The sequence below is a fragment of the Marmota monax genome, unplaced genomic scaffold, assembly GCF_021218885.2.
Source record: "Marmota monax isolate L192 unplaced genomic scaffold, Marmota_monax_Labrador192_F-V1.1 WCK01_AAM20220418_F8-fsc00034, whole genome shotgun sequence".
NCBI lineage: Eukaryota > Metazoa > Chordata > Mammalia > Rodentia > Sciuridae > Marmota > Marmota monax.
Window position 1 is genome coordinate 11,606,110 of NW_026693934.1, and position 65,630 is coordinate 11,671,739.

The 65,630-nt window shown below is 42.3% G+C and overlaps 1 protein-coding gene across 1 annotated transcript; it reads left to right on the forward strand.

Moving 5' to 3' along the window:
• The first annotated feature begins 394 nt into the window (after positions 1-394).
• On the forward strand, positions 395-27,935 carry LOC124106128 (cytochrome P450 27C1). The gene is made up of 9 exons (XM_046463683.2): positions 395-673; positions 7,725-7,915; positions 10,494-10,693; positions 14,134-14,343; positions 15,830-15,993; positions 20,745-20,911; positions 22,645-22,723; positions 23,205-23,408; positions 24,946-27,935. The coding sequence occupies exons 1-9, from the start codon at positions 410-412 to the stop codon at positions 25,060-25,062; spliced, it is 1,596 nt and encodes a 531-aa protein (XP_046319639.2). The 5' UTR covers positions 395-409; the 3' UTR covers positions 25,063-27,935.
• The last annotated feature ends 37,695 nt before the right edge of the window (positions 27,936-65,630 follow it).

Genomic DNA, 65,630 nt, shown 5'->3' on the forward strand with positions numbered 1-65,630 from the left:
AAACACAAAAGAAGACGAAGGGGATTTCTTTATTATACTTTCTATAAGTAATTTTAAAAGAAGAAAATTGTTTTAAAAATCCTAGTCGATTTCTCTCTCCCTCTCTCTTTTGTTGGCCATGGCTGGAAGTGGGCTGGAACTTAAAACTTTGTGGTTTCGAAGAACGCTTAAATGCTGAATTAATCTAATGTGAAGAAAAAAAAATAATAGCCTCATTCTCTCGCAGTCTAATCACAGACTTTTTTTTTTTTTCGTCCTAAGGGAGGGAGCCTTTAATAATGATCTATGTAAACTGATGCCCAGACGGCATGAGTTCGAAGAAGCTCTGCTCCAGCAAGTTAAAACCCGGGAAAGAGCAACCCCAAAGGGCAATCCCCGAAACCGAGAAGCTGCTTAAACAAGCACACCAATGCAAAGGACCGCAATGGCTCTGCTGGCGCGGATCCTGAGAGCTACTCGCCGCCCGGCGCCCGGGCGGGGCAGGCTTCTGGGCTCTGGGCTCCTGTTGGGGGCGCGGGCCCAGGACAAAGGATCTGGGCGACCCGGGGCGCCACGGGCCGGAGACAGGGCCGAGGGGCCCCGGAGTCTCGCGGCCATGCCGGGGCCGCGAACCCTCGCCAACCTGGTGGAGTTTTTCTGCAAGGACGGTTTCAGCCGCATCCACGAGATCCAGGTAGCCGCGCACGCAGTGCGGGGAGGGCAAGCCGCCGGGGGCTGCTCCTTCGAGGGCGGACGCGAAACCCGGGGGAGGGCATCCGCGTAGGGGTTGTCCGGTTAGGGGCGCCCGGGAAAGGGGCGCTGGGAAGGCGACTCCGGAGGAGGTGGCGGGAAAGGGCCGCCTGGATAGAGATCTCCTTGGGAGAGAACTCTGGGGAGGGGAGTCGGGCTGGAGGACGGTGAGTGGCGGCGGGCAGGGGGCCAGGGTAAGGAAAGCTGTGGAAGAGGCGCCGGGAAGTGGCGTCCTCGGAGGGGACGACCGAGAGAGAGCCCGGCGAGGGAGCAGGGAGGATTTCCTGGGGAGGGGGCGTCAGGGGGCGAGGCAGGGATGTGACTTCGGGTAGGGGTAGCTGGGAAGGAGCAGCGGGCGGTGGTCTCCCGGGAGAGAGGGAGCTGCGAGGTCCTAAGGGGAGCGCCCCCTGGGGATCGCGGTCTCGGGAGGCCGAGCGCAGCGCAGTCTCCACGCGGTGGGCGCGGGCACCCGGCTCAGGAGCACAGCCAGAAACTCAGGGCGCTTGGGAGCCCCGCGTGTCTCTACGTGACTGATAGCTTTGTGTTCGGGTCTAGTACTTTTTTGGTTTTTTTATAATTGGAAAAAGCGAAGTTCAGAGGCTTGGAGTTGCATAGTTACAGGGTCGACGCGTAAGGGCTGCACCAGGGACTTGGTAAAATCCCAGATATGCCAGTAACCCTTGGCGAGATGATGTGGGATCCCTCGTTTCTCATCTTGACCCCGACCCTTGCCCCTCCAATTGCGTCTTTTATCTTGAGGTGGCCTTCCACCTGGAAGCGTCAATTTTCCGTCCCTCCAACTTGTGGTGGCAGCTGCCGCCTCCTCTGGTGTCTTCATCTGCTCGCCTTCTGGGGCTTGCATCCTAGAACACAGCAATTTCTGGGATCCATGGCCCTTGGGGCTCCCGAAACACCCTCTTCTCACACGCACCCACTTCCTTTTGTTGTGCGAAACTTACTGGTCCTACGAGGCACGTTTCCAACCTCCCACCTGGGCTTCATTCATTTCTTGGTTCGTCAACTAGCCAATGCCCCAGATGGCGCAGGCGCCTTGCCTAAAGTCAGAGAAGTAGAAACCTCGCTAAGAAAAAAGCAACAGAGCATGAGGAGGAATTTTAATTCAACAGAAATAACAACTGGCCTCCTCCTCTCTAACCCTCACCCTTCATCATGATTGTGGGAGTCCAGAAGATATTCCCCCTCTCTCTCTCTCTCTCTCTCTCTCTCTCTCTCTCTCTCTCTCTCTCTCTTTTCTATGAACCTAAGATTTTAGGACAAGAGTTTCCAAATACAGTGAAAACTATTTAATTTGCTTGTTATGAGTTCAATACAGCCTGATTTCTAAATTTTTATGCTTAATTTTTCTTGTATCCATCTCTACTTCCATCTGCATTTAACCTCACTCACACCATCAATCCAGAGTTTGTTCCTTGGGCACGGGCTTCTTTGAAAAGCCGACCACGGTTAAAACCTGAATCCCCAAACAGGATATGTCTCAGTTTCCACTGACTTTTTTTTTTCTTTTCCCATTCATCTGCTCAGCCTCCACCTACCATGCTGAACCCAGCCAGCCGTTTTTGCTCACTGCTCAGACACATCTTTCACCACCACACCCATGCCCCCCGGGGCAGACGTGCCAGAGCATACAGTCAAGGAACTGACTCACTTGGTGCTTTCTCACAACACAGCAGGCAGGACCTCGGTGCTCCCAGTTATACCTACTCTCTCTGGCTTCGCCTTTTTCTTCACTCTGCAGAGAGCACCACCAGAATTCTCACGTCTGGCGTTTGAAGTACTCTTCTTCCTGCAGTTCCTTTGAGAACCGCTAGGGAGTGCTTTACAGCCTGTGGTTAGCCACACTGAAGCGGTGCTTGGGTGCCACCTAGGTTGGTTCAAAGTAAAGCCCTTCTTCAGGCTATCCAAGTTGCAGTAAAGCAACGTTTCCGGGAGCAAGAGCATTATTCTGTGACCCATCTTATCCAGTTTACTTGCACTCACCTTGTAATTACAAAATGTTAACTCAAAGGAATCCTTGAATTCAGCTCTACAGTTCAATTCTCCTCTTATAAACGGAAGAGTTCCACAGTATTAGCTAAGTTAGTTCCAAGCTCACGCAACTCAGTAGCAGAGTATATGTACATATACCAAATGCTGTTTCAGGTGTGACAGAGCAGCAAAACCATGGGTACCAGAATCTTCTCTTCAGTGATAGCCCTTTGCAACCACTTGTCTTGGGCTAGTCACTTATTCTCTCTAGACTATAGTTTCCTTGTTTGTGAAGGAGACTAACAATCTCCATCCATCCCACTGGTTATTGTGAGGTCAAATGAGATTTGGGCTGTGAAACAGATAATAACAAATAAATAACAGCAATGAACATTTCTAGAACTCTTTTCATATACAGGCGAAGTTCTAACTCCTGCACGTGAGGCAAGTTCTATTATTTCATCATTTTGCAGGTGAGGGAACTGAGGTCACCCAGCTAGTAAACTGTGAGCCAGTATTCAAACTCCAGTATCTCTGTTTAAGTATTATCACTGACTGTTCCACTTCACTGAAAAGTGCTGTAAACTGTGTGTAGTATTTCTATTGCCAGCCCCCTATTCTGAATGTGCCCGTTCAGTAGCTGGATTTGCCTGAGCAGTAGTCCATTTCTCAGTGGTTTCCATTATCAGCCACCCCTTTACGGCTCCCATTCAGAGACCTGGAGTCTTTTTTTTTTTTTTAAGAGGGAGGGAGGGAGGGAGAGGGAGAGAGAGAGAGAGAGAGAGAGAGAGAGAGAGAGAGAGAGAGAGAATTTTTAAATATTTATTTTTTAGTTTTCGGTGGACACGCATCTTTATTTTATTTTTATGTGGTGCTGAGGATCGAACCCAGCGCCCCGCGCATGCCAGGTGAGCACACTACCACTTGAGCCATATTCCCAGCCCAACCTGGAGTCTTTTGAGGTTACTTGTTAGAAGTGACCCCTTGGAGACTCACCCATTCCAGTTAGGTCTGAGTGTCTTCACCCAGGTGGACCTCACTCAGATCCACAGAAGGACTGAAGAGCTTTCACCTGTGGGCCAAAGAGTGGAGAGACAACAGTCCCCCTGGCCTGCCATTTCCAAGACTGGGAATTGGAGTGGTGAGAAAGGATGGTGGATGCCAAAGACAGCCTTCATCATTTTCTGCAGGGCCAGTCCTGTGTCACACTGAGCCATGTTGGAGCCCCTCCCTTTTCTGTCTTTAATTGTCCATCTATATTTATTGCAATTTACTCCTTCCTCCCTCCCTGTCTCCTTCCTTCTTTCACAATTTCATAGATATATGATTCAAGTACCATGCAGTTCACACATTTGAAGTTTACAACCATCACCAAGTCAGCTTTAGAACATTTTTATTAAAATGCTCTAAAAAGAAACTCCAAGCTGAGCACGGTTGTGCACGCCTATCATCCCAGCTACTCAGGAGGCTCAGGCAGAAGGATCACAAGTTTGAGGTCAATCTGGACAACTTAGTGAGATCCTGACTTGAAATAGTAGAAAGGGCTGAGGATTTGGCTCAGTTGTAGAATATTCCTGGGTTCAATCCACAGTAGGCCCCTCCTAGAAAGAAAGAGAGAAGAAAGAGAAAGAATTCCATAACCTTCGGTTGTCACTCCAACTCTCCCCTTCCTCTTGGCTAATTACTTTTCTGTAGATTATTCTGGATACGTCAGATGAATGGAACCATGTAGAATGCGGTCTTTTGTGACTGGTTTCAATGTTTATCCAGGTTGCAGCGGGTGTCAGTACCTAATTTTGCTTATCCATTCATCAATTGATAGATGTTTGAATTGTTTCCATCTTTTCCTATTATGAATAGTGCTGCTGTGAGCATTTGAGTATCATGTTTTCTTTTCTCTTGGATATTTATCTAAGAGTGGTTTTGCTGGCTAAAATAAAAAGTCTATATTTAACCCTTTGACCAGCTGCCAGCTGTTTTCCAGAGTGTCCACACCCTTTTTCATTCCCACCAACAGCATAAGAGGTTCTGATTTTTCTACATCCTTGCTTTATCTGTCCTTTTGATTATTGTTGTCCTATTTGGTGTGAAGTGAAATCTAATGTTTGATTTGCATTTTCTTTTGACTAACGATATTGAGCTTTTTCCCATATGCTTATTAGCTACTTGTATATCTCTGGAGAAGTGTCCATTCAAATCCTTTGCCCAGTTTTTAATTCAATTACTATTACTCTTTTTGTACTATTGAGTTGCAAAAGGTTTTTAAAAACATATACTAGATACAAGTCCCTTATTATATGTCTACTTTGCATTTGATCTGTATAGTGCTTTTGGAAGTATGGCCATTTTGACAATATTAATTCTGCCTATCCAAGAGATCTTTCTATCTTCTAAGGCCTTCTTCAGTTTCTTTCTTTAGTGTTCTGTAGTTTTCATTTTAGATTTTTTCCACGTTTTTTGTTAGGTTGATTCCCAAATATTTTATTTTCTTTGAGGGTTTTTTTTTTTCTGTGAATGGGATAGATTTCCTAATTTCTCTTTCAGTTGAGTCATCACTGATATATATTGGACAGCAAATGATTTATAGGTGTTAATTTTATATCCTTTTTCTGAATTTGTTTATGAATTCAAGAAGTTTTCTGGTGGAGTTTTTTGGGTCTTCTAAATACAGAATCATGTAGTCAACAAATAGGGATAATTTGAGTTCTTTCTATTTGTTTCTTTTTTTGTCTAATTGCTCTGGCTAGAGTTTCTAGGACTATGTTAAATATAAGTGTTGAAAGAGGGCATCCCTGTCTTGTTCCAGTTTTAACAGGAAATGCTTTAAATTTTTCTCCATTTAAAATGATGTTGGCCTTGTGTTTAGCATATGTAGCTTTTGTAATGTTGAGGTATGTTTCTACTATCCCAAGTTTTTCTAGTGTATTGAACATGAATGGATGCCATATTTTGTCAAATCCTTTTTCTGCACCTATTGAGATAATCATGTGATTCTTGTCTTTAAATCTATTGATGTGATCAATTTTAAAAATTGATTCTGTATTTTATTGATGCAAGGTTGTATCCCTGGGATGAACCCCACTTGATCATGGTGCACTATTTTTTAAATATGTTTTATATGCAATTTTCCAGTATTTTATTAAGAATTTTTGAATCTATGTTCATCAGGAATATTGGTCTGAAATTTTCTTTCCTTCATGTGTCTTTGTCTGGTTTTGGTATCAGGTTGATATTAGCTTCATAAAATGTTTGGAAGAGTTCCCTCCTTTTCTATTTCATGGAATAATTTGAGGAGGCTTGATGTTAGTTCTTCTTGGAGGGTCTTGTAGAACTTGGCTGAGAATCTGTCTGGTCCTGGACTTTTCTGTCTTGGTAAGCTTTTGATGATGTCTTCAATTTCCTTGCTTGAAATTGATCTGTTTAAATTTTCTATGTCCTTCTGATTCAAACAAACCCTTGTCAATTTCAAGAATCAAATAAACCACAACACAATAATAGTGGGTGACTTTAACACACCTCTTTCACCACTGGAAAGATCTTTCAAAGAAAAACAAAATAAAGAAACTATAGAACTAAAAAATATAATTAATACTTTAGGCTTAACAGACATATATAGAACGTTTCATCTGTCGATGACTGAATACACTTTCTTCTCAGAAGCACATGGATCCTTCTCTAAAATTGACTGTATCTTAAGGTACAAAGCAACTCTTAGAAAATACAAAAAAAAAAAAAAATAGAGATAATACCTTGCATCCTATCAGATCATAATGAAATGCAATTAGAAATAAATGATAAAATAAAAAAAAATAGAAGTTACTCTAACACCTGGAGACTAAACAATATGCTACTGAATGATGAATGGCTAGTAGAAAAAATCAGGGATGAAATAAAAAAATACTTAGAGGTAAATGGGAATAGCGATACAACATATCAAAATCTCTGGTATACTATGAAGACAGCGATAAGAGGAAATTTATTTGCATTGTGCTCATTCATTAAAAGAATAGAAAGTCAACAAATACATTATCTAACATTACATCTCAAAGCCCTAGGGAAAAAAGACCTAATTAACACCAAAAGCAGTAGATGACAGGTAATAATTAAAATCAAACCTGAAATCAATGAAATCGAAACAAAAGAAACTATCCCCCCCCCCCGCCAAAATCAACAAAACGACAAGTTGGTTCTTTGAAAAGAATCAGAGAAAGAGAGAAAACTCAAATTACTAAAATTGGTGATGAAAAAGGAAATCTCATGACGGACACCACTGAAATACAGGCAATAATCAGAACCTATTTTGAAAATTTATACCCAAATAGAAAATCTTGAAGACATGGACAAATTCATAGAGATATAAGCTACTCAAATTGAATCAGGAGTTATGTCTATTTATTTTTTTCCATGAATTCCTTAACATTTTCTTTATAGAGAATCTTGTCATCTGTGAACAGAGATGATTTTGCTTCTCCTTTAGACTAGAGTCTAAATACCTTTCCCTTCCCTTTCAGGTTTTTAAAATTATTTATTTATTTATTAATGTTTTTATTCCCTTTCGTGCTGGGGATTGAACTTGTACACGATGCTAGCCATGTGTTCTATCACTGAACCCCTGGAAGCCATTTTTAGAGGCCCACTGTATTTCCCCAGAGGACTCACTCCACAGAGCAGGCTCCTGTAGAGCTGGGCTGTGGGGTAGGGGTTGGTTGATTGGGGCTCATTTGGCTTAGGATGTGTGTCTCCTTAGTGCATCTCTGTCCATGAAGACATTTCTCTCTTATTGAAGTATGACATTTTAAAAACCACACGGCTAACAAATAAACAAGCCTCTATGCATATGATTATGTGCATATGTAAAGGTACTGCTCTGATATACAGTCCCATAGAATGAATATACAGTTTCCCTCTGCCCCCATTTTCTGCTTCTCTAAGACACAGGAATGTTGACATTGAAGGTATATCATATTTGTGTGTTTTTTCCTTTTTTTGGTTTCTCCACGGTATTGCAGCAGAAGCACACACAGGAATATGGAAAAATCTTCAAGTCTCACTTTGGTCCTCAGTTTGTAGTATCTATTGCAGACCGCGACATGGTGGCTCAGGTGCTCCGGGCGGAGGGGGCCGCACCCCAAAGAGCCAACATGGAGTCCTGGCAGGAGTACCGAGACTTACGAGGGAGAGCCACCGGGCTCATCTCAGCGTGAGTACGCAGGCCAGGCTGTGCCAAGCGTTGGAGGGAACTCAGGAAGGAATGCACAAGACACTGGTTTCCTAAAAGCCAGCTATTAAAAAAGTACAGAAGTTTCAGTGGAATAGTGTCAAATAGCCACTTTGCCTGATCTCCTAACACCAGGAGCTGCAGAGCTCTGTGGGGCTCTCCTTCCTCTTCTGTGAAGAGGTCTGCTGGCTGGGATAAGGTGAAGGCCACACTGACTGAATGATGGGCCAATGCTCTTCTCAAACTTCTCAGCTTAGGTGTCTACTCAGTGACAGCCAGGGAGCTGAAGGACAGGGGAAGGAGGGTTGTTGACTTTTTATCACTGTAACAAAAGACCTGAGATAATCAACTTTAAAAAAAAGGAAACATTTAATTTGGCTCATACTTTTGGAGGTTTCAGTCCATGGTCAGATGGCTCATTGCTTTTGGGCCTGTGTTGAAGCAGCACATTATGGGGGGGAGCAAGTGATGGAGGAAGAGTCTCATCTCCTAGCAGCTGGGGAGTGCAAGAGACAGAGGCAAGGGAAGGGTTCCCATAGCCCCTGAAAGGACACATCCTTACACGACCTAACTTCCTCCCCTGGGTCCTACCTCCTAAAGTCACTGTCATCTCCCAGTAGTGCCACGGACTGGGGACCAAGCCTTTATTTAACTTGGGCCTCTGGGGACACTTACCCAAACTGTAGAAGAGGGTAAGACCCAAAAGCAAATCCCCTAGTGGGGGCTAAGAATCTCCAGCACCATGGTGATTTTCGTGTCTCATAGCTGACTGTGATAATTAATTCTGAACAAGGTTCATTAACATGTTGGTACCTTTGAAGAAATAATTGGCACAGTTCCAAGCAGGGAGGAGGCCAGAATGTCCATGTAATCCGTGGCCCAAATTCCTGTGGGCTAGAGATTCAATTTCTCTCTCTCTCTCTCTCTCTCTCTCTCTCTCTCTATATATATATATATATATATATATATATATATATATACACATATATAATCTGTGTGCGTGTGTGTGTGTGTATATTGCATATTGCTGGTGACTTTACCACAGGTGGGAAGGGGAGAGGGAGCCTGGCCCAGGAGACTGGCTGGCTTAGCTGGGGTCACCCAAAACAGATCCCAAGGCAAGGGTTTAATTGCAATGGTTCATTTGGGAGTGGGGAAGCCAGGAAGGAGTGGGAGGGAAACACTGAGTGTGGATGGATGGGGAGGGGTTGCTTTTGTGGGCCACCGGACCAAGCTCAGCCTCACTGGAACCCTCTGAGGGACAGTGTGCAGCGGTCCTCAGACCTGCTGCAAACTGTTCACTGAGCATCCTGCCTTCATAGTGAGAGGTGTTCCAGGGCTGGGAGCTGGGCATCCTCTAAAGTGCAGCCAGGAGCCCCCAACCCCCCTGGGAAAGAGCTGCAGTCACCCTTTTTGGTTTTCTTTTTAGATTTATTTTATTGTTTTCTTGGTACAGGGGGTGGAACCCAGGGAGGCTTTGCCACTGAGCTACATTCCTAGCCCTTTTAATTTTTCAATTTTAAGACAGGGTCTCATTGAGTTGCTGAAGTTGGCTTTAAACTTGTGATCTAGCCTTCCAAGTAGCTAGGATTACAGGTGTGCACTACTGTGCCTGGCTCCCTTTTTCTTTTTAAATATCAATAGTAAACCATGATATCCTCAGATTAGTTTGAGGACACCTGTATGATACCAAAATCTGCAGTATTTGCACAAAACCAACACAATCCTTCTGTATGCTTTAAATAATCTCTAATCATAATTTTTAAAAAATATTTTTGATCTTCAGTTAGTTGAATCCATGGATGAGGAACCCACAGCTATTAAGGGTCAAAATGAGAAGTGTACATACGAACTTAATATGTATCTATACATATATACTTTGTGTGTATATATGTATGTATAAGCTTTTTGTATGTATATATATATATATATACATATATATATTTCTCTTTTGCTAATCAGTTTCATATCTTTATAATATTATATTATTATAAGAAATATTATTATGTTACAATATTATCATAATAGGTTTTTCAAAGGAAATCATATTACATGATTCCCAGTGGTAATTTTTTCTTAATCTTTGTTTCAAGGAGCTGGGTACTGTGGTGCATGCCTATAATCCCACTGGCTCGGGAGGCTGAGGCAGGAGAATCATAAGTTCAAAGCCAGTCTCAGCAATTTAGTGAGGCCCTAAGAAACTTTGTGAGACCCTGTCTCAAAAAAACAAAAAACAGGAAAAGAAAAAAATGAGCTGGGAATTAAGTGCCCCTGGTTCAATCCCTGGTGCAAAAAAAATTAAAGTTTGCTTCAAGGGCAGCAACTTAAGCTCTAACAGGAGTTAAGTTATTCCTCCTCTCTTCCCAGCAGCTCTTGCTGATTTCGTTTTGATCTGTAGCTCTTGTTTATCTAATTTTGACTGGAAGCTCTCATTGATTCTCATTTTGATTGGCAGCTCTTATTGATTCTTTATGGATGGGAAGTTTTTCATAGGTTTTTGAATTCCTTCCCAGAATGTCAATGTAAGTAAGATTATCTGAAATTCATGTTGTTTTTCTAGGGAAGGTGAACAGTGGCTCAAGATGAGAAGTGTATTAAGACAAAGAATTCTGAAACCAACAGATGTGGCCATTTTCTCTGGAGAAGTCAACCAAGTTATTGCTGATTTGATTAAAAAAATCTACGTCCTCAGGAGCCATGCAGAAGATGGGGAAACGGTGACTAATGTCAATGACCTTTTCTTCAAATATTCAATGGAAGGTGAGGTGGAGTCAGAAGATGGGAAAATTGCCAAAAAAGTAGTTTTCTTTCCTTGAGCATTTCCTGTGCCCCGGGCGGTGTAAGCCCAATGCATACACACATGTCATCCCCACAGTGCTAGTGATACCACTGGTTATGGGGGACAAGTTCTGCTTCTTCACATTCCTTAATATTAGAGAAGCACGCGGAGGCAGGCATATAAAGCAGGGTTTATTTATAAAGGGGTAACATAGACTTCTCCTGGGAGGGAGAAGGGTCCATAGCTGGTATCCTGGTATCCCAAGAAATGAGAGCATTCTGCCTCTTTTATACATCCTAGATTTTCTTTGTTCTCCTGCTCTCTTCCCCCTTATCTCTCTCCTTTCTGATTAGGCTCAGGAGATGCTCAGGTAGGATGGCCAAAAGATGAGAAGCAGATGGGCTGGAGGGGCCAAGGTGGAGTGATCTGGGAAGGAAGGGGGCCTAGGGTGCATTAATTAACAACTTTTATAACTCCGTATAAGGAGGGACAGTCCCTGGGACAGGTTACCTTAGCAACAGGTTAGAGCAGGGGCCAGTTATCTTGATAAGGGTGGAGGAAGGGCTCTGAAGGCATTAACATTTCAATCTCCAACTTCTGAGACCCAAATTGGCCTTCATTCTCTGGATCACCTATTTATACGAACTGCCTGTCTTTAATTCTGGCTTCACTAGCATGAACCAGGTGTGTCCCTGCTGTTGGACAAAAGAGAAAACTGAGACGTCCTAAAGAACTTACCCAAGGTTATACCCCAATTCCTTTTCTTAGAGACTAAAATCAGTTTCAAATCCAGGTCATTTTAGTTCAAGAATCCATGTTCCTAGTCACTACACATTTTTTTAAAGCATAATTAAAAATAAAGGAACCCACAGTTATGAACGGATAGACTGTATATATGTGAATGTATATTTGGTCTATCACAAAGTCATTTCATCTTGTCGGATAATTCAGATATCATAACCAAAAGGTAGTCATCAAATATTCTCCTGCTTCCTTATTGTGACGAAGGCCCTCAGTTTCTCATGTGTCCATCAAGATCTGTTATGTACCTACAATGGAATACACATGAATATTCTTTTTACTTTTAAAACATAAATGATAGTATACAAAACACACACACACACATACACAGACACATGTATGTATTTTAAATCCTCTCTTTCTCCTAGCATATTTTAAGCACAACTCATTTTCCTTACATCTTGAATATTTCTTCTTTGGGGGAAGGCAGGGCAGGAATACCAGGGATCAAACTCAGGGCACTCGACCACTGAGCCACATCCCAACCCTATTGTTTTTTTTTTTTTTTTTGGTGCTGGGAATTGAACCCAGGGCCTTGTGCATGCGAGGCAAGCACTCTACCAACTGAGCCATGTCCTCGAGTATACAAAACATATTGCTTTTTTCTTAAAAATATGTCTGGAAGACACTTCTATCAGGTTTCTCATTTTTTTTTTGTGGTACTGGATCTTTTTAAAAATAATGTTTCCATTACTTTTAATTTTTAATTCTTCTTTTTAACTTTAAAAAAGATTTTTATATTGCCTATCTCTTTGTTTTTCCATTTTAATTGGCTCTTGTTAGTTATATACAACATTAGGATTCATTTTGACACAGTTATAAAAGCATGGAATATAATTTGCTCTAATCCAGTCCCCAGGACTTCCCCTTTCCAATCCTTCCTCCCTCCCTCTGTTCCCTTCTCTCTACTGATCTTCCTGCTATTTACTTATAGTTTTTTAAAAATAATCAGAGTCTTGTGGATATACATGATGATGAGATTAAGTCACATGAATTCCATTGTTCTTTCCTTATCCCATCCCCTCCCCTTCCTGTCCAATCCCCTTCCTCCATTCCACTGATCTTTCTTCTATTTTTTTTTAATCATACCCCCTTATTTTGGATTATCGTCTGCCTATCAGAGAAAACATTTGACCTTTGACTTTTTGGGACTGGTTAATTTCACTAAGCACGATAACCTTCAGTCCCATACATTTACAGGAAAATCTTTATGGCTGAGTAATATCTACTGTGTATATGTACCACATTTTCTTTATCCATTCATCTATTGAAGGCCACCTAGATAGGTTCCATGGCTTGGCTACTGTGAATTGTGCTGCTATAAACATTGATGTGGCTACTGTAGTATGCTGATTTTAAATCTTTTGGATATATATGGAGAAGTGGGATAGCTGGGTCAAATAGTGGTTCCATTCCTAGTTTTTTCGGGAATCTCCCTTTAGCTTCCCAGAATTGCACCAATTTGTGGTCCCACCAGCAATATATGAATGTACCTTTAACTTTGAAATTCTGATAGGAATGTTTTCTAAAAATAGCAATGACATCAACAGAGAACTGTAATATAAACACAGTGAACCATCCTACCCTCCACGGATCCATGAGGTCACTTCCTCTGTTCCTTTAGCTCTCTGGGTCTGGGATCCCCAGGAGGAGACAGTTTTCAATTATCCCCATTGAGCCCCTTGACGGAAAGCTGATTCATAGTCTCCAAATGAGGCAGGAAGGGGCCCTGGTTGGGTTTTGCTTCCTCCCTCCTCAGAACTAGGACAAACTAGAGAGGCGGGTGTGAAGGGGCTGAGCAGCATCAGGCTTGGAGAGCTCACTCTCCTCACAAGGTTTGTTATCTCAGACCTGAGTTCCAGTCCTCTGCAACCTTAGCCACGCTGCTTAAACTCTAGGATTCTTCTTGTCTAGTCCTTCTGATGGGCTTCCCCTCTACCCACCCGCTACCACTGGGAATTGAACCCAGGGGTGCTTTATTACTGGGCTACATCCCTATTCTTTTTTTTATTTTGAGACAGGCTCTTGCTACATTGCTCAAGTTGCGGATCTCCTGATCCTGGGTCACTGGGATAGACAAGTGTGCACCCCCATGCCTGGCTCTGGTGGGTTTCCTAATATGTATTTAAGGGATGTAAAGGGAGCTATTTAAATGAAGCAGAGTTAACCATGCACAGCATCCTGTAGTTCAGGATGGAGATTGGATGATAAAAGTGACTCGTGAAAGGCTCCCAGAGCATCCTTTGTGTGTGTGTGTGTGTGTGTGTGTGGTGCTGAGGACTGAACCCATGACCTTGGGTACACAAGCTATGCACTATCCCGTTCTGCCACATCAGCAGCCAGCCCCCTTAGACCACTTTTTAAAAAAATATTTTTTTTATATTTATTTTTTAGGTGTAGATGGACACAACACAATGCCTTTATTTTTATGTGGTGCTGAGGATCAAACCCCAGTCCCACCCATTAGAGGCGAGTGCTCTACCGTTGAGCCACAATCCCAGCCCCCACTTAGACCACTTTTGAAAGTTATTTTTAATGCCACATATTACGTATTGATATGGTATTGATAATGGTAAATGATGGAGGAGAAGAGAACTTTTAAACTGTCTTCCCCACCCAGGTGTGGCCACCATCCTTTACGAGAGTCGCTTAGGATGCCTGGAGAACCACATCCCCCAGACAACAGTGGAGTACATTGAAGCCCTGGAGCTCATGTTCAGCATGTTCAAAACCTCCATGTACGCAGGTGCCATCCCCAGATGGCTCCGCCCCTTCATCCCCAAACCCTGGCGAGAATTCTGCAGGTCCTGGGATGGACTCTTCAAATTCAGTAAGAGAAGGCTGGAGGAAGGGCACCTATGGCATCTATAGGGTGATGGGACTGCAGCTGTGTATCTAGTGTTTCCAGGCAGGGGGGTGATTATGGCTGAGGATGATCTGATGGACCTCCACGGGTTATTTGCATTCATAACTTTTTCATATTTGTTTTTCAAATAAGCAAGAAAAGCATGTGGGGTGTGACTACTAGTTACATGGCCTAATTTTCATTTTATAATTCTTTCTATTTGAGCAAATGTGCTAGCAGTGACACATGCACATAAAATTCCCTCCGGAAGATAATATCTTTAGTCTAGTAAATCTGTCAGTACTCAAACTGTTGAGGGAATTGGAGGCCGATAGACTTTTATTTGAACATTCTCCATTGCAGCTTTTTTGAAAGGGATAGATTCATTTGTTTTGTTACCCAATGAAAACGAGCTAGGAAGATGAATATTTATTTATTCTCAAAGTGACACTATAAAGAAGATTTGCTTTCTTATGTAACTCAGAAAATTTGGGGCCAGGCGTGGTGGCACCCACCTGTAATCCCAATGGCTCAAAGCCAGCCTCAGCAATGGTGAGGCGCTAAACAACTCAGTGAGATCCTGTCTCTAAATAAAATACAAAATAGGGCTGGGGATATGGCTCAGTGGTTGAGTGCTCCTGGGTTCTATCCCCAGTATAAATAAATAAATAAATTTAAAAATGGGGGAGATGATATTGAGGCTTGACCGCGGGGTGCCTAACCACTGAGCTACATCCCAAGTTCTTTATCTTTTTATTTTGAGACAGGGTCTCTCTAAGTTGCTTAGGGCCTTGCAAAATTGCTGAGGGGCCTCAAACTTGAGATCCTTCTGCCTCAGCCTCCTGAGTCTCTGGACTACAAGTATGTGCCACCAAGCCTGGCATCGAAATTTTTTTTTTTACCAAAAAGGTGTTTCCAAAAAGAAAAAAGTGATTTCCAAAATGCCTTTCCAAATGTTTTAGAACAATGCTAATATCAAAAGATGTGTCCCGTGGAGTCTTTTTGAAGGTCAGCCTTCATTTAAATATACAGGTTCTGTTGTAGATTATATTTTGTTGTCTTTTTGTAGTAACATCTCAGATAATAATCATGGCCTTTGCCCTGCTCAATTCATTTTTCTTTTTCTGGAACCAGAGTGGGAAAAAAAGAATCTGCATTCTTGTTTCTCTATATTATAATAATATAATAATAACTCCTTGGTTATTGGATTAGAACATTTCCAGATAGATACTACTTTCAGGAAGGAATAAATGTTTAGATTGGCTTTAGTTTTTTCATTCATACACAAATGAGTGTTTGAATGAGACCCCAAGGCTGACAAGAGATCAGGCTGGGTTTCCTTAGCCTCTGTCACCAGCTATGCAAGCTTCACTGGGTTAGTTACATCATGGGGAGGACCAAGAGAGACTTGAGACAGAAGTGGTTATTCTCAACCCAAACTGCTTTTCAAAGAAATACCATTTTCCAACAGGCCAAATTCATGTCGACAACAAGTTGAGGGACATACAGTGCCAATTGGACCGAGGGGAGAGGGTGAGCGGGGGACTTCTCACATACCTCTTCCTTAGCCGGACACTGACGCTGGAGGAGATCTACGCCAACATGACCGAGATGCTGCTGGCTGGCGTTGACACAGTAAGTACCTGTGCTTGTTTTCTCAATGAATGAAGCGCGGCACTGCTTTCCCCATGCTCTGGTGGAGTGTTTCTTTGTAGGGTGGATACTTTTTTATTTTTATTTACCAGTTTTTTAAAATTCTTAAAAAAACTTTTATTCTAATTAGTTATACATGATAGCAGAATGCATTACAATATAGAGCATGATTTTTCATATCTCTGGTTGTATACAAAGTATATTCACACCATTCATGTCTTCATACGTGTACTTAGGGCAGTGATGTCCATGTCATTCCACCATCTTCCCTACCCCCTTGTCCCCTCCCTTCCCCTCCCCACCCTCTGCCCTATCTAGAGTTCATCTAATCCTCCCATGCTCCCCCTCCCTACCCACTATGAATCAGCCTCCTTATATCAGAGAAAACCTTCAGCATTTGGTTTTTGGGGATTGGCTAACTTCACTTGACATTGTATTCCCTAACTCCATCTGTTTACCGGCAAATGCCATGATTTTATTCTCTTTTATTGCAGAGTAATATTCCATTGTGTATATATACCACATTTTCTTTATCCATTCATCTACTGAAGGGCTTCTAGGTTGGTTCCACAGTTTAGCTATTTGGAATTGTGCTGCTGTAAATATTGGTGTGGCTGTGCCCCTGTAGAATGCTGTTTTTAAGTTCTTTGGGTATAGACTGAGGAGAGGGATAGCTGGGTCAAAGGATGGTTCCATTCCTAATAGGGCAGATACTTTAAGTGCACTGTACATGTTTGTATAGTTGGCCTTCCATATCTGCAGGTTCCATACCTGTAGATTCAGCCAACTCTGGCTTGAAGATATTCAGGAAAAAAAAATTACGTGTGCATGAACATTATTATATCACTTCATAGGTAATACATTATGACAACTATTTGCATTGACATTTCATTAGGTGTTATGAATCTCCTAGAGATGATTGAAAGTATGGGGGAGGGGTATGTAAATTATATGTAAATCATATGCAAATGTCATGCTATTGTTTTATGATTTGAGCATATGCAGACTCTGATATCCAGGGAGGGTCCTGGAACCAATCCCTACATATACTGAGGCCACCTGTTCTAGCAGAAAATAGCCAGGAGAAAACTTTCTTTCTGTAAAATGTAAAACAAAACTACACAGTCAATTCTGTGAAAAACATAACCACAATTCCATTATCACACATGTAAAATCACAGTAAGTGTTCCAGTTTAAAAATCATTCCCCATTTGCCAACATTTTGTTCACTATTTCATAATATCAGCCATGAAGAGGGCACAGACATTAACACCTTGTTATTTACCCTTTGAAATTTGTCAAGCTATGGAATTCATTTTATAAAGCCTGGTTAACTTTAAAACCACAACCTGTTGGGCTGGGGTTGTGGCTCAGTGGTAGAGCGCTTGCCTTCCACACATGGGATCCTGGGTTTGATCTTCAGCGCCACATAAATAACTAAAATAAAGGTACTGTGCTCATCTACAAGTAAAAATTAAAACAAATAAACAAATAAAAAGAAAAAAACAAAACTCACGACCTGTTATATAGAGAGTGTAAAGAAAGAAAACTTAAAACAGTTCGACTTGTAAATATGTGTGCATGTGCATGTATGTGTGTAAACATATCAATTTGAAGCTAGAGAATTGAATCGAGACCAAGAAGGGTTCATTATCAGAATGAAACAGCACTGCCAATGGACTTCAAGGCGATCCCATTAGCAAGACACTGTGGCATCATCCCCTCCCCATCTATGTGCATATATGTGTCTGTATGTGACCATGTGGCCATGCAGAAGTGTGGTGGGTACTCACTGGGTTGTTAACAGGGGGTTTCCTGGCTGAGGTCCAGGGACTGGGGAGTCATATTCCTTCCTAAAACATGTAATATGACATATTTGCTTGTGTTTGAAAAATGGTATACACGTGGGTGTAGGTACAGTGCAGTTTTATTTATTTTGTGGTTCTGGGGATCCAACCCATGGCCTAATGAATGCCAGCTGATCCCAGGGCCTCAGAGCCAAGGGCTCTGCTGCTGAGCTAAACCCCTAGCCCCAGAACAGGTTCCAATTTTGCTAAAAGGAAGTAGTGAAGCAGGGAAACAAACAAACAAACAAAACAACAGGCTTGTACTTCTAGTACGTGGTGGAAGACAGTCAATTGAATGAAATTCTGGCAGCAAAGTGGAGAAGTGCTGGGCTGGAGAGGGTGCTTCTGTTGGTGTGTCTGGAAAGTAAAAAGCAGTTGAGCTTGTCACATCATGCTTTTCCTTCATGCAAGTGCTTCCTGACCTTGATTAAGGCACAGAGCTCCATTTTAAAAGGAGGAAAAAGAACCCCCCAAACCAGGGTTGGCTTTTTTTTGGTACTGGGAATTTAATCCAGGGGTGTTTTACCAGAGAGACACATCCCCAGCCCTTTTTATTTTTTTATTTTGAGACAGGGTCTCATTGAGTTTCTTAAGGCCTTTCTAAGTTGCTGAGGCTGGCCTGAAACTTGTAATCTTCTTGCCTCAGCCTCCCAAGTTGCTGGGATTATAGACATGCACCACTGCACCTGGCTAACCTATATCACTTTTATGATAATGTCACATAAACATGTAGAAACAAAGTATTAACTTCTTCCAGAAATTCTGCAAGGATAAAACAAAAAGAGTAAGATTTAAATGGAAACTAACTGATGCAATCAGTGATTATCCTGATTATGTAAAAGTGATGAATGGTGTGAATTTGCTCACACCAAGACACCACTTGCATCTGGAAGGAATGAAAGAACCGCCTAGTCTAGGAGTCAATTTGTACACACTTGTACCTCTTGCCCCCTGGTGGTAATTTAGAGTATCGTAACGAGTGGGGTTGAGATGGGACCCGGTCCTTTTCTGTGTCCTGGAATGAAAGCCAGGAAACATTCTTACAATTTCAAACTCATTTTTTTTTTTTTTTAAGGAATCAACTTCAGTGCAGTGTGATTTGTCCATAATAAACTGCATCTATTTAAACTGTATAATTTGATACAGATTGTTTGCAGCAAGCATTTATGAAACCACTACCATATTTTTCTAAAGTTTATGTCAGTGGAATTATACAATACATATTACCCTGCATCTGGCTTCCTTCACTCAGAGAAGTGACTTTGAGATTCATCCATGTGGTAGTATTTAACAGTAATTTACTCTTTTTTTTTTTTTTTTAAAAAAATCATTGAATATTGTACCATTGCATGCCATGTTTCATTTTCCCCTAAGGACATGAGTCTAATATAATTTTTCTGTTCTCTTAATAGAAAGCATCTAAATAATTTTTTTCTCATTTATAAGGAAGAGCTTGAACATTGTATTGTATGTTATAAATTATGGGAGAGCCTGCTCTCTATAAGCATGTACTAAATTTCTATAGGGATCTCATTTAAATGAGATTTTAGTGAATCAAATCCATGTGATAAATGTTTATAGAGATCTCATTTAAATGAAATCCGAGTTAGTAGAATACATTAGGGTAGCAATCGAATAATATACTGTGACCAAGAAGTGTTCAATATCAGAATGAAACAGAACACTACCAATTGACTTGGAGGAGAAATGATATTCATATGGTATAATTAAATTAGATTGAAAGAAAAAGAATTTAGACTGTGGAATTTCCTTACAAGCAAGTGAAATACAGTCACATAGATAGTGGTATTAATTTTAGTGGAACTCTTGGGACTTAGTATAATAAAATAGAATTATTCTAAATAACTGGAAATGTAATCAGACCAAGAAGTGGTATTAAAAAATGATATCGCAGAGCTGGGTGTGTAACTCAGTGGTGGAGTGCTTGCCTGGTTGATGAGAGACCCTGGGTTCAATCCCCAGTACCACATTAAAAAACCAAACCGAACCAAACTAAAAAACCACTACACAAATGAGAGACTCTATGGCTAGTTGCTGATTTTTGTTGATAAATTGATAGGAACAATGACTGACTGGTGTCCTTCTAGCACTCCCCAATCTCTAGATTAGGGCAGCTGGAGCAGGCCAGGCTCAGCCATCATGGGCCTGTGGGATGCCAGAATATCATGGTTCTCAGGTCTTTTAAAAGTGGACAGGTTTAGGCCCCTTTTTAAACAACAACAACAACAAAAAAAACAGGTAACCTTTGCAAATGTCCTGTGAAGTTCAGGCAGAACTTCTAGCCTTGACTGTCATTCCTTAGGTCCCCCAGGGTTCCCTAGAGAGGAGGCACATTGCTCTGAAATAATTCAAAAAGTGCTGAAATAATTTCCCCCATGACTCTTCATTGGAAGGGTCCTTGAGTTGGGCATGGGGCGGGGGTACACGTCTGTAATCCCAGCAGCTCAGGAGGCTGAGGCAGGAGGATCGAGAGTTCAAAGCCAGCCTCAGCAACCTAGTGAGGCACTAAGCAACTCAGTGAGACCCTGTTTCTCAAAAAAGGCCGGGAATGTTGCTCAGTGGTTAAGTGTCCCTATGTTCAATCACCTGTAGCGCCCCCCCCCCCACCAAAAAAAAAAAAAAAAAAAAAAAAAAGCACTCGGGTCATAGAGTTGATGTTCCAAAAATAGTTGTTTGATTTTTCTGGTCTGAAATAAGGAGAAGAATCTTTTGTCTGGGTAATAACTCAAATGCAAAGATAGGATGGTATAGATATGGTTTTGCTCCTACCCTTATTCCCAGGGGACGTCACATCTGACTCTGACTGCTGTGTAAACCTTTGGCTTTACTCATGACATGCCTGTGCCTGCCGGTTTCTCTTATTAGACATCGTTCACGTTATCCTGGGCAGTGTATCTCCTGGCAAGGCACCCAGAAGTGCAGCAGACCGTGTATCGGGAGATAGTCAAGAATTTGGGGGAAAGGCATGTTCCAACTGCAGCAGATGTCCCCAAAGTCCCGCTGGTCAGAGCTCTCCTGAAGGAAACCCTGAGGTACAAGTCAGGGGTAAAAGTTAACAAATTATCTCCTTTATTATCTCTGATTCTTTTTTTTAAAGTTTTATTTTATTTTTAATTGGCAAATAATAGTTGCATATATTTATGGGGTGTAATGTGATGTTTCAACACAAGCATACATCGGAATGATGAATTCAAGGTAATTAGCATTTCTATCATTGATCACTTCTGAGTGGTGAGACCCTTTACCATCCTCCCTTTCAGCTGTTTTGAAACATGCAATACATATTGTTAAGTGTAGTCATCATGCTGCAGAGAAGAACACCAGAACTTCTTTCTCTTATTCAGCTGAAACTTTGTACCTGATGACCTTTCCCTGTTCATTCTTCTCTCGATTCTTTGTCTCAGCAGAATCCTCAGTCTACATCCACCAGCTAAACTGGGTAGGAAAGGGATGTTTGTTACTATCTATCTTTCCTCCTGTCTGGATTAGGAGAAGAGTTACTCTGTCTTTCGAATATCCATTGTCCTTCCTAAAGATTTTTGAAGCAGTCACTGAATACTATTCCTCCTTTATACAGTAGGTCCATCCAGAGTTTCCAAGTGGCTCCTGGATCAATGGTTTTGACTGTGTTCCTCTGAAGAGAAAGTGGAACAAGATTGCTTTGTCAGGAAAAGACACTGGATTGTTAGGCTAATTACCAGACCTGTTCACAGTATCCTGTGGTTCTCATGTGAACATCCTGGTCTGAGTTGGAGAAGCCACTTAGTGAGGCTCATTTGCTCCTGGACAGGGCTTCAGTGACAGTGGAAAAGTTGGGTTGTCTTAGGTGGAAGGGGGGTGGTTTTGGGGGGAGATGGACATTTATGATCAGTGAAATTCCTCCCCCCTCTGCAGTCCCCCTAACCAGCATCTTCTGTGGAGGAACTGCTATGACAAAGAACAAAGATTATTTTCTATAGTAAACGTGAAAATAATTCTTTCAAACCTTATTTGATACCAATACTTTAATTTACACTGAATCCTTAATTTAAGCATGCTGACTGATCTTGAAAAAAAGAAAAAGAAAATGGACTGGGGGGTGTATATCAGTGGAAAAATGTGTGTTTAGAAAGTGTACGGCCCTAAGTTTAATCCCCAGAACCTTAAAAAAAATGAATTTAATTTTTTAAAAGAATTCTTTGTTCAGGACAATTTGAGAACTGAAGTACTATTTCTTAAATGATTCTTAGGATCCTAAATCCTATGAACTATTCTTTGATAAAGTGGTCCCATGTACACATAAAATTTCAGAAACTTGTAACTTTTTCCCCCCTTGAGAACATAAGACCATGTTCAAAGCTTTGCTTTGTGTTTTGCAAACTTTTTTGACCTTGTAACCCTTTTCATATTCCCCAGAATACTTGCTGTTGAATCCTTCTTAGAAGATTTAGTTGAAACTGTACACTGTCACTTCTTAGATTTTTTTTTCTTTTGGTACTGGGGATAGAACCCCGGAGTGCTTTATTCCTGAGCTATATCCTCAGCCCTTTTTAAATTTTTTTTTTTAATTTTTGTTAATTTTGAGGCAGGGTCTTGCTAAATTGCCGAGGACTTGAATTTGGGATTCTCAGCCTCCCGATTTGCTGGGATTACCGGTGGGCATCACTGCACCCAGCTGTTTTTTAGAATGTTTAATGGACGTGGCAATATATTCAGATGCCTAAATGTTTAATGAAGTAGTTTAAGAGTCACTGTTCCATTCCTGTTCCCATTGGTTCCATTCCAGGCTGTTTCCAGTGCTACCAGGGAATGGCCGTGTCACCCAAGAAGACCTGGTTATTGGCGGATATCTGATTCCCAAAGGCGTGAGTTTGGTGGCCATGACAGGGGTGTAGGGGCAGGGCTGGGCACTGGTGGTTGCATTGGAAATCTGCTTCGACATTCAGGGAGTCTTTGTCCCTTTCTTATACCGTGCTTATGAAGATGGTGCTTTAGCAGTGAGATGACTTGTGTGGTCTGACTGCTCTGGAAACATACTCCTCAAAAGCAAAACAAGAGGATTCTGTAGCGCACAGGGCCACTCCCTCTAGCCCCAGGCTCTGCCCCATAAATGCAGGAGCTCTGCTCTGCCAGTTTCCCAAAGATTGGAACTTGCTCTCTCAGAGGCTGTATTGACATGGGAGTGGGCCAGGAAGTGTGAGGGGAAGGAAGAGTGTGGTCCATCTGGGTCTGTGTGGACCTTCTGTGGCTCCCCCAGGCCAGGGGCCTCTCTGAAGGGACAGTCTGGCTAGGGCTGTGCTGGCCTCTGCTCTGCCTTCAAGTGATCCTCTTCTTTCTTTTTTTTAGACCCAGCTGGCCCTCTGCCACTATGCCACCTCCTACGAGGATGAGAACTTCCCTCGGGCCAAGGAGTTCAGGCCCGAGCGCTGGCTGCGAAAAGGAAGCCTGGACAGAGTCGACAATTTTGGGTCCATCCCCTTTGGCTATGGGGTGCGCAGTTGCATTGGGCGGAGAATTGCAGAGCTGGAGATTCACCTGGTCATGATCCAGGTGAGGCAGGCAAGGCAAACTCTGGCCTTGGGCGTGACCTCTCTTATTGGGCTCAACTGGGTCGGAACTTTCAGGTAAAGAAAGAGGACTCAGTTTTGAAAACTTAAAAATCAAGCAAGGGGTTTGCATAAAATCCCTCATGTACTGTAAAACACCATCCTGGGCAGGGACTATCTCAACCCCACAGGCCCTGCCACATTTCTTTCCTCCTTGGGATTCTGTTTGGTGGAAGGTGAAGATGCTGAATCCTGAAGCCTAGGTGGTATGTGTATGTTAATGGGGTGTGGGGAGTTCTTGGAGCCCTGAGCTCAATAGTCCTGCTGTCACATGGGGTGTTCTCAAGACAGACCAATGGTTCCTGGCAAATGAGTGGTCTTCAAACCTCATCACATGGGGAGCAATGTGAAAGGTCAGAGGTTAGACGTTTAGACAAGGCCACGTTGGTGCTCGTACACTGTGGAGCTGCCCAAAGACACACCATTCTGCTCATTTCTTTTAATGATGACCAAAGAATGAATGTCCTCATTGAAACCCTGACCCTGATCCCTGTTTGACTCCATCCTGGATCTGAAGCCTACCCCGAGGACCTATCAATGGGCCTTTAGTCTTTGCCTGGGAGATAAGGCTGGAGAGAGAGGCAGGGCAGAGTGGGGACAGCCTAGTCACAAGTTGGAGGTTATATTGTCAACAGCTCATCTGCCACCTGCATTGTCTGAATGAGTTGAGCGAGGCCCCCATCCCTACTAGGAATCTGTATTAGAGCAAGTTGTCTTTTGTTGCCTAAGCCCAAGGATGGCCTTGCCAACTGGCTGGGCAGGTTATTGCTTTCGGACAATTGATACTTTGGAGTTCTTTAAAATCCATCATTTAGGCACTTTCCAGTTTTTACCCTAGGAGGCAGGGTTGGTTCTACTTTTGAATGGCAGACAGGAGCAATAAAATCAAAGGAACATGTCAGGAATGTTTAAATTCAGCCATCAACACCCAGAGTCTGTTGGACCATCTGCCGCCTGCCGACATCTCTCCTTGCTGCTGTGTCTGCGTCGTATCTGATGCAGCTGCAGGTTGTGATCCAGCAGGAAACCCGAAATCTCACTTGGTCTATTCTCTTTGATCCTTCCATACCTCCTTTATGTAGACCTAAAATGGAAAGAATGGGGCTAGGATTTTGAAATGAAGAATAAAACCTGAATCATGAGAGCGTTCTGTGTGCACCTCTTCGTTACTGTGGCTCAATGGACAGGCAAAGCTGTTGTACGAGATCTAATGCTATCTCCAAATGACCAGCATGTCACTGGCCTCCACGTTGAACAGGCACCGTCTCATTGCCTCACCTCCCTGAAACCTCTTGCCACAATAGGAGGAGTAAAAGCATTCGAAGAGCATCCAGAATCTTCTGCTGCCCCCATGTATTGTGTGTGGGTGGTGTTTGGGATGGAACCCAGGGCCTCATAGATACCAGGCAAGTGCTCTTGAGACATACCCTAGCCCTGTCCCAATGTTGAATCCTTCTTTCTCTTTCTCTTTCTCTTTTTAGTTGCTTCAGCATTTTGAGATCAAAACATCTTCTTGGACTAAAGCTGTTCATGCAAAAACCCACGGGCTTCTGACCCCGGCGGAGCCCATCCACGTACGTTTTGTTAACAGAAAGTAAGCCTGGGTTTGGAACCCGGGCTGGTGGAGCGGAGCTGGCTTGTCAGCATGTACTGGGTGTGTGTGTATCCCTGGCCACAGCAGTGGAGGAGGGGCTCTAGAGGCTGCCTTGGGATCAACTGGCCTTCCGGGCTCTCGAAGACTTGGAAATCATGTTAAGGAATGCAGTGAGAGGGCTATTTTACTTTTGCCTGCCAGAAGTTGCCTTTTCTTTGGGGAAACAGCTGTTTAAAAAGCAGTGGCACTGAATTCCCATGTGCCACACTGTCCTCTACTCCGTTTTTAGTGCCTGGATATATTCTGTACATTTGTGTAAAGAAATGGTTTAGACAAATTCAGTTCTTGAACATATATGTTCTCTAATACTGACATCAGGGCTTTGGTAGAAGGCAATTTCAACTAAATTTTTTTTTTCTAATTTGAAGAGGGAACACTAAGAATGCCTCTTGTAATGCTATGATCATGGGATGAAAACACCAGAAGCAATGTTTTATCCTAAGCATCAGATTTCGATCCCAAAAGAAGGGTTCTCAAATTAAAAGGATGGTACTCTTATTCTCCTCTCCAAACCAGAGCTTGCCTTTCTAGTCATAGCTCCTAAAGAAGATGAATATTCATTTTTATTTTAAAGACATATAAAAAAGCCCTTGGTGAAATCAAGAACAGTCAGATTTTTTCCTTCAACCAAATCAAACCCTAGCAGATGTAGAAGAACTGAAACTATGACAATGTAAAATTGTGTTGCCTGATATATGATGCAGCTTTCTGTTACTATAACAAATACCTGAGATAAATCAACTTAAACAGAGAAAAGGTTGATTTTGGCTTACCATGATGGAGGTTTCAGTCTATCATTAGGTGAATCTTCTGCTTTTAGACTTTTAGTAGGGAGGACAGCAGGAGTGTGTGGCCCAGCCAACCATTCACTTCATGGCTGGGACATGAAGATGAAGAGACTTATATCCCACAATCCCCTTTGAGGGCAATCTCCCAGTGACCCAAGGACCTTCCATCAGGCCCTACCTCTTAAAGATCACACCGGCTCCAGAGAGCACCAAGCTAGGGACCAAGCCTTTGACACATGGCCTTTTGGGGACATTCCAGCAGGCCAGATCCCAACTATAGCACCTAAGTTGAGAGAAATAAGTCAGTCATCATATGAACCAGTGTAACATTAGAATATTTTTTATTTCAAGGAGAAAAAAGTCTATAATAGCATTTTTATATTTGTGTGTCATTTTATTTTATTTTTTTTGTGTGTGTCATTTTAAATATTCAAACTGGAAATGAGATCCAGCTGTTGGTGCTTATTTGAGGCTCTAATGGGAAGCCTTGGCTCTCAGGAATATTCGTTGTGCTAAGTTTTGTTGCTTTTTATGCTGTTTACTGGTTGCTAATGGGAAAAAAAAAAACAAAACACATGATTTTATAATGTTCTGTTCTTGCTGTCATGCCTGAAACATCTTATTCTCAATTCCATGCTGTTTCTTTTTACATAATCCTTATAAAAAATTTACCTAATATATACCATGCATCTTTTCCCTATTCTACAAAATAACCCTCCAAAAAATGGAAATAATATCCTTTTCACATGCTATTTTTATAAAGTATATGATAACGTTGAAATCTCTGTGTGATGATAGACTAGCTTAAACATGAATGCTATAAAAATAGGTAGAGTTAAATATGAAATCGTGTCCTATAATCAGCCAAGTGTTGAATCACTTTGAGGTAGCAGCATATATATAAACTTTTAAAAATGAGATGAAATTATATTCTGTTTGAGACTGAAATTTAAAAGATATTGAGAATTTACTAAGCAACCTCTTATTGGCTGTGCACACCGTGCAACTCTCTAGGGAATGGTGGTCCTGCCTGAAGTTAAGAGAGTGAATAGTGAAGTGCAGGACAGAGGGTGACCTCACCCCCGCCACCCCCCTGCCCAACATCAAAGTACAAAAAGAGACACAGCAGATATTAGGAGCCTCTGATGTCGGGGTGCCTCGTGAAGAAACTGGAATTGAATGGGAAATATCTCTAAATCTACTGTCAGTGTATGTGCATAGAGGGTAGAGAGGGGCATGCCAAAACTATAAGGAATGCAATCAACAAAATCCAGACTACAGTTTCTGATTTACGGAGGTTCGACTTACGATTCTTTGGCTTTACCATGATGTGAAAGTAATGGGCCTTCGCTAGAAACTGGACTTCTGGTTTTGAGTCTGGATCTTTTTCTGGCCTAGTGGTAAGTGGTGAGATCCTTTTCTTTTTTTTTTTTTTTTTTTTTGGTGCTGGGCAGCAACAACAGCCACGGCTCTGTCAACCACAAGACACCCAAGTTTTTCAACAAATAAGTGTTAAAAAAAAAAAAAAAGGAAGGGGGAACTGTTATAGAAAAAGAGAGATTTATGAGATTTGTCAACCGAGAGCGATACTGGTGTTAACTTGAATCAGATTCAAGCAAACAACTTGTAAAGAGATTTTTTTGAAGATAATTACAAGAAAAGAGCCAAACAAATCCATGGAGAGAGAAAAAGGGGGCATGAATTGGGGAAATCCGAATACTGTTTATGTGATGATATTAAGGAGTTATTGTTATTATTGGTGTGATAACGGTAGTTATGCTTTAAAAAAAGACAGATCTTATCTCTTGGCGCTATCTTTATAGATGTAAATGTTTATGGATAAAATGTTACAGCATCTCGAATTTGATTAGAAATAACCTAGCTTGCTGTGGGCACGGCTGATGGGTGTGTGGGAAGGTGTCGGAGGCCCAGGGAGGAAGAGAGGAATCAAATGGGGCAGATGTTGCTAGTTGTTGGAGCTGGTGGTGGGTACTCAAGGGTTCATGACATTATTCTCTCTGCTTTACATATGTGTGAACATTTCTGTAATAAAATCATCTGCAGAAACAAAAGCCTTGATTGATCAATACTCTCACTGTTAATTTTTTTTTTCCATTACTGTTCGAAGAACGGGGTACCTTTGAATAGTTGTTAGGAATGATTGATTTAATGCTCCAAAATACAAGTACTGTGCTAGGATTTGGGTGACCTGCCAGGGCTCAGCTAGCCCCTGCAGCTGAGAAGGCAAAGCAGAGGACAAACCCAGAGATAGGAGGAAGGAAAGGAGGATCCGGACAAGGACCTGTGAGCCAAGCAGGCAACTTAAGGGTCAGACAGTGCACTAGGTGTGAGACGGTAGCAGGTGGTGGGGCTTGCCGAGGGCGTGGCTTGCCTAGGGGTTTTCAAATTCCTTTTTAAAAATGTGCTGGTTGAAGAAAGGGCTTAGTCACTGGCCATGGGTCATCAGTGAAGCCCAGGACACAGGTGGGAGGCTGGGACCAGAGCATGGAAATGCTCACCATGATGTCTTGCCACAGTCTGTTTCATGGCCAACGCAGGCACACCCATCAGGATTGTGGGGGACAAGCAACAAACAAACCCATTTAACCATTTTCTCCCATCATCCCAGATGTGGAACACCTATAAAAACTTAAATAAGTCAACAAAGTTACTATGGTAACATTGAAATAATATGTTCTTAGAGGTCGATTCTTTTGAGAAAAGTAATAGATGAATAATTAGAGCTTTTTAAAAAATATATGAAATATATAATATGTATTTGAATGTGAAGAAAGGATATATAAAGTCAAGATTATGATTTCCAAACTAGTTTTTTTTTTGTATCGGGGATTGAACACAAGTGTACTTAACCACTGAGCCCACATCCCCAGCCCCATATATATAAAGATATATATGTATTTTTGAGACACGGTCTTACTAGATTGCTTACAGCCTTGCTCAATTGCTGAGGCTGGCTTTGAACCTACGATCCTCCAGCCTCAGCCTCCTGAGCTGCTGGTATTACAGGTGTGCACCACTGGTACCTGTGTCAATTTCATTGAAATAGTCACAGAATCAAAAACTTGAGACTTAATGGTGTCATGGTTTGAATATAAGGTGTTTCCCCCAAAGCTCATGTGTTGGACAAGGCAGGAATGTTCAGAGGTAAAAATGATTAGATTATGAGAGTTATGACCTCATCAGTGGATTAATTATTTGAATGAACTAACTGGGTGGTCACTGTGTAGGTCATGGCTGGAGGAAGTAGATCCCTGAGGGTGTGCCCTTGGGGATTATTTTGTCTGGGGCTCCTCCTTGGGTCTGCTCTCTCTGCCTCCTGGCTACCATAAATGGAGAAGCTTTCCTCCAATATACTCTCTGCCTCACTTTAGGCCCAGAGCAATGGACTTGGCTGTCCAGGGACAGAGACCTCTGAAATCATGAGCCTAAAATGAACTTCTCCTTCTCTAAGTTGTTCTTGTCAGGTAGTTTGGTCACAGGAATGAAAAGCTGACTAACACAAATGTTAAGCAGAAAGGAACTTAACAGAAGGATACTGGCTCAAAGATCAAACTGAAGGAAGAACCAAGCAGCCGATCATCCAGAAAGGTGGTCCCCTGGACCTTACTGCAGGATTTTGGGGCGACCACCTTACCAGGCTCCCATTCCCACTTCCACTGGGCATTCTGTTAGCTGTGCCAGTGATTGACAGGCACTCTGACCAAATGTAGGGCGAGGGCCTCTGAGTTGGCCAACCACAGACGTCTACTGGGTCAGCATCACCAGTCTCTGAGCAGAGCGAGCATGATACAAACCTGTCATTTCTAGCCTATGCCGTCTTTCCTCAGCCTTGGATGAAGGTTTGGGCAGTTTCCAAAACATCTGATGTCACTTGTAGAAAAGAAAAAGTTCTCTAGTGACTTTCAACGACCATCCCACTCTCATTTAATGAGGAAAACATCCTGCCTGTTTAAATAAACGTCCCAGGACTTCACTTGAAGCCGAGCATCTCTTCGTCCTCTGCCCAGTGTGGCTTGAGGCTGGACGCCTGTAGAGGGCTGGGGACAGGTGGCATCTTCTCTATTTCTAGTCTTTCCCTCTCCCCTTCCTGGTCTGATGTCTAGATCCTCTAGTTTGGAGCTGGGGGGAAGAAGGGCCGTGGATGTGAGGAAGACCTCTCCGATGGATATCTGGCTTGAGCCCCTTTGGCTGGGGCGGGCATGGATGCAGAGCTAATGCTTCCTGCTTGGAGTTCTCTTTTGTGGTTTCCCTAAACAGCATCTCCAATCCTACTTCCTAAGAAACAGGCTGTGCACCTCCTCCAGGTTGCTCCTTATGATTGTCCCCACTGCCCCAGGGCATCCAGGATCCGGGGCCCTTCCAGATCTCTTCTTGGGTAGAACTTGCCCTCTCCTCCCGAGCACACCCCTATCTGTGGACAGTGTCTGGTCACTCTTTTGGGCACCCCACTTTGTACACCACAGACCAAGGCTGCAGAGATCATGCTTCCTCCTTCACCATATGAAAATAATTGTTTTATAACCTGCTTGTTCTATTATTTGGAGTTCTGAGGAACTGATTCCTTGGCTTGCTACCTTTTTGTACGGTCGCTCACATGGAGGCTTTCCTTGAGGTTTGGGTTATGCAATCTTGTTGGTGGGGCTTCATTGGTAGAATGTGTGCGACCCAGACTGAGGGTGTGTTCCTCCAAAGGGGTTTTGAGTTGGATTTTCCAGCTGCTTCAAGGGTGTTGACAGTTTGGAACCGCAAATTTCTTATTTTTCAGCAGTGGGAGTCCTGGACAAGCCTGTGGTTGTGTATTCTCATGGGAACATTTTGAGACCATGAGACACATGCCTTTGTCATCTCTTTTTGCCAGTAGACAAACTTTTATTCATTCTCTGAGAGCAGAGAGCTTGTTGGTCCTGGCTTCGTGGGGATCTCAGTTTCAACTCCCCTCTTCTGAGCCGAGGCTGTCTGTCTGGCTTCATTATTGGTGGAATGCAAGCTGTTTGGAAACTGCTGACTTCTCACCGAAGGTGGTCAATGGGTTAGCCCCACTTCCAATCTTGGTCTTTAGTTTCTTCTCTGTGGTGGGTAGAGTCAGGCTCCTCACCCACAATGTGCACATCCCAGTCTCTGGTGAATACATTAGATTCTATAATGAAAGGGCATTCAGATAGCAGATGGAATTAGGGTTGTGAAGCAGTGGATTTTAAGACTGAATAATTTTAAAAAAGATTAAATGATTACCCTGGGTTTTCTGGACCTGCCCCAGGCCATTATAAAGGTCTACACAAATGGAAGAGAGGGGGCAGAAGAGAATCCGAGGGAGGTGTACCTACTGAAGGGTGGTCAGAGATGCAACGTTGCTGGCTTTGAAGTTGGAGGAAGAGGCCCTGAGCTCAGGAGTGTGGGTGGCCTGGGGAAGACAGAAGACTAGGAAATCGATTGTCCCTCAGAGAATGCCATCCAGTCAGACCAGCATTGTACTTCTGTCCTCCAGAACTATAAGAAGATAAATTCGTGTTGCTTAAACCGCCAAGTTTGGGATAGTTTGTTAGGGGAGTGATAGAAAACTAACATACTCTTCAAACTTCTGGCCTTCTATTCCTGTGAACTCATCTTACACATTTCGAAGGGGACACACACACACACACACACAACCCTCTACCTATTTTTATTCAGCATTTCTACATGTTTTGTAATGGAAGGGGTTTCCTGCACTGGTACCAACAGAGCTGTGCCTTCTTTTTAGAAAGACAATTTCATTCATTTTCAGGCCCTTTTTGTTTGGGTCCCTCCATCCTGTTCCTTCTTTTCAATCACCAATGTTTTCCTGTCAGGGCAATGTATGGAGTGAGGAGAACAGCTCTCACCTCCTACACAGGACGCTTTTGGGAGGCGAACACAGATCGAGGCAGGGACGTTTGAATAGCAATGACCTCGATGGGTCCGAGGGCCGGTGTACCACACACTGACTTAGCCAAAAGCATCTTGGGATGGAATACAGCAGAGGAGGAAATATTTTAGTCGCTGCCAAATGCTTTGTTTTATATAAAGGCTGTATTGGATAATTAAGCTCATGTAATAATAACTTTCCTGTAGCACCCTGATGGCTCATTTTATCTCAGACTCTGTGATGAGGAGTCAGATCAACTTTGGCCATCGCATGGAGATGGACATCAGCAGCAGGGATCTCCACGGAGAGAGCTCCCACAGTCACAAGAGTAAGTGTTGGCTGTCAGAGCCATGTGGTGACTTATAGTGAGTGCTCCTTAGGGACCCAGCGTGGGATTTTAAAATGTCAGATATGTGGTAGGCGGTTGTGTTAATATCACCACACATGGATTTTAAAATTACACCCTTTAGTGAAAACCTAAGATTACCACATCACTTCCACAGCCCATACTGGGTCCCCCTGTGCCTGAGTCACCAATATTGTAAGTGAGATTAGGGGGGCAATGGCAAGGGAGCTGCTATTGGCACGTGACATTAAGACAACCCCCACTCAAGAGACTCCCAGGGATGTTTGAAGTTGCCTTCTGTGCATGAGAAAATATGGCCAGAACAGATTTGGTATAAAATGAAGTTTTTAAGAAGAAAACCATGTTAAAAAATGTTGTGGCTTTTGGTGAAGATTGGAGAGATGGATAACACCCTTGTCCAGGGTGTGGAAGAAATTTCCATAAATAGACAATTCCAGAGGAGCACAGGGTTCCCTGAGCAAATAACACCCACGTAATTCTGTCTCAGGAAGGTTGGTACAGAGACAGCCATGACCACAATTCAAGCATTGGCGTGAATTGTAGGAGCAGGAGGGCTTCTCCCTGGCCCGAGTTCCTCATCTCCCCTCCCATCACTCTCCTGAACATCACTGCTGGGTGGCATTCTTCACTGTTGTCCTGTTCAGAAGCTTCAGAGATAAGTAACGAGATTCAGGGGACACTTCTGACCCTTGGGTGCAGACAGAGGGGGTTTGGGTCCATCCAGGCCTAAATATTGCCCAGTGCTTGACCTTGGCAGGCACCTAAGGACCTTGAGATCTTTACATAACCACAGATTCTAGTAGCTATTTTGTTTGGTCAGAATAAAGTAAGTTTATAGACACAAAAGTCTCCGGCACATGACTAGGGCTTAGTAAAGGGTACCTGTGTGTGTGTGTGTGTTGGCCTCACCCTGTTGAATAAAGCAGGCTTTACAAGATAACTGTCCAGTACTATTAGCAGCAGATTAAATATGAAGATGGGGACATGTCTGAGGTCTGAGTCCTGGTTTAGTGTGGAAGGGAGATGAAGACTGGAGTCGTGTATTTTATTAAGGTTGCATCATGACAGAATCATGGCCCAAGTCGGGGAGAATGCAAAAAAAGAAAAACTGGAATGAAGTCCAGGTCTTATTGGAGACACACAACATGAGGCTCATGGCTACATGGATTTGAATCAAGGCTTTGGCTGTTCCTTGTGTTTTAAGATGTTGTTGACAACAGTATGGCAGGAGTGTCCAGGTAGAGGGTGTGTTAGTCGGAGTCGCATCTCTGTGACCAAAATACTTGACAAGAACAACTTAGGGGAGATTGGGTCCTCCTCAGCTGACTCTGTTGCTCTGACCCCAGGTGAGGCAGGACATTATGGTGGAAGATTGTGAAAGAGAGAAGCTGCTCAAGACATGTCAGTTAGGAAGCAGAGAGAGGAAGGGGAAGGGGTTCAGGAAAGATACAACCTTCTAGGGCATGCCCCCAGGGACCCACACACTTTAGCCACCCCACCTGCCTACAGTTAGCACAAGTTCATTCAACTAGGGTGGGTTGATTAGGTTATAGCTCTCACCAATCCAATCCCATCCCATCATTAACACAAGAGCTTTATGGGGACATCTTATATACAAACCATAACAGAGGGAATGGGCAAACACTATTGTGGCGACTTCTGATACCAATGATCCAGAGTTAAGCCAAACTTCATCTGTACACTGTCCCTTGCTTTGGACCTTTGTCCAAGTTTGGGGATCTCTAGGCCATCTTCATTTCTGATCAGCTGGCTACAAATTCAGAGATCCCCTCTACCCTCTCAGGTTTAATCATGTACTAGAATGACACACAGGACCCAGGGAAGCACTATTCTCAGGATCACAGTTTTATTTAACACAAGGATACAAATCAGATAGAAAGGGAGAGTAGACTAGGGTGAGGTCTGGGAGGGTCCCAAACATGAAACTTCTGTCACTCTAGTCACACATCTTCCCAGAATGTCAATATGTGACAATCTGCAGAGTATCATTAACCAGGGAAGCTCACCTGACTGAGCTTTGGTGTCCAGTTTTATCGGGGTCTCAACTTGCAGCATGAGCAATTGAATCATTGCCCATGAGTCTCAACCTGTCTCCAAGAGCCCCTCTCCATTACCCTGAGGTCAGGTTGATGTCTCAAAGTCCCAACCTTCTGATCACAGGGTTGGTCTTTCTGATGTGACCAGCCCTCATCTTGAGGGATAAACCATCAACTGGGGTCCAAGGGATTCACCATGAATAATAGCAAGGAGATTCCAAGGGTGTAGAGGCTACCTCCTCAGAAATAGATCAAAAGAAAGCCAGATTACTACACCATCAGTGCCCACTCCCCTTCTTCCCCCAACTGCTCCCTTTCCATGTTTCCCTGTTCCTGTTCCCAAGAGTAGGCATTATTATCTTTTATATCTTTTCCTAGAAAACAATGTCACAGATTGATAGCCAGCTTCTGGTCATGTGCCACCTAGTCCAACTACTGGGGAGTGAATGGGCAGAAGGATAGGAATGGGCCCCAGGATAAATACTGTGACTACTTCATCTTCATCTTCATCCAGAGCTGGGTAGTTTCCCTTCATGGGGCTCCAGGAAGGTGGGTATCTGCCATGGTTTAGATAAATGTGTCCCAAAGCCTGTGTTAAGGGCTTGATCACCAGCATGAGGTGAGCAGACCTCTTTTGCCACATGCTGTCACTGTGATGCACTATGTAGCCACAGGCCCAAACCAAGGGGCCAAGTGATTATGAACTGGAACCTCTGAAATCATGAGGCGAAAATCAACCTTTTCCTCTTTATAAGCTGGTTATCTTAGGATATTCTGTCCTAGTGACAGAAAGCTGACTGATACAGTGCCCATTTGGTGTACCTGCTGCAGGAGGGAAAGAATGTCTATGAGGAGTGTGTTACTTGGCTTTATTGTCAATGGGATCAAAATACCTGATAAGAATAACTTAGAGAAGGGGAGGAAAAGTTTACTTTGGGCTCCTGGTTTCAAAGGTCTCAGTTCACGGTTGGTTGACTCCATTGCTGTGGCCTGAAGTGAGGCAGAACATCATGGCCAAAGGGCATGGTGGAGGAAAGCTGCTCAGTTCATGGCAGCTGGGAAGGGGGGAGAAGGTGGGGGGATGTGGGGAGGAAAGCCAGGGACAAAATATAACACCCAAGGGCAAACTCCCAGTGACCCACCTCCTGCAGCCACTGTGCCTGTCTCCAGTTACCACCCAGTAGTCCATTCAAATTATTAATCCACCAAATGGATTAAGCCACTGATGAAGTTACAGTTCTCACAATCCAATCTCACCTCAGAACATTCCTGCATTGTCTAACGCATGAGCTTTTTGGGAAACACCTCATATCCAAACCATAACAAGGGGTCATGTGGGGGAAGTTGAATTTGGCCTCCTTTAGCCCTTGACACCACACACTTCTCCCAGGAAAGGCTAACCTCTTTTTTCTTTCTTTAAACGTTTCTGTACCAGTGTTCTCAGGATCAAGCTACAATTGCACACAGCTTGGTATGTGGGATTTTTTTTTCCCTTTCCATTTGCAATTTATTATGCAAAAACTTAGATGATTGAGTGTATTTTCAGAAATCAAGACATCAATCTATATTTGTCTCAAAAATAACCATATTATAAAGCTCTACTAGATGCAAGATGAGGAGAGAAGGGATAGTGCCATCCAATAGAAGTGTGTGAAATAGAAATATGTGAACCACATATGCCATTTTAAGCTTTAGCAGCCACATTAAGAAAGTACCGAGAAACTGTCAAAGTTAATTTGAATAATATGCTTTATGTAATCCAATATATCCAAATGTTATCATTTCAACATGAATTGATACAAGAAATTATTAATGAAATATTTTACATTCTTTTCTCAAAGTCTTCAAAACCTGGTGTGTATTTTATGCTTCCAACATATTTCAATTTGGACCAGTCTTAATTCAAGAGCTCCATGGCTTTCTGTGGCTAGCGCTCAGACCTGGGTGGCTCAGTTGTGGGATTTAGCTTCCTCTGGAGGAAAGGCATTGCAGAGAAACATCCTCAGGAGGCTCCTGTGTGTATCCTGACTTCACTAGGGGGCCAATTTCCAGCCTTCAAGAACCACTTCTTCCTTATCTGCAGAATAGAGATAGTGATACCCACACAGGAATTGCTGGGTTAAATGGGATGTTGTACAGATGATTAAAAAATAGTTTCTTTATTCTCTATTCTTAAGAACTTCAAGAAACAACACAGATATTAAATAGTCTTCTAACCCATCTTGGTGGGAATTCTAGGGGAAAAAAGTCACAAGTTACACACAGCCAGGGAGCAAAAGCCAGTTTTTGTTGTGTGGGCCTGGGTTTTCCAAGGTTAGTAGATGGCACATTAGTTCCACAGGCTATTGTTCCCGTATCAAAGTTATCCATGGTCAAATACATGCCTGCATGACTTTTCAGGGCCCTTAATGTGATAATATCTTTAAGAGTGGGATGTGGCCAGAGTAATCAAAATGGATTTGGTCATGTGATCTTTTCTACAGAATGACTAAAGAAGAAGTGGGAAATCTCTTCGTAGGCTCCCTACTATTTATATTAATTCTTCAAGAATCCCATGTAACATGCCTCAACCCAACTTCTTCAGTTGACTGATTATGTTGCTTTGATTATATTGCTTTAATATTGCTTTAACAATTGTTAAGAATGGTTAAAGCAATATTAAATGGAAAGATCACCCAAGACTCTGGACATTCCTCCCCCAGTTTTATTAAAGTAAGATTTGCAAAATTGCACATGTTCATGGTATATAGGGTAATGACTTGATGTGAATCTGTATGGTATTATGATTACTACCATCAAGTTAATACATCCGTTACCTCACATAGTCTTACCTTGTAATTTTTTTTAATATTTATTTTTTAGGTGTAGATGGACACAACACAATGCCTTTATTTTTATGTGGTGTTGAGGATCGAACCCGGGTCCTCCCCATGTTAGACGAGTGTTCTACCGTTGAGCCACAATCCCAGCCTCACCTTGTAATTTTTTTTTGTGTGTGTGGTGATGATGTTTAAGATCTACTCTCTTGACAAATTTCAAGTATACAGTGCAGTGTTTTTAACTCTAGTCACCATGTTGTATGTGTACCAACGTCTCTCTGGGTGCCTCGTATCCCAGAGCTTTCAAGATAAATGAGATTAAGCAGAAAGACCCAGAGCTTGAGGAAAATTCAATCCCTCTGTTTCCTCTCCTAGGAGTGTCCTTCCCCCAGAGCTCACCTCCCCTACATTTGACAATCTGAATCTTGGACCTTTCTATGAGTTTCTGGCATATTTTAATCTTTGCTGGTTTGGGCCTGTTGTTCCCCCATTGGATCATTTTTGTACCTTGGCTTTGTTAACTCAAATGTAGAAGGACCTTGCCAGCATCGTGTGGCTCATGATTTTGGCAGCTATGGTGCTATGTTTGTGCAAGTTGTTGGCAGAATCCTCCTAAATTCATTGCTACGGCCCTCCCTGGCCTCTGGGAGGGAGTTTAGTCTTGCAACTTCTATCCCCACACTTCAGTGCTTTAAGTCCCTCTAACTGCAGGCATTTCCCCTCCCTGCTGGGTCTCCAGGCCTCACAGTTGCCTGTAGACAGTCCTCTGGGTTATCGCTCCCTGGAACCCTTGCTTAGGTTCATGGCTCACCACAGCCCAGGCTAAATTATTGCCTCACACAACTAGATTCATCTCTGCCTCTGTGGCATGCTGATGCATTTATTGCAGAAACGGGGACACTCTCAGTCCATCTTGTTCCATTATGCTGAGTCTTTGAAATTCGGCCACAGGCTTGCTTTCCAACCTTTTCTCCTGCCTGCTCCCAGGAACCCCACACAAAGATCCCCCCTTAAATGCCAACTCTTGGGGGCTTCTCTGACTGCTCATTATTCAGTGTAGGGCAACTATGGCTGAGAAATGCCTGCCTTCAGCTGTGCCCTTACTGTATTCTGGGAACTTGCACACAGCAAGTCTCTCTTAATCTCCTCGACAACCCCTGAGATGCTGTTATTGGCCCCAATTTCCAGATAAGGGAACAGAAGCTCAGGGATAGTAAATAGCTTACTCAAAACCAAAGTGATGGAACCTTGCTGGTCTCAGTTTGAATCCAGACTGCATGCATTCTACAGGTATTTATGGAGCACCTGCTGTGTGCTGTCTGCCTCCAAAGCCTGTGTTCCTTCTATGTCACCTGCTGCCTCGCAGGATGCGGGGAGGATCAGGATAGGTCAGGGCGAGAGGCGGGGCTGGGAGAAGGGGTGGTGCCAGGCCCCAGGAGTGGGTAGCGCGGGCTGTTCCTGTCCCACCACTAGATGGGGCTGCTGGTCCTGTCATTCCACGCCAGGACTCTGGGTGTTCCGGTGAGTGGGAGGGCTCCAGCCAAGGGAGGAGTGCAAGGTGCTGGGATGTGGAGAGGACAGAGCCCAGGCAACAGTGGAGCAACCCTGTCCCAAGAACTGCATGCTGATTGCTCAGAAGTGGCAGCCCTGAAAGGATCTGGAAGGTAGATGGCCCAGAAAGACACCCAGAGGATGGACCGTCAGCCCCGCTTCCACTGATGGAGATAATTCCGGACCCATGGGATTCATGTTTTTCCTTTTCCTGTAAATTGAATTTTGAAAAAATATCAAACCAAGGAAACGTTAAAAGAATAGCCCAAGGAACACCTGTCTCTATCCTCACCTAGAGCCACTGCTTGTCAACACTTAGCCGCATCTGCTTAGCCTTTTTCACATCTATGTGCGGGTGCGAACAGGCATGGGGGTCCATGAGTGTGTGAACCACTTAAAGATCAGTTTTGCAGAATCATGTTGCATCCGCCCTTAATACTTCAGCTCACATCTCTTTTTGTTTCCTATATTTTTTATTGGTGCATTATATTTGTGCACAATGTGGGATTTGTTGTTACGTATCTGTACATACACACAATGCATTAATATTTATATTTTCAATAATATAATTTGACTATATCATACTCCAGTGTTTCCCCTTTCCCTCCCCTCCTCCCGCCACCCATCCATTTCCTCTATTTTACTGATCTCCCTTTGACCCACCCCACCAACTTTCTTTTCCTTTTTCCCTTCTAGCTTCCACATATGAGGGAGAACATGCAACCCTTGACCTTCTCTGTTTGTCAACATAATGGTCTCAAAGCTCCATCCATTTTCCTCCAAATGACACAATTTCATTTTTCTTTACGGCTGAATAAAACCCCATTGTATATACATACCACATTTTCTTTATCCATTCATCCATTGATGGACCCCTAGGCTGGTTCCACAGATGGACTGTTGTGAATCTGGCACATGTCTCCAAACACAAGAACACTGACATGACCACAAAGCCCTTCTCGGTGGCAATCACACTTTAAAAATTGATGGAAAAATGTCCTTGGTTTAAGAACTTGAAAAAGCCCCAGTAAGGCCTGCTTCGCAATTTAAGAGTCATCCCCGCCACTTGCCTTGAGAGTGCTTTCAGGCCTGAATCCCATCCGCATCTTTATCTTCACTTTGATGTTTTCAGGTGATTCATATAGAAAGAAATGATCTCATCCAGGTGTAGAAGATGACCTCTCAAGAACGCTAATTCTTCCTAGTGAACTAGTGGGAAACTCAATGGTTTTTGTGGTTTTTTTTAGTCTTCTTTAATTCTTTTCTTTGTGATCTTTATTGATGGATTGATAATTATGCATAATGAGATTCATTGCGGCATATTCATACATGGCCATGCATGAATTTGATTCATCTTACTCCTCATCTCTCTCCTTTCCCTCCTGTTCCCCGGTCCTTTTCTCTATTCTATTGGCCTTTATTTTATTATTAAAATGAGTGTATTATAATTCTATATAAAAGTGTGATTCATCGTGGTATATTCAGACATGGACATAGCATAATTTGGTCAATTTCATTCCTCAGTATGTCCTCAACCCTCCCTTCTCCCTGTTTTTTCCATCTTCTTGCTTCACTGTCAATTTTTGAAGGGGTCCAAATGTTTAGGCAGTCACTGCTTCCTATATGTGTGCTCCTTTTTTAATATTTAATTTTTGCTTGTAAGTGGACACAATATTTTATTTTTTTATGTGGTGCTGAGGATTGAACCTAGTGCCTCACGCATGCTAGGTGAGTGCTCTACCTCTGAGCCACAACCCCAGTCCCTATGTTTACATCTTGCTGGTTGTCAAAGAAATACAAATTAAATACTGGTGAGCTAGCTATGTGTTCTTACTAATGTGCTGACGTTTAATGGGTGGTAACACCTATTCCCTTCAAAGTGATGGCAAATCATGCATATTGTGTGCATCTATGGAATTTTTTTAATATCAATTTTTTAGTTTTTGGTGGACACAACATCTTTATTTCATTTTTTATGTGGTGCAGAGGATCGAACCCAGCGCCCCGTGCATGCCAGGCGAGCACGTTACTGCTTGAGCCACATCCCCAGCCCTGGAATACTATTAATTTTTGAGAACAATTCCACAGTATATTTGGAAACTGTAATTAGTGAGGTAGTTACCACCCACCCCCCCAACAACAAAAACTTTATGAAGAGATTATTGAAGATATGTTGCATAAAATTACAGAAGACCATTGTTTTTGATTAATGTCTTATGTAGAACATAATCTCTGTAGAACAGGCCAGAAATCAAAATGGAGTCACTCATGCTAAAGTTTTATATTATATCAAGCTGAAATTAAGCTGTTCATTTGAACTTCTCCCAAAAAATCAGGGTTAGAAGAAAACAGCCACGTTTTCCAAATAGGCCAGTTTCAATGGGCATGATAATGAAGTTTCCTCTGACCTAATCTTGACACAGAAAAGGTAATCTGAAGTTAACTCCATGCTAACTAATCAGTTATTTTCATATTGTTCTGTCTTCCTGTCCTCGCCTTAAAAGGATCTTCTTTGCTTTCATTTCTGCTTTTTTCAAGCCTTTCTCTGTCTATTAAAGCAAACTTCTCTGCTCAGACCATTGGAATACTTATCTGATTTTATGGAATGAAGTGTTGCCTTATTCTAGCATTGAAAATAAAATCAATTAAAATTATATCCTTTGACAAGTATGTTCCTTTTAAAAAGCTATTTTCTTTCTGAAGCATTAAAAAATACACTCCCTCATTCCTGTATGTTGTATTTTTTTCGTCTTAGGTCTTCACTGTTGGATATGGTGTCTCTTTAAATGCAACACTCCAACTTTTGAAAACTTTATGCATCTTTTTATATGATGTCACTGACTATATTTTGAAAAGAAAAAATGTTTTCAACCAAGAGGTAGGGAAAAGATTTTAATATTAACTTTAGAATTTCTCCAATGGCTTTTCTCACATCATAATCAAATTGATGTGGCTAATCTCATATCAGAGTGATAGATAAATGAATTCTACCCTGATGGAGTTAATGCTTTTGGGTAGGAGCTACAAACCCCATGGTTCAGAACTCATTCTGAAGCTTTCCACAAGTCTGTCACAGCACAGCATTGATCTGGCACATGTGGGTGACACATCTACATATCTACTTCTCCCTGGCAAAAGCATTCTCTTAGTCTGAGAATGGACCCTTGACCTCTACCAGGCTCCTCAAAGTCTCTCCCATTGCAATGGGAACTGGAATAGACAGATGGCACTTGGGATAGAGAGAATGAACCTGGGTAGCTGGGATGGCTAGAAATGAATCCCTGCCTCCCAAGGGCAGTGAGATCTGGACAGGAATGAATGCTCTTGGTACCTCTGTGAATGGAAAAAAATCAGTGGCTCTGCTTGCCAATTTTTGTGGGATGAATTTCTAATCTGGTGTTGTTGCTGCTCTACTCTACATGATTTATGTGGAAGAGCTGTAGTCGGTGTCATTTAGACTGATTTTGAAATGCAATTCCTTAGCTTTGCTGTTAGCACATCTACCATCTATGTTAACCCCTTAATGGGCTCTCCCCTGTGCTCATGATAAAGTCTAAACTCCCTGACTCGTAAAGCCATCAAGAAACTAACCTGTAGGCTATTTATTCCTCCTTATCTCTTGCTACTTTTCTTCAGAGCTAAATACTATTAGTCACCTCTAAGACATTTTTGGGAACACTGGAGAATTTTAAATCTGGGTCATGTGTATTACGAAATCATTGTTAATTAGTCTAGATGTGATAGCAGTTTTGTGATCATGGTGGAGAAGGAACTTACTTTAAGAGATGTGTTCTAAAGGATTTAAGGGTAAAGCATTATGATAGCAAACTTTCTTTTAAATGGTTCAGAAAAACTGTGAGTGTGTGTGTGTGTGTGTGTGTGCATATGTAGGTATGACATAAGATAAACCTGTCAGGATGTTACCAGTGGGTGATTCTAGGTGACAGGTGTATAGATATCATCACTCTGTTGAAGCTAAGCCATTGCCCTCGTGCTGCAGAGCAGCAGTCCAGGTGGGCAGAGTCCACCATGCCAGAGCTGGCATGAGGTATGCTGAGCTAGGGCTGAATCAAGCCAGAGTGTGCCAACCTATCACCCTGTGGCAACATGCTGGCCCGCTGTGGGTGCCACAGCTCTAACCCCCCCACACACCCCGCTCCATGATCCACGCATCTCAATCTCTGCGGAAGCTGGTTTTACAGGTCAGTAATAAGAAAACGGAAGGGGGGCATCCCTGAATGAAAGTCCAGACTCAATGGTTAACAAAGAGCATTAGTATCTTTCCAAACCCTGATTAGCATAAATTTGGACCAAGTGCTCTGTAAACCTCAAAAGCAGCACACAGAAGCAGCAACCCTTCTTGGGTCCCCCCTCACCCTGCAGGAGTTTTGTCATCTGTGGATTTTATTTTTTGAATTTGCAAGACAAGAACCCAGAAAGAAGAAATTGTTGGTGAGCTGCTAGGGTCTGCTCCAACACCGGAGGCCATAGACCACCATCAAGAACTGCAACACCTTTCTCAGCTGCAGAGGACTGCAGCTTGTGCAGACCCCACCTGCCAGCAGAAACAGAGAGACTCTGATTTCACCATCATCTCAATTTCTCTGTAGACAGGAACATTTTTGAAAAATCTAAATTGAGAAAAACAACTATGACCATATGGAGTTTTTTTTTTTTAAATAAAATAATGTTCTACCAGAGGCAGAGGAGGTAGAAGAATTAAAAAAGAAAGGAAATAGGCAAAAGAGGTGCACGTGTAATTCATAATGGCTAATCAACATAAGATGCTCAGCCTAAGAACATGCCAGATACAAAACCCCTGACCACTCTGAACACAGTGTGATTGAATATACAAATATCCTGCAACTTGGCAGTTCCATTTTGTCACTGTGGATTGAAGCCCCGAGCCATATCCTAAGACCCCTGCCCCTGCCCTTTAAATTTTGAGATAGGGTCTTGCTAAGTTGCTGAGGCTGGCCTCAAACTTAGGATCCTCCTGCCTCAGCCTTCTGAGTTCTGGGATTAACATGTGTGTGCCACTACGCCTGGCCTGACAGTTCCTTTTCTGAGTATATGTTGTAAAGCAGTGTTTTTGAAACTCAGAGTTTGACCTAAGGAGAGGGGTGGGGCATGGCAGGGCCTTGTAGGGGTAGGAGTGGGGCCTATGGGAAGGGGCAGGAGCTAGACTGATAGGGTTGCCTCTGCCCTAGCGCCCCCTCCTGGCCCCAAGGCTGAGACTCCTTACACTTTTCAATCATTCAAAAAGGATGCTAGGTGCATGTGGCCAAATAGTTTGGAGAGGGGTTTAAATACCTCCCCCAAGTGTTCAAGAGATGTAGTCTTAGCCAGACATGGTGGTGCACACCTGTAATCTGAGCTGCTTGGGAGGCTGAGACAGGAGAGTCGTGAGTTGTCAAAGCCAGTCTCAGCAACTTAGTGAGGTATTTAGCAACTCAGAGAGACCCTGCCTCTAAATAAAATATAAAACAGGGCTGGGATGTGGCTCAGTGGTTAAGCACTCCTGGGTTCAATTGAAAAACTGATGTGACTCCATTTTTGAGAACCCAGCCTCTACCTCAGAGCAAAGCCTGCCCAAGGAAGGGAGCTTGACCCTTGTCCTTGGAAAAACCCACAGAGCACTCCTAGGCACATACTCACCCTGCTGAGTTCTTGTCTGCAAATATCAGGAGAGATCTGTGGCACCAGGTGTCCCTGACTCAGTTAGGCTAGGTGAGGACCCGTAGCAACCCCCTAGTAACCACCAATCAGCATGAGACAGGGAAAATACGGGGGATTCCAGATGACCCCCCCCAATAGTTTATGGTGGTTGATAACATGTTGGGAAACCATGTAGTTCAGCATGTACACCCCTCGTGGCCTAAACCAATCAGTTCAAAGGAATCCCCCTCTTGTACTAACCAATCACCCTTACCCAATTTGTTCCCACCAGTGAATGTGCTAATCAATGTTAAGAGTTGTTGTTTACGCATAAATCTAAGGCATTCCTGTATATCAGCGACAAATCCTCTGAAATGGAAATGAGGACAACCACTCCATTCACAATATCTTCAAAAAAAATAAAATACTTGGGAATCAACCTAACAAAAGAGGTGAAAGACTTATACAATGAAAACTACAGAACCCTAAAGAGAGAAATAGAAGAAGATCTTAGAAGATGGAAAAACATACCCTGTTCATGGATAGGCAGAACTAACATCATCAAAATGGCGATATTACCAAAAGTTCTCTATAGGTTTAATGCAATGCCAATCAAAATCCCAACGGCATTTCTTGTAGAAATAGAGAAAGCAATCATGAAATTCATATGGAAAAACAAAAGACCCAGAATAGCAAAAACAATGCTAAGCAGGAAGTGTGAATCAGGCGGTATAGCGATACCAGACTTCAAACTATACTACAGAGCAATAGTAACAAAAATAGCATGGTACTGGTACCAAAACAGGCGGGTGGACCAATGGTACAGAATAGAGGACACAGAAACCAATCCACAAAACTACAACTACCTTATATTTGATAAAGGGGCTAAAAGCATGCAATGGAGGAAGGATAGCATCTTCAACAAATGGTGCTGGGAAAACTGGAAATCCATATGCAACAAAATGAAACTGAATCCCTTTCTCTCGCCATGCACAAAAGTGAATTCAAAATGGATCAAGGAGCTTGATATCAAATCAGGGACACGCCGTCTGATAGAAGAAAAAGTTGGCTACGATCTACATACTGTGGGGTCGGGCTCCAAATTCCTCAATAGGACACCCATAGCACAAAAGTTAATAACTAGAATCAACAAATGGGACTTACTCAAACTAAAAAGTTTTTTCTCAGCAAAAGATACAATAAGAGAGGTAAATAGGGAGCCTACATCCTGGGAACAAATCTTTACTCCTCACACTTCAGATAGAGCCCTAATATCCAGAGTATACAAAGAACTCCAAAAATTAGACAATAAGAGAACAAACAACCCAATCAACAAATGGGCCAAGGACCTGAACAGACACTTCTCAGAGGAGGACATACAATCAATCAACAAGTACATGAAAAAATGCTCACCATCTCTAGCAGTCAGAGAAATGCAAATCAAAACCACCCTAAGATACCATCTCACTCCAGTTAGATTGGCAGCCATTATGAAGTCAAACAACAACAAGTGCTGGCAAGGATGTGGGGAAAAGGGTACACTTGTACATTGCTGGTGGGACTGCAAATTGGTGCAGCCAATTTGGAAAGCAGTATGGAGATTTCTTGGAAAGCTGGGAATGGAGCCACCATTTGACCCAGCTATTCCCCTTCTCGGTCTATTCCCTAAAGACCTAAAAAGAGCATGCTACAGGGACACTGCTACATCGATGTTCATAGCAGCACAATTCACAATAGCTAGACTGTGGAACCAACCTAGATGCCCTTCAATGGATGAATGGATAAAAAAAATGTGGCATTTATACACAATGGAGTATTACTCTGCATTAAAAAATGACAAAATCATAGAATTTACAGGGAAATGGATGGCATTAGAGCAGATTATGCTAAGTGAAGCTAGCCAATCCCTAAAAAACAAATGCCAAATGTCTTCTTTGATATAAGGAGAGTAACTAAGAACAGAGTAGGGTCGAAGAGCATGAGAAGAAGATTAACATTAAACAGGGATGAGAGGTGGGAGGGAAAGGGAGAGAGAAGGGAAATTGCATGGAAATGGAAGGAGACCCTCAGAGTTATACAAAAGTACATACAAGAGGAAGTGAGGGGAAGGGGAAAAATAATATAAGGGGGACAAACGAATGTCAGTAGAGGGGGCAGAGAGAGAAGAGGGGAGGGGAGGGGGGATAGTAGAGGATAGGAAAGGCAGCAGAACACAACAGACACTAGTATGGCAATATGTAATTCAATGGATGTGTAACTGATGTGATTCTGCAATCTGTATATGGGGTAAAAATGGGAGCTCATAACCCACTTGAATCAAATTGTGAAATATGATATATCAAGAACTATGTAATGTTTTGAACAACCAACAATAAAAAATAAAAAAAAATAAATAAATCATTTACATAAAAAAAAAAAGAGTTGTTGTTTGATTTTCCCGTGGTGTGAAATGATTTGCTGTGTGATGTTGTGATGCATAGAGTATCCCCCCAAACCTATAAAATCTCACTAAACAAAGGACCGGGTCTCACTCCCTGGGACCGCTGCGTCGGAACGGTTGTGAGTCCAGGCTTGAGCTTACAATAAAGACTCTTGTGTGATTGCATCGGATTCGGCTCCTGGAAGTCTATTGGGGTCCCAGGAATCTGGCATTACACAATCTCCAGTACCAAAAGAGAGAGAGAGAGAGAGAGAGAGAGAGAGAGAGAGAGAGAGAGAGAGAGAGAGAGGAGAGAGAGAGAGAGAGAGAGGAAGTCTTGTTGAGCATGCCTTCATTTGTTGATTCTTTCCTTCTTTCACGTCTCCCTCCACAGTCCACTGGGGTCTGAGTCTGGCTCAGCATCGTCTGTAAGGCTGCCTGTGTCTGGCACAGTCTTTGCAGGACCGGTGTGATGAGAGTCTCCTGGCCATCTGTGATCCAGAGCCCACAGCTGAGAGACTCTGATGACCGATGCTCAGAAAGACTGCAGAGAACACTGGGGAACGTTCCACTCAGAACCAAGCCAGATTCTAGAGGGTAGAGAGAGGAGACAAGGGCAGTGAAAGACATCACCCGCCTTTGCTCATACTGTGACGTCGCAGACTCTGATAAATTTCACGACTCCATTCTCAGAGACAAGGACCAGCTGTTGGAGATGGAGATGATGGATGGCCTGCCCTGTATTGTTGAAGCCAGAAGCAGACAGGCAGTCTGTATAGATAGGTAAATCGAGTCAGGTCAGATCAAGGAGGCCAATTTTGAGTGAGTCCAGGAAGTTGAAAACTGTCCCCCGAGGGACTGAAATGTTAATTCCTTCTGAGCCCTTCCTCCACCCTTATCAAGAACCTGCCCTGGCTCCTACCTGTTGTTAAGGTAAACTGTCCCAGGAATTGCCCCTCCCTACAGGGAGCTATAAGGTTGATAATTAACGAGTCCTGGGCTACTCCATCCTGCCCTTCCCCCTTCAGCCCACCTGTTTCCCACCTCTGGGCCATCCCACCAGGCATTCCTGGGCCTGGTCACATAGGCGGGAAGGAGAAAGGTAAGGGAGAAGGCAGGAGAACAACGGAAGCCTAGGACATATAAAAAGGGTGAACACCTAGCTTCTTGGGATAACAGGATACCAGCTATGGCCCCCCCTCCCTCCCGGGAGAAGTCTATGTTACCCCTTTTTAAATAAACCCTGCTTTATATGCCTGCCTCAGCGTGCTTCTCTAGTGTTCAAACTTCAACATGTGGGGAAGCAGGACTCGTCACCCATAACTGGAGGTATCACTGTCACACTTGTAACCCACTCAAATGTCAGAAGCTGGGAAGTTCCTGGGTGGATCTGTGAAGCGACACTGGCTGATGTTCCTTCTTATGGATCAGCTTTCTGTTCTGTGGCCCTGATGTCTTCCTTGCCATCCAGCCATGAGCAAGGAAATCAGGATTTAAATCAGTTCTTCCTGCATGGGAGGGAAGGGTTTGATGACACAGAAATCCTTCAGGGCACTACTGTTCGGAGATGCTCTGGGGCTATAAGATGCTGATGGGGTCAGCTCCAAGGGTCACCAGCTCTTCTGTGACATGGGGGCCGGTTACAGGGGGTGTGGAGGACCCACACTTTGTCCAGCTTATGAGCAGCCCAGCAGTGAGTCTCTGGCTTGCCTGAGGCTTGGCTGGTTTTGGTGGATTGGCCCCAGCTGGTAGCTCTGTTGACTTTAGCTGGGCTCACTTTGGTGTCAGCTGAGTGTACTCTGGTGTCAGCTGAGCTCTGCAGCAACTCTTCTAAGGTAGCTCTGTGGGTTTCTGCCTGACGCGCTCAAGTATCTTGGGGTTAAGTGGGGGCTGGCTGGTTTTGGCTAGCCTGGGCTGGGTGACTCTGCTGTTCTTAGCTGGACTTGCTTGTGCAACTTGGGGTAGCTGGTGCTCAGATCTGTCACTTGTGCCCCTTCTCTTCCTCCTGGAAGAGCCAAAAAAGTCTATTGCCAGTCATATCTTCTGGAAATTGAAGAGGCAGAAAGGAGCCACTGGAGAGAAATTCACCAATTTGCCTTTTCAAAAGATCCTCATGGCTGCTTCAGAGACTGGGTTGGATTGAGTAAGGTGGTGGCTAAGAGGGATAAGTTAGTGAGTTATAATACTGTAGTCGTCCCTTGGTATCCACAGGTGGTTGGTTCCAGGATCTTCACAGATACTAAAATCTGCAGATGCTCAAATCCCTTATATAAAATGTCATAGTATTTGCTCACAACCTTCACAAATTACTCATCTCGACATTACTTATAATACATAATACAATATAAATGCTATGCAAATAGTTGCTACACTGTATTGTTTAGAGAAAAATGACTAAGGAAAATTAGATGCAATACAGATGCAATTTTTTTCCTGAGTATTGTTTTTTGAGCATAGAATTTCCCATTTATTTTCATTTTGATGTTTCCAAAATTATGCCTGCAGTTCAAATTTTTTATTTGTTCTTTTTAGATATTCATGGCAGTAGAGTGTATTTTGACATATTATGTATACATGCAGTATAACTTATTCTAATTAGGATCCCATTCCTGTGGTTGTACCTGGTGTGGAATTTTTTTTCCTGAGTATTTTTGATCCATAGTTGGTTCAGTCTGAGGATGTGGAACCTGTGGATATAGAAGACCACTGTATATCAAGGAGAAAAGGTGGTGGTTTTAACTAGGGGGCCTCACTATGGACCAGAGTAGGTGTTCCCGTGGACAGTCCTGTGTTTGACACCTCCTCAGAAGGGGTGTGGCATGCATTGATGAAAGACACAGACCTGGGGACATTCACTGCACATCGAAGCCAACTGGAGGCCAGCTGTGCTTCCTTCACTTCCTTGACGGGTGTTCTGTGTGAGGTGATCAGTACACGCAGGCAGCAGGCCTGCCTTGATCCAGTGCTAGACCAGAGACCCCAGAGCCCAGCACTCAGGAAATTTCTGAATGTGGCGGGCAAGGTCGCCAAAGGTGTCTGGAACCGAAAGAATATCAGCTGTCCCAGGATGTCCAGAAAAGGAGCTAAGGGAGGGTGGTTCTTAGAGTTCGTGCTGGCTGGGGGTAGGGTGGTAGCACTTCACAGAACACCGAGAAAATGTCTTTTCCCGTTATAGAAGCGGGATAGGGGCTGGTGCTCAACATGGGGGTGCTGATCTCTGCCCCTGCTTAGGGGAAGTAGGAGCCCTGGAGAGGATATTTACAGCAGAAGAGTGAGGCATGGGTTGGGCTGAGGGCCACTGTTCCAGAGCTGGAGCTGCTCACAAGTGGTTGCCATTTTTCCGTGAGAAATGTCTCCACGTGGCCTTTGTGGACTCCAGCTTGATGGAGGATTCTAGGGCCTTGCCTAGCCAAGAGGACTGTTGACAACAATAGTCAGGTCCTTGGAGTGGACAGGTCAGGCCCCTGGGAAATGGGGACTTCCTTCCATGTTGCAGCCTGGGGGGGGTGTCTCTGAACTTCGGTCAGCTCCCTTGAATCCATCCTGCCAGTCCCTCTTGATGGCACAGCACAGTCCAGTGTGAGGTGGAGCTAGGTTTCAGATCTTGTGACATTTGCGTGCAGATTCAGTTGAGTTTGTCCTGCCACACAGGAAGGAAGGGACACATTCAAACGGCTCTATAAATAGAGAAAAACGTACCTAGACGCAGTCAAGCAGCCACAAAATGGCTAGGAATTCATACAAACTACTTAGGTGTTGATCTTTGACAAAGACCTTGTACCTTGAAGGTGGGAAGGGGAGGTGGGGAGGGGAGAGGAGGGGAGAGTGCTGGCTACCCATCAGTAAGGCATTCCTGGGCTTTTAGTGCCCTGGGTGCTTTATCTTATAGCCTTTCAGGTGCCCTGATCAACCATTAGTGGTCTCCACTCCTCGGGGAGGGGAAAAGGGAACCCCTTTGTATTCTCATGGGAGAATGGGAATTACTTTAGGTGTTGAGGGTGTGAGTCACAAGGGGTCCCTCTTTTAGGACGCAGGCTTATGTCTCCTGTTTTTTTTTTTTTTTTTTCAAAGTCTCCTGTGCTTTGAAAGTGGAGGTTCTTTCTGGGGTCCCTTCTCTAAGAACCAGCCTAGAGATGCAGAATAGTTGAGTGTCTTTCCTTCTCTTGCAGCCTAGTCATAACTTCTTCATTATGCTCTTGGACTTTCCAGCCCACAGGACCATGAGCCAAAATAAACTTCTGTTCTTTATAAATTATCCAGTCTCAGATATTATGTTATAGCAGCAGAAGATGGCCTGAGACAACCTCTAAGCCCTTAAAGCAATTCCTTCAACTCCATAGAATCAATGGGGTCTCCAATAGTGTAGGACAGTCAAAGAGGACTGTCTGTCTCCAGAGTTTCAAATGGTAGTACTGCTGTTTGTATGGATCTGTGCTCCTGTATTATCATTCAGTACAGAAACAGATATATAGGATCTGTTATCTATTTATTTGATGTTCAGAGGTCTATTATGAGGAATTCCCATAGCACTATGGAGGCTGAGAAGCCCCATGATCTGCCAACTGCAACCTTGAGACCCAGGAAAGTAGTGGTATAATTCAGCCTAAGTTCAAAGGCCAGAGAACTGGGGAACCAAAATGGTGTAAACTGCAATATAAGGGCAGGAGAGAGGGAAATGAGAGCTCCTAGCTCAAGCAATGAGACAGAAAAAAGTATGAGTTGGGAGGATTTTCTCCTTCCTCTGCCTTTTGTTCTACTCAGGTCCCCAGTAGATTGGACCATGCCGACTCACATTACTGAGTTCACTGATGCAAATGCTAGTTTATCCAGAAACAGCCCCACAGACATTCCCAGAAACAATGTTTAATCTGGGCAGCCCATAGTCCAGTCAAGTCGACACAAATTAATCGTTACAGCCCATACCCTAACTCTGTCTAGTCAGGTTGGATGTGCAATGCTTGACACAAGGTTGGCATCCATCATGCAGCCATGGAGTGAATGAATGAATGTGCCCTCTGTGCTTCAGGATTTCCAGGAGGGTCCAGTTGCAGGTTTAACCTCTAGCTTAACAGATGGAAGTTGGCATTAAAGGTGCAGATCGCAACCATTTTGGTCTCAGGATCCTTTTCTAGTTTTCAAATGATTGAGGACCCCAAGGAGCTTTTGTTTATGTGATATATCTATCAATATTTTTCTTGTTTAAAACTGAGAAAACTATAAGTATTTATTAATTCATCAAAAAAAGTCATTGCATGCAAAAAAACCATTTTTAATGGAAACAATTGACTTCAAACATAAATTAGTGAGAAGAGTGACATTGTTTTAAGTTTCTATAAGTCTTTTTAGTATCTCGCAGCTAGAGTCTGAACTCTATCTTTGCATTCAATATGTTATGATATATTTATTTATTTATTGAAGTATATAAAGAAATACATACCAGGAACAGGGAGGTATATTTTTCTTCATAGATTTTTTTATATAGTTGTAAATTTGCTTCTTTGTTCTGGTGAAAAGACATGACAAGTGGTAGTTCCTTAATTTCAGTGTGGAACCTGAAACCATTTATCCTTGGTTTACCCTTAAAATGATAAGTCTCCTGGCACGGTGAGCAGATCTTTTGCCCATGAATGATTTGATAACATCATGCACATGTCATTTGGGAGACATTAGCTCAGTGAATTAAGGAGTGTTTCCCAGTGTTGACACTTTTCTTCATATTACATTACAAATCAAACTTGATAACATTGCCATGGATCTCACCAGAAAAGTCTTCAAATATTCAGAGGTTGTCAAGCTCAGGATGGTGGATACAAATTTTGCAAAATTCTGATTTTTGCTCCAGTGCTCACATTTTATCATTGGTGGCAAATACTATCATGGTTTCTCATGAAATGAGAGGTTCTCTTTGCCCATTCACAGAAAAATATCTGTCAATGTCCTAAATGTGAATAACCATTGTTTGCATGTCAGTCATTATTTCAGGTAAAATGATACTTCATTTTTTCACATAAAAATAGTCTTTCACAGAAAAACATATACCCAGTCGGTTTGCAACTCCAACAGTTCCACATGCACTTGCCTCAAGACCACCATTGTACTCAAGTGTGGATATTGTACTTAGGAAGTTGGACCCCTAAGGTCCAGCAGTTTTGCTCACCACTGTTTGTGCACCAACAGTGCAAATGCCAATAAAATAAAAGAGGCAAATAGCATTTCAGTATTATTATGGGAATCATTTTAACCTCAAGGACCCCATAAGGGTTTGGGGAATTTCCAGGTTGCCTGAACTATAGTTTGGAAATCTGTAGATGAAGCATCTCACAACCAGTGACTGGGATGTTTTTCCAATCTCTTCCTAGCATGGTTCCTAAGTCCCCATGCACTGGGCACCTGCAGTAGTTCAATAAGGACTCACTGGCCAGATGGCTGATGTCTCTACAATGCAAATTTCAGCAATAGAGTCCTGATAAAGGCCTTTGTCACTGGGAGTTAATGCCAAGAACATGGGGTGGGGGCTGCTTCCTGGATGTCCGTGGTTTGGAGCAGCAGCCAGACATACTCATTGCAGTCCTGTCCTGGGAACTGCCTTACATGAGCAATTGAAGGACCATCAAGAGTAGAAAGGCTGCCAACTACAAGGGACCAAGTCCCCAGGCATGTCTTCCCCTTCCTGGCTTCCTGCTTCTGCTTTTAATTAATATGGGAAATCTTGACATTTGATTACAGGCCTTGGGCTTCATTTCTGGGCCGCCTTCAGGACCCTCTTGCAGAATGGTCTGGGAAGGACAAGGGGAGAGTTGACTTTTGGGAATCCTGGAGGAGACTTGGGGCTCTGGTGCCTCTGGGTAACTTTGGAATCACAGAGGAATGACTCTTGAACTGGGATTGACTCTTGAGTCATTAGGTAGGTGTTCTGGCTCTGCTATAGTTCTGGAAGCATATTGGGAAAAGTTAGGAGACCAAGGTGTCTGTTAGTGCCGGCTTCTGGCCCTCCAGTGGAGTCTTCTTGCCTTCTCATTCTGAGAGTTATCCCCAAACTCCAAGAACCTTCTGACATTCCATTTTTTTTGTTGCTATAACAAAATAACTGAAGCTGGATACTTTATCAAGAAAGATATATTTTGGTTCACAGTTCTGGAAGCTAGTTTGGGTGACTGCATCTGGTGAGGGCCTCTGCTGACTCACAACATGGCAGAGAAGTGGGAAGGGTCTTGTACAGAAAGCATGAAGCATGAGGGGTGGTCTTACTTTATAACAACCTGCTCTTGAGGGAACAAATCTAGTTACATGAGACTGGACCCATTCATGCAAGACAGCATTCGTCTATTCATGAGGGTGGAGCCTCCACAACTCAATTACCTCCCACAAGGTCCCACCATTTACAGTTTCCACCACTTGGACTCCACCACACTGCTGACCAAGCTTCCAACATATGAACCTCTGGGGGACACACTCAAGCCATATCCAAACTGAAGCACTCTGTCTTGGGCTTTGCATCTCTTAGGTCACTGTTGTTCCCATCAGTGGGGCGAAGTGATTCTAAATCTGTGCCCATGTCCTACCTGGGCCAACCCTGCCCTGTCTCTGTTATCCAGTCCCCCAACGTCCAGGCCTGGAGGCTGCAGACCTTCATCATCCATTGGTGGGCTTCTCTCTTGGTTTGTTTCTGTGGCTATGAAGAGATGCCAAGGAGAGCAAGGATGTTCTGGATCTTAGAGGTACTTTTGATCTCATTTTTTTTTTTTTTGCAAGTGTACCTTTCTCTCCAGAGAACAGGCCCCTGAACTTCTCCCCAGTTGATTCCAGTGCTTGCTATGTGAAGAACATGGTTTTGCTATTTTAGCTGTTTATTTATTTATTTATTTTTGGGTACTGGGGATTGAACCTGGGGCACTCAACCACTGAGCCACATCCCCAGCCCTTTTTATATTTTGTTTAGAGACAGGGTCCCTGTAAGTTGCTTAGGGCCTCACTAAGTTGCTGAGGCTGGCTTTGAACTTGCGATCCTCCTGTCTTAGCCTGAGCCACTGGGATTACAGGTGTACACCACTGTACCTGGCTTATCTATTTATTCTTTACTATGGACTATTCAGCAGGGAAACCAGAGATGGTGTTTTGAGAACCGGGTGGAAATCAGAAATATATGTCTCACATATCGTTATTAATTTTTTTAAAAAAGCGAAATCAGAACTATATTTTAAATTTGGAAAATACTTTGACTAGTGTTGTTAATCTTTCTGTCATCGATTCTGAAGAGGTATTAGAAATTTTAAAGATCAAGTTCCTCAACAGCATTATGGCTTTGTAAGAAAAGCATTATTTTATAATGCTGGTGTGTGTGAGGGGCGTGGTGGTAGACAGAAAATGTTTTTATGTTTCTTTAGGATTTCTGAACAAATTTTGCTAAAACTTGGAATCCTGATGTCTTAACTCATGCGACCATAACAAAATACCACAGAAAATGGGGTGGCTTACCCAATTGACATGAATTTCTCACAGTTCTGGAGGCTGGAAGTTCAAGATCAAGATGCTGGAAGCTTCAGTATCTGGGGAGGGCTCTCTCCCTGGCTGTAGATGGCTGTCTCCCACTATGTCCTCACGAGTCACAGAGAGGCAGTAATCTCTCTGGTGTCGCTTCCTATAAGGCAGGAATCCCATCATTAAGACCCCACCCTCCTGACTTCATCTAACTCCAACTAACTCAGGACCCAGATGCTATCACAGTGGGGGTTAGAGCTCAATAGATGAATTTTTACTGGGTGGGGTGGGGTGGGGGAGTGAGCACGCACGTTCAGTCCATAACACGGAGCTAGGAGCAAGCCTTAAAAGTTAAGTTACAATTGTTAAGATAGTGGAGTACTCTAGAGAGGTTTACCTCACTCTGCAGTTATGTGTTTACATTTCAAGGGGGACACTAACTCTAGGTTATTTGGTCCAGGGAGAAATGTATTTACATTCCAATAAAGTAAAGTGAGAATCTAGGATCCCTGCCATACAGCCTCCAAAAAGTGATTTGTCTCCTCCCTTTCGGAGAGGGGCTGCTGCCTCCCTTGCACGAGTAACCGTTCACAATCCCTCCTGTCTATCCCTCATAGCAGGAACATCAGCTGGCTCTCACCGCATCACCCAGGGACACAGACCCCAGGCTTATGATTTGTTGAAGGTCACTGATTACAAATCCGCCTCAGATCCAGAACACTTCATATGTGCATTTGGGATTAAAACTGATAAAGGTGAATATTAAAACCAAAAAAATATTAAGTTAAAAACATCAGAAAGAAACTTATATATTCTGAACAACTAATTATGAGAAGACCAAAAAAAAAAAAAAAAAACCAAAAAAAAAAAAAAAACCTCTTAGTGGAAGACAAAGTAAAATAGAAATAGATCAAATTATTAACATGATGGCATTTGAATGGTGACAAAAATGGGTGATTTTCATTTTTTAGTTCCTTCTAAATTTTTTTTTCAAAGAATGTATGGGCATATGTTGGGTAGTGGAAAAAAATTTTTTTTTTTTTTTGAGATGGGATCTTGCTATATTACTTAGGATGGTCTCAAACTCCTGGGCTCAAACAATCCTCCCATCTCAGCCTCCTGAGTAGCTAAGACTACAGGTGTAGTACCATCATGCTTGGCAGAAAATATCTTTTGGGTGAACATCATAATAGAAAATATCTCTGTATTAGCTACTCATTGTGATACAAAGAATTAGGCCAAGACTGAACAACATCACATCTGTCTTATCTCACGGTTTCTGGAGTCAGGAGTCCTGACTTCCCACTGAGTCCCCAGTGACACCTCCCTAACCCCATTGAGTAGCACAATTAGTAAATGTTATACATTAAACGTGTAAAGTAAATGTATACTGAATTCATCAGTATGCAGAATGGTGCTGCTTTTCCCCACTTTTTTTTTTTTTGCATTTTAGGGCTTCACACAGATTTCTAATTTTCCCGGCTGACTGTGCTTGCCCCTGCCTCCTCAAGGCCCCCAACCCTAACCCCACAACCTAAATGCACTCACAACCGTTCATGTTTCACAAGCATGAGAAGTTTGTGCCGTGGCGCTTGATTTTCTTGGCAGCTTTGTTATATATTTGGAATCAGTCACAGTAGTCACTTGGACAAGAGGTCTAGAACTTCTTGGCATGGGGCAGGGGAACCTTTGTACTTTCTATTAAAACAAAAGAATAAGAATGAAATAGGAAACCCCTTATTTGGAAATATGAAAACTAAGTATGCAAAAAGCATGCTTCCTTTTACCTGGGACCTTGCTGACAGCTGGGCTGTCCAGGCTACTTGCTCCAGGGACCAAGGCCTCCTGAGTTTCTCTGGGATCCCAGGGACTCACAATTCTGGGTGTCCTGTTTAGTCCTGGCTCTGGTTGACCTGCCCCTGGACTGAACTCTGTGGGCAAGATAGGGCAGGCCCAAGAAGGAGCTCACTTGCTCCATGACCAACCCTCAGAGCTGCAACCAGGAAAGCTGACTTACCTCAGGTCTCCCACAGAAGACCTAGTCCCCCTCTCTTTAGCGATACATTGATTGTCACTTGTGATCAAGGCTGCCTTGAGTCAGGACTTTAGACCTAAGTTGTGGAGATAGTCTGTCAGGAGTCAGTGCAAGCAGGGACTGGCCAAGCCAGTATTTGAGGACACAGAATAAGCTTTTGGAGTCCAGAGGGTCATGTGTGCTTTGGAGTGCACAAAAGAAACTTGTGAGTCAATCTTTTCCCAGGGCTTGAAACTCTACTCCTTAAACTCAGGATCACAAATCCTACATTAGTGAGCTCTTAGTTCTTAATCATGAAGTAAATGTGAAAAAATGCTTATGATAAAAACAAGGAATGATCCAAAGCCTGGGAAGGATGTAGTCATCCATGACCTTGGCTGCCTAAAACAGAGCAGTTTGAGTGGACGGCATTGCAGGCTGCAAGGGATGGGCAAGAGAGGCAGCAAGCCAGGTGGACGAACTGAGGGTGGGCTGTGGCTCTGAACACCACCCAAGTCCTGCCCCAGGAGCCATCTGGAGAGGGCTGGCCCACTGACACCCTCCCTGGATCCTCAGCTCCTCTGCTGGGAAAGATGTTCTCACTCACTCTCTGACTTTGGCAGAGACACCCAGTTGGCCAAGACTGAATCATGTGACTCCCTGGCTACTAAGGAGAGAAGTGGGAGAGTGCCTGGCCTCTTCCAGCCACATACTGGGAGACAAAATATGACTCTCACCAAGTAAGGCAAGACTCCCTCCAGATAAGAAGGGAGTTCCCTTGGTTGGGGAACCTCCTAATGTCAAATATCCATCATAGTGGCAAGAAATTGTGGTGTTTCAACCACTGTACATTTAAAATGAATAGCAAAAGAACTCTATACATATATACATACCATCATTCCCTGGTATCTTTGGACCATTGGTTCTAGGACTCTTTGGAGGTACCAAAAGTTCCTTATAAAGAATGGCATAGCATTTGTATATGATTACACATATCCCCTTGTATACTTTAAATCATGTCTAGATGATTTATAATATATAGTACACTGTAAATAGTTTTTATACTGTTTTATTTAGAGAATAATCACAAGAAAAAAATTTGTGCATGTTCAGTACATAGAAAGTTTTTCCTGAATATTTCCCATCCATGACTGGTTGAATCCATAAATGTAGAACCCACAAATAGAGAGGGTTTATTACACACACACACACACACACACACACACACACACACATACACACATGTTCAAATAGCATCAAAGATGTTCATAAAACATTTCTTGCTAATTTTATAGTCTTATAAAGACATATATATGTGCAGGCTAGATTATAGTAAGCCACTGAAGTTCACTGTTTATATTGTTGTTTTGGGAAATTGCTTTTTGAGTTCAGAGAAAGAAGCTGTGGTGGAAATGTAACCATTCTGTAATTGACTTAATTTTATTCATTTTTGAAAAGAAATATCTCTCTTAGTGTCAGTTTTCTAAATTTCAAGAAGGCAATTTCTATAAAGAAACTTCTTATAACTCATGGTGGAGAACACATAGATTGGGAAAGATTGACACTTATATCAGAGCATGTAAATAAGTTGAGTGGGGTTACCTTGGTATTCTCTTCAGGTGTTATTGGGTTGTACTTCTAGTGTTAGAACATTTAGATCAATGAAAATATGGGACATTCATTTTGGTTTCACATTTACAATCACCCTATTTCAAGTTCTGTGCCAGGAACAATGGGCAGAAATGAAGGCTACCTGTTTCTGCACCCAGGGCAGTTATAGTCTGGTGGAGGAGAATATTATAAAGAACTTCTTGGGAATAAGCTGGTGCATGTGAGGTACTATAATGATATCTTTCTAAGTATTTTTTAATTTCATCCCTGATTTCTTCTGCTATTCGTTGGTCATTTAATAGCATATTATTTAGTCTCTAGGTGTTAGAGTATCTTATATTTTTTATTTTATCACTGATTTCTGATTTTATTCCATTATGATCTGATAGAATGCAAGATTTTTTTCCCATTTGCATTCAGGGTTATTACTGAAATACTATTTGTATTCCTGGACATTTTGGTTAATATTTGTTTTTAAACTTAATTTGGTTTCTCCTTTGATTGGCCTTTCCTTTAGTGTATTTCCCCCCTTTGCTGATTTTCATTGTTGTTTTTCATTTCCTCCTCCTGGATTATTTTGCTGAAGATGTTCTGTAGTGCAGGCTTTCTCACTATAAATTATTTTAACTTTTGTTTATCATGAAAGGTTTTTATTTTACCACCAAATATAAAGCTTAATTTTGCTGGATATAAGATTCATGGTTGGCATCCACTTTCTTTCAGAGCTTGGTATATGTTGTTTCATGATCTCCTGGCTTTGAGGGTCTGGGTTGAAAAATCTGCTGATATACAAGTGGTCTCCCCCTATATGTGATCTGTTTCCTTTCTCTTGTGACCTTTAAGATTCTATCCTTATTCTGTATGCTAGGCATTTTCATTATAATGTGCCTTGGTGTGGATCTGGTTGTAATTTGTACATTTGTCCTGTAAGCCTATTGTATTTGAATGTGAATGGCCTAAACTCATCACTTAAAAGACATAGACTGATAGATTGTATTAAAAAAAAAGACCCAACAACATTCTGCCTTCAAGAGACTCATCTCACAGAAAAAAACCTCCACAGACTGAAGGTGAAAGGGTAGGAAAAAAAGTACCACTCAAATGGACCACGTAAACAAGCAGGGGTTTCTATCCTCATATTAGATAAAGTGGACTTCAAACCAAAGCTAGTGAAAAGGGATAAAAAAGGACATTTCATACTGCTTAAGGGACTCATACATCAATAAGACATTACAATCATAAATATCTATGCCCCCAATAGTGGGGCATCTGTGTATGTCAAACAAACCCTTCTCAACTATAAGAATCAAATAGACATAACATGATAATACTGTTTAATACACCTCTCTCACCACTGAATGGGTCTTCCAAACAAAAACTAAACAAAGAAATTATAAAACTCAATAATACAATCAATAATTTGGACTTAACAGACATATGTAGAATATTGGTTCATCAACAAGCGAATACACTTTCTTCTCAGCAGCACGTGGATCCTTCTCCCAAATAGACTATATGTTATGCCACAAAGCAAGTCTTAGCAAATAAAAAAAATTAGAGATACTACCCTGCATTCTAACTGACCATAATTGAATGAAATTAGAGATCAATGATAATATTAAAAATAGAAGCTATTCCAACACCTGGAGACTAAACAATATGCCATTGAATGACACATGGATAACAGAAGACATCAGGAAGGAGATAAAAAAAAGGTCAATGAGAACTCCAATACAATTTTTCAAAATCTCTGGGACACTATGAAGGCAGTGCTAAGAGGAAAGTTCATTGCATGAAGTTCATTCATTAAAAGAAGAAAAAGTCAACAAATAAATTACCTGGAATTACAGCCCAAAGCCCTAGAAAAAGAGGAACAAATCAACACCAAAATTATTAGAAGACTAAATAATTAAAATCAGGGCAGAAATCAATGAAATTGAAAAAAAGAAACAATTAAAAATTTGACAAAACAAAAAGCTGGTTCTTTGAAAAAACAAAGTTGATAAACCTTTAGCCACCCTAACAAAAAGAAGGAGAGAGAAAACTCAAATTACTAAAATTCATGTTGAAAAAGGAAATATCATGACAGATATTATTGAAATACAGAAGACAACTAGAAACTATTCTCAGCAAAAGAAGCAATCAATGAGGTGAAGAGAGCCTACATTTTGCGAACAAATTTTTGCCACACGCACATCAGATAGAGCACTAATCTCCAGGATATATAAAGAACTCAAAAAATTTAACATTAAAAAAGCAAACAACTCAATCAATAAATGGGCTAAGGAGCTGAACGGACACTTCTCAGAAGAAGATATACTTTCAATCAACAAATATATGAAAAAATGTTCAACATCTCTAGTAATTAGAGAAATGCAAATCAAAACTACTCTAAGATTTCATCTCACTCCAGTCAGAATAGCAGCTATCAAGAATACAAACAACAATAAGTGTTGCTGAGGATGTGGGAAAAAAGCATACTTATGCATTGCTGGTGGGACTTCAAATTGGTGCAGCCAATCTGGAAAGCAATATGAAGATTCCTTAAAAAACTTGGAATGAAACCATCATTTGACCCAGCTATTCCACTCCTCAGTCTATACCCAAAGGATTTAAAATAGCATACTACAGTAACACAGCTACATCAATGTTTATAGCAGCTCAATTCACAATAGCTTAATTGTGAAACCAACCTAGATGCCCTTTGATAGATGAATGGATAAAGAAACTGTGGTACATATACACAATGGAATATTACTTAGCATTAAAAGAGAATAAAATCATGGCATTTGCAGGTAAATGGATGGAGTTGGAGAATATCATGCTAAGCAAAGTAAGCCAATTTAGAAAAACCAAAGGCTGAATGTTCTCCCTGATAAGTGGATGCTGATCCATAATGGGAGGGAGGCATGGGAAAAATGGAGAAATTTTGGATAGGACAAATGGGAGGTAAGATGGGGAGGGGGCATGGGGGCAGGAAAGATGGTGGAATGAGATGGATATCATTACCTTAGGTACGTGTATGAGTGCACTTATGGTGTGACTCTGCATCATGTACAACCAGAGAAATGAAAAGTTGTGCTGCAATTGTGTGCAGTGGATCAAAATGCATTCTGCTGTGATATGTACTTAATTAAAAGGAAGGAAGGAAGGAAGGAAGGAAGGAAGGAAGGAAGGAAGAAAGAAAGAAAGAAAGAAAGAAAAAACAAGCCCAAAACTACCTACAAAGAAAAGCCAGATAGTTTTACTGGTAAAATTTTACCAAATGTTTAAAGAAGAAGTACTACTAATCAACTCTTCCCAAGCTCTTCCACAAAATAGACAATGGAACACTTCCATAATCTTCCATGAAGTCAGTATTACTTTGATACTCAACTAGACAAGAACACTAAAAACAAAAACAAAAAAGCACCCTAAACACAATAACAATAAAACTCTTCTGCAAAAGAAATACTTGCAAACCAAACCCAGTAACACATGAAAAGGTTTATAAACTATGACCAAATGAGATTAAATGCAATATATCTTTTTTAATATTTATTTTTTAGTTGTAGTTGGAAACAATACTTTTATTTTATTTATGTATTTTTATGTGGTACTGAGGATCAAACCCAGGGCCTCTCATGTGCTAGGTGAGTGCTCTACTGCTGAGCCACCAACCCCAGTCCTGCAAGATATCTTTGACATTCAAAAACCAATTCATGTAATATACAATATGAATAGATTAAAAAAACACATGGCCATCAGATAGCAGGAATTAACAAATCAATCCATTTAACAAAACTCAACAGCCTTTATTATTTAAAAAATAAACAATACACTCAACAAAGTAGGAGCAGAAGGAAAATTCTTTAACCTAATAGAGAGCATCTATAAAAACAAACCAAACCCATAGTTATTAATAATGAAAGAATAGATTCTACCTCTAAAAATTAGGAACAAAATGAAGATGTCTTCTCTCACTATTTTTATTCAACATTGTAGAGAAATTCTACAATAGGTAAGGAAAAGGAATAAAAGAAATCCAGATTAAAAAGGTAGCAAAACTTTATTCACAAATAACATGATCATGTAGATAAAAAATTCTAATGAAGCCACATACAAAAATTATTAGGGATAATAAGTGAGCTTAACAAAGTCACAAGGCATAAGATCAATATACAAAAATAAGTTGTATTTCCACACATTAGCAATGAACAACATAAAAGTTAAATTAAGAAAACAATTCCACTTATAATAGAATCAGGAAAAATAAAACACTAGTAATAGGCTTAGCAAAATAAGTACAGGGTATATACAGTGAAAACTACAAAAGATTGAAAGAAATGAAATAAAATTTAAATAAATGGAATAGCATTCTTTACTTACAGATCAGAAGACTTAGCATTATTCATAGTAGCCAAACTTTTATAGGAACATTATAGTATCATTACTTATAATAAAAACAACCCAACTATTCATCAACTGATGAATGGGTAAATAAAATGTGGCATATTCATACAATGGAATATTATTCAGTCATAGAGATGTACTGATTCATACAACATAGATGAAAACATTATGTTAAGTAAAAGAAGCCAGCAATTAAAGACCACATATTATGTGAGTCCATTTATATGAATGTCCAGAACAGTTGTTATGGTTTAGATCTGGAGTGTCCCCTGCAAAGCTCATGTGTTGAAAGCATGGTTCCCCAATGTGGCAAGGTTCAGAGGTGGGGCTCTTAGGAAATGATGGGACTGAGAAGGCTATAATCTCACCAGTGGATTAATCCATTTGAATGGACTACTGGGTGGTAATTGTAGGAAGGTAGAGTGTGGCTGGAGGAGGTGGGTCACTGGGGGTATGCCCTAGAAGTTTTTATCTTTTCTCCAGCCCTTCCCTTATGTACCCCCCATCCCTTACCACCTGCCATGAGCTGAGCTAAGGCATGCTATGCCCTTCAGTTATGATGTTCTGCCTCACCTCGGGCTCAGAGCAATGGAATTGGCCAATCCTCTACTGAGACCTGAAACTGTGAGCCCAAAATAAACTTCTCCTCTAAGTTGTTCTTGTCAGGGATGTTGATCACAGTGATGAAAAGCTCACTAACATAACTGCCAAATCTGTATAGGCTGAAAAAAGATCTGGGGCTTCAAGGGCTGGGAAAATAAGGAGATGATGGCTAAATGGATAAGGGGTTTCTTTGCAGAGTGAGGAAAAGGTTCTAAAATTCATTATGGTGATGGCTGTTGCACAATTGTGTGAATATATGAAAAATAATTGAATTGTCCACTGGAATTATATCTTTAAAAAGCTGTTAAACAAAACATGTGGTTATGTGGATAACCCTGCTAATCTGTATTCCCAAGACAATTCAGAGGAGACATTTATAATTCCTGCAGAATCCATCCAGGAGCCTGGGAAAAGATACCATGATAAGGGTTAACTTGCTAGTGTAGTATGCCTGTGGGCTGGGAATCCTTCTAAGCTGACAAGATGCATCTGCTTTATCCCTTGGACTTTAAGGGGTGCGTAGACTGGACACACTTCCAACTTGGCCACTCTTAAAGGTTGCTTGGAGTCCCTGGACTTTAATCCTCACCTGCAATGTGAGCTGGGTTCAGCTGCTAAGCTCAGGAACTAAGCAGGGCAGCACAGCCGAGGGACTAGCTCTTCTTTTTCCCCAGGACGTGCAGTCACAGGGATTCTGAACCCTTCCTGAACCATGCATGCTGCTAAGAATAGTGAGAGTACAGTATGTGTGCCTGTGAAGATTTTCCTGTGGAGTCATGAGTATTTACAGCCTACCCTGTAATAAAGATCTTTAGCTTGCAGCACTGCTTTGAGAGTGCCCGGTAGTCTCTCTTTCCAAAATCTAGCCTCAGAGTTCTCTATTTCAGGAAAATGCTTGGTTGATTTAACTAAACAGCTCTGGTTAAATTTCTCAAATGACTATATCTGAACTGGTTGATGAACAGATAAGTGTGGTTTGAGAAATAGGTCTGTTGGGCTATGAGGAAGGGCTTTGGCCTGAGTATTTCCTTTTAAGCTTATTAATCCTTTTGTTGGACAAACTGACAAAAGAATTAGTGACAATTCTTTTGGTTGCAAGTTACAGAAACTGAAACCAAAATCAGGTGGTTGGCAGGCTTACGGAACTAAGGACTCAGTGGTCCCAGGACATCCTCTCTGTGGCTTCTATTTGGCTTGGAATGTTGCCTTCTTTTCCACAGCACGCTAGCTTTCTGCAAAGAAGGGCATGGCTGCGGAGACTGTTGGGTTTACCTCTGCATGTATTTGACACCTCAGGAGCTTCCTCCTGGCTCCCAGTTCAGGAAAATACCTAGAAAGGCTCTGATTGGTCCGTCCTGGGTCAGGTGCTTGCCTTGAGCCAATGACTGAGCCGAGGAGGCGGGTCAGATTGGCTGAGAGGCAGCAGATCCTTCAAAGAAGGTGGCACCTTTTTAGAAGAATGGTAGCAAAACTGGACAGAAAAACCAGTGATCTCTGCTGACGACTGCTAGCTGGTGCTTATTGGATTCTTTGCTCCAGAAGCTGTTCGGGATAATAAACTCCTGGCATATAGACTGAGGATCACATTTACCATTTGTCACCTGCCCGCCGTCCCATTTGTCATAACAACAACCCCAACTTGCCAGGCTGTGTCTCTCAACTCTGGGTTCCTGCCAGCTCTGGCTCCCAGACCTGGATGACAAATATCCGGAGAATTGCATGTGTGGGATGATTCCAGGAATTTATATTTTTCAATAAGCTTCTTTGGAAATATGGAGGTTGAATTTTGGGAATCACTGCACGACCATGTTTGCATACAGTACTGGTGTAATGGGAAGGGCTAGAGAGCTGGC

What these genes read in the sequence shown, in the direction of transcription:
- LOC124106128 (XM_046463683.2), top strand. Translation starts at nt 410, where the DNA reads ATGCAAAGGACCGCAATGGCTCTGCTGGCGCGGATCCTGAGAGCTACT. An exon ending in GCCGCATCCACGAGATCCAG is followed by an intron (nt 674 to 7,724) that starts GTAGCCGCGCAC and finishes ACGGTATTGCAG; the next exon opens with CAGAAGCACACACAGGAATA. An exon ending in TGCTGGCTGGCGTTGACACA is followed by an intron (nt 15,994 to 20,744) that starts GTAAGTACCTGT and finishes TTCTCTTATTAG; the next exon opens with ACATCGTTCACGTTATCCTG.